Genomic DNA, 72089 nt, shown 5'->3' with positions numbered 1-72089 from the left:
GTGATGCGCATGGCACTGGCAGTATTCCTGAGAATACAACCTTGGAGGTCCTTCCCTTCAGCTTGTAGCCTAGTTCTTTAAAATTATTCTTAAGGCTCCTCCACCTACCATTTATTCTGTCGTTGGTACCGACATGGACCACGACAGCTGGATCATCACCAGCCCCTCCCAGCAATTTGTCCACCCGTTCCACCACATGCCGAACCCTGGCACCAGGGAGACAGCAAACCATTCGGTTGAGGTGGTCTTGGCAACAAATAATTCTATCCGTCTTCCTGATTATAGAATCCCCTACGACTATCAATTGTCTTGGCTTACCTGCATTACCATCCCGCCGACTACTAGCTGGGCTGATCTCCCGGCTGTTAGGGAGATCAGTATCCACTAGGGCTGCCATTTCTGAGACTGACACCCTCGCATCATCACCCAACTTGGCAATTTTGCCTGGAATGTCAGAAACCGGATTGGCCTTCCTTGTCTTTGACCCCTTTCTACTGCCCCTAACTACATTAACCCAGCTACTTACCTGATCCTGCTCACCCATGTCTTCACCCTCCAGTTGTAACCCACTAACTGCATGCTCTGTCAGCAGCAAGCTCCGTTCAAAATTGTCTATCCTCCTCAGTGTTGCATTCTGCTCCTCCAGATCTCTAATACGAGCTTCCAGGTGAACAATATGCTCACATCTGCACCCTGGAACTCCGGCTCCAGTCGTGCATACATATGGCAAACTGTGCACTGAAGAAAACCTCCAATCTTGCTGTCCATTATCCCAGTTACAAAAAAAAAACAGCGAACAGGTGTTAATCAAAAAGATAAACAAGTAGAAGAGCACTTACTTGGGCTTTAACTCCTCTTTTGAACTCCGATCCCTGCCATTAACCCCTTCGATGCAGCAATCGAAAGCGATTGCTGCATCGTAGCGGTTACTAGCAGATCGCCAGCCCTGACAGGCAATCAGGACTGGCGACTGCTGTTATGGCAACAGGAGACACAATGGTCTCCTGCTCTGCCATTACGGAAGCCGATTTAGGCCCCGCCGGGAGGCGAAGCCTAATCGGCTTGCTGTCAGTGAATGACTGACAGATCTAATACATTGCACTACATAGGTAGTGCAATGTATTAGAAAAAAAAAAATCTGACCGTTGGACCTTCAAGTCCCCTAGTGGGACTTGAGAAAAAGTGTAAAAAAAGTATAAAAAAGTGTAAAAAAAAGTGCAAATAATGAAAGTTTGAAAACAATAAAAGTTTCAAGCAATCAAATAAAACACAATCCCCCTTCTACTCTTATCAAGTCCTTTATTATTGAAAAATAATAATAAACCATATGTATTTGGTATCGCCACGACCGTAACGACCTGAGGTATCAAAATATTATATTATTTATTGCACGCGGTGAACAGCGTAAAAAAAACGTAAAAAACGTTACCAGAGTTTCTGTTTTTTAGTCACTTTGCCCTACAAATGTTAGAATAAAAAGTGATCAAAAAGTCGCACATATCCAAAAATGGTACCTATAAAAACTATAGCTCATCCCGCAAAAAACAAGCCCTCATACACCTCCGTCGACAAAAAAATTAAAAAGTTATGGTTCTCACAACTCGGCGACAGAAAAAATACATTCTTTTTACAAAAGTAATTTTATTGTGCAAAAAGTTGTAAAACATAAAAAAGTGCTATAAATTAGGTATCGCCAGAATCGTACTGACCCACAGAATAAAGTTAACATGTAATTTATAACGCATGGTGAACGCTGTATAAAAAAAAACGAAAAAAGCTGTGCCAGAATTGCGTTTTTTTGTTTACCTGGCATCCCAAAAAATAGGATAAAAGGTGATCAAAAAGTTGCATGTACCCCAAAATGGTACCAATAATAACTACAGCTCGTCCCACAACAAACCAGCCCTCATACCGCTACGTCTATGAACAATAAAATCAGTTATGGCTCCAATAAGTCAGGAAATAAAAAAATATGCAGTTGTGCCCGAGGGGAACATTTATTCTGTTTCAAGAGGCGATTTATCAAGGACCTAAAATTAGGGAACCAGGAAGGGGAGAGCCCAAACATATCCGCTGGAAGCGACGGTGCCCGTATTATACCAGCACTTCCCAGCAAAATTCCCCAAACTACAAAGGCGCGGAGTGTGGATCAAAAGGGGGATAATAAAGGACGCCATATATCAGTGCAACACCGGCCTGTGCAGAAAGGATTGTGTCACAGCGTAACACACATCTATGGATCATTTTATTGTTTTTTTTTACCCCATTATTATACCACCTGACTATGCCCCTTATATACTCCGCCCGGCTTACATATGCCCTACATTATAAACGGAAACACCCGTAAGACTCCAAACAAAACTACTACCAAGCAAAATCCACGCTCCAAAAGCCAAATGGCATTTCCTCCCATCTGAACCCTACAGCGTGCCCAAACAGCAGTTTCCTTCCATATATATGGCACAGTCATACCCGGGAGAACCCTTTTAGCAATTTTTGGGGTGTGTGTCTCCAGTGGCATAAGCTGGGCACGACATATTTGCCACTGAATGGCATATCTAGGGAAAAATATAAATTTTTAATTTGCACCATCCACAGCGCATTCATTTATGGAAAAGACCTGTGGGGTGAAAATGCTCACTACACCCCTTAATAAATGCCTTGAGGGGTGCAGTTTCCATAATAGGGTCACTTCTCAGGGGTTTATTTTTATTATTTCACATCTGAGCCTCTGCAGTTGTGAACCAATACTTTGTAAATCGCCAAATTAGGCCTCAATTTTACATGGTACGCTTTCACTCCTGAGCCTGGTCGACTGTCCAGGCAAGAGATTAGGGCCACATGTAGAGTGTTTCTAAAACCAGGAAACCCAGCATAATAATTAGAGAGCTGTCTTGTTATGGTGGCACAAGCCGGGCACCACATATTGTCCACATATCTGTGGAAAAAATCCCATTTTCACTCTGCAACATCGAGTTCACACTAATTTCTACAAAACACCTGCAGGGTTAACATGCTCACTACACCCCTAGGTAAATGCATTGAGGGGTGTAGTTTCCAAAATTGGGTCACTTCTGGGGGGTTTCCACTGTTTTGGGCCCACAGGCGCCCAGAAACCAATCCAGCAACATCTGCACTCCAAATGGCGGTCCTTCCCTTCTGAGCCCTGCCGTGTGCCCAAACAGCAGTTTATGACCACATATGGGGTATTGCCGTACTCGGTAGAAATTGCTTTACAAATGTTGGGTTCTTTTTATTCCTTTATTTGTTGCGAAAATAAAAAAATTTGCGCTAAAGCTACGTCTTATTGAAGAAAAAGGATTGTTTTTATTTTCACTGCCCAATTCTAATAAATTCTATGAAACATCTGTGGGGTCAAAATGCTCACTACGCCCCTAGATGAATTCCTCAAGAGGTGTAGTTTCCTAAATGGTGTCACTTTTTGGGCGTTTTCATTGTTTTTTCCCCTCAGGGGCTTTGCAAATGTGACATGGCCTCCGCAAACCATTCCTGCTCAATGTGATCTCCAAAAGCCAAATAGCGCTCTTTCCCTTCTAAGCCAAGCCGTGTCTCCAAACAGCCGTTTATTACCACATGTGGGGCATTGTTTTACTCGGGAGAAATTGCTTTACAAATTTTGTGGTGCTTTTTCTCCTTCAGTCCTTGTGGAAATGAGTAAAAATAAGCTAAACCTACATTTTCTTTGAAAAAATTTTGATTTTTATTTTCAGGGCCTACTTCCAATAATTTCTGCAAAAAACCTGTGGGGTCAAATCGCTCACTATACCCCTAGATAATTTCCTCAATGGGTGTAGTCTCCAAAATGGGGTCACTTGTGGGGGGTTTCCACTGTTTTGTCTCCTCAGGGACTTCGTAAATGTGACATGGCCTCCACAAACCATTCCTGCTAAACTTGAGCTCCAAAAGCCAAATAGCGCTCTTTCCCTTCTCAGCCCTGCCGTGTCTCCAAACAACCGTTTATTACCACATGTGGGGTATTATTTTACTCGGGAGAGATTGGTTTACAAATTTTGTGGTGCTTTTTCTCCTTCAGTCCTTGTGGAAATGAGAAAAAATTAGCTAAACCTACATTTTCTTTGAAAAAATTTAGATTGTCATTTTCAGGGCCTATTTCCAATAATTTATGCAAAAAACCTGTTGAGTCAAAACGCTCACTATACCCCTAGATAATTTCCTCAATGGGTGTAGTTTCCAAAATGGGGTCACTTGTGGGGGGGTTTCCACTGTTTTGTCCCCTCAGGGGCTTTGTAAATGTGACATGGCCTCCGCAAACCATTCCTGCTAAACTTGAGCTCCAAAAGCCAAATAGCGCTCTTTCCCTTCTCAGCCCTGCCGTGTCTCCAAACAACCGTTTATTACCACATGTGGGGTATTGTTTTACTCGGGAGAAATTGCTTTACAAATTTTATGGTGCTTTTTCTCCTTTAGTCCTTGTGGAAATGAGAAAAAAAATCGCTAAACCTACATTTTCTTTGAAGAAATGTTGATTTTAATTTTCACGGCCTACTTCCAATAATTTCTGTAAAAAAACTGTGCGGTCAAAATGCTCACTGTACCCCTATATAATTTCCTTGAGGTGTGTAGTTTCCCAGATGGGGTCACTTTTGGGGGATTTTGACTGTTTTGGCACTGCAAGAGCCCTTCAAACCTGACATGGTGCCTAAAATTTATTCTAACAAAAATAAGGCCCCAAAATCCATTAGGTGTTCCTTTGCTTCTGAGGCCGGTGCTTCAGTCCAGTAGCACACTAGGGCCACATGTTGGATATTTCCTAAAACTGCAGAAACTGGGCAACAAATATTGAGTTGCATTTCTCTGGTAAAACCTTCTGTGTTATAAAAAAAATTGTACTAAAAATTTATTTCTGCAAAAAAATATGAAATTTGTAAATTTCACCTCTACTTTGCTTTAATTCCTGTGACATGTGTAAAGGGTTAAGACATTTTCTAAATGCTGTTTTGAATACCTTGAGGGGTGAAGTTTTTAAAATGGGGTGACTTTTTGGGGGTTTCTAATATATAAGGCCCTCAAAGCCACTTCACAACTGAACTGGCCCCTGTAAAAATGGCCTTTTGAAATTTTCTTGAAAATGTGAGAAATTGCTGCTAAAGTTCTAAGCCTTGTAACGTCATAGAAAAATAAAAGGATGTTCAAAAAATGATGCCAATCTAAAGTAGACATATGGGGGATGTTAATTAGCAACAATTTTGTGTGGTATAACTGCCTGTCTTACAAGCAGATACGTTTAAATTGGGAAAAATGCTAATTTTTGCAATTTTTCGCTAAATTTTGGTGTTTTTCACAATTAAATACTAAACATATCGAGCAAATTTTGCCAGTAACTTAAAGTCCAATTTGTCACAAGAAAACAATCTCAGAATCGCTTGGATAGGTGAAAGCATTCCAGAGTTATTACCACATAAAGTGACACATGTCAGATTTGAAAAATGAGGCCTGGTCAGGAGGGTCAAAAGTGGCTAAAGAGGGAAGGGGTTAATAGTCCAGACAGTAATGGAGGCTCAGCACAGATGAACTTGTTGACACCAGATGTGGTGTATATCAGCAGGCGTGACCAGTGGCACAACACGACTCCAATAGGTTAAGGCACAGGAACAGATATAGGATACAGGTAGCAGGATACGGGAACAACGGGAACAGGATAACACTAAGGGACCATTTGCTAAGATTAACATGGGTAAACACAACATCGCTCAGGCAATGAGTGAAAGGGCAGTGCCCTTTTTATAGTCCAGGGTGATCATGGGCTAATCACAGATCTTACTCATGTGTGTGCACTGGCCCTTTAAGGCCGGACGCGCGCGCACCCTACGGGAACCAGTGCAGCAATGCGGAAGTGAGTGCCGGCGTATCTCAGGAAGGAGATGCCACCCGTCACTCACTCGTCCATGGCTGCGGCCGTCGGGAAGCAAGTAAGATCGACGGACCGCGGCTGTGGACGTTACAATTGCCCACATCCTTTGGTCTACAAATTAGGAAGTTTAATGTAGACATCCATGTTTAGATTATTTTATACATATCTTTACATATGCTCATCCATATCAGTAGGATATGTACATAGTTCCATAAAGGAGGTACTCTAAAAGCACACATTTAAATGTCTGATTGGTCGGCGACTTCATGGGTTCCTCATTCTCATGAATGGTTGGGGTCTAGATTTGCCATAAATGTCTGCCCTTAGAAAACCTCTTTAAAGTGAAAGTTAAAAGCTATGTAAACCTTTAAAGACTTTTTTTTATGTGATGTATGTGTTTTGTAATCCTAAACAATTTCTCATATACATTTCTAGAAAAAATTATTTAGTTTTAGCACTGCAGCTTCTATGTATCCACTATACACAGAAGCTGCATAACACTGCTGTATGCCGGATCCATCAGTAAACTGGACTGATGGTTCGGCTGACAGTGGCTTCTGTATGCCATAGAATTGCTAAGTATTAGGGTTGTATTATGTGCACACAGTAGTCGCTGTCAGCTGAGTCGTCAGTCCGGCTTTGGCTTACTTTGGGCGTTATGTAGCTGTAAAGTGGATACATAGATGCTGCAGCACCAGAGGCACAGCTAGGGGTTTCAGCACAGGGGGGGGGACACATCTAAGTGGGCCCCCCAACACATGTTTACAACAGCAGAGCCGCATTCGGCTGGGTCAGGCTTATTTAAACAGTGTAGTTTGCTGTGCTACTCTGTTTCTGTAAACTTCCATAGAGGTGAATGGGTGTTACGGAAACAGCGTAGCATAGCGTGCTACACTGTTTTTGTAACTGTTACCCTGCTTCTGTAACCTTCATTTATGGTATAGTGCCTCCCCACACAGTATAATTCCCCCGTAGTGCTCTCCACGCAGAATAATGCCCCTATAAAGCCTCCTCACACAGTATAATGAATCCATAGTAGCCCCCACATAGAATAATGTCCCTATAGTGCCCCCCACAAAGTATAATGCTTCTATAGTGGTAGCTACGCACTAGAATGACACCTTGGTTGACCCCACACAGTATATTGCCCCTATAGCTGCCACCACACAGTATAATGCCCCATAGCTGCCCCTATACAGTATAATGCCCCATAGTAACCCCACACAGAATAATGCCCCATAGCTGCCCTCCACACAGTGTAATGCTCCTATAGCTGCCCCCACAGTGTAATGCCCCCATAGCTGCTGCCTTACAGTGTAATGCCCCATACAGTATATTGCCCCATAGCTTCCCCATACAGTATAATGCCCCATAGCTACCCCATACAGTATAATGCCCCATAGCTTCTCTCATACAGTATAATTCCTCTATAACTGTGCCATACAATATAATGCCCCATAGTCCATAGTTGCCACATACAGTATAATGTCCCATATCTGCCCCATACAGTATAATGCCCCATAGCTTCCCTCGTACAGTATAATGCCCCCATAACTGCCTCCATGCAGTACAATGCCCCCATAGCTGCCCCATACAGTATAATGCCCTAAAGCTTCCCTGGTACAGTATAATGCCCCCATAGCTTCCCCCATAGCTTCCCCATAAAGTTTAATGTCCCCATAGCTTCCCCATACAGTATAATGACCCCATAGCTGCCCCCATATAGTATAATGCACCATAGCTATAATGCCCCATAGCAGCCAGTATACAGTATAGTTCCCCATAGCTGCCCCCATACAGTATAATGTCCTATAGCTGCCCCCTACAGTATAATACCCTATAGCTACCCCATACAGTATAATGCCCCATAGTACCTTATACAGTGTAATGCCCCATAGCTGCTTCCATACAGTATAATGACCCCATAGCTGCCTCCATACAGAATAATGCCCCTATAGCTTCTTACATACAGTATAATGCCCCCATAGCTGACCCTCATACCCAGTATAATGCCCCCATAGTGCCTACTAAAAAAATAATAAAATAAATACTCACCTGTTCCCGTTCCCACGACAAGTAAAGGATATTCCTCTGCTCCTCCGGTCTGTGCTGTGAGTGGCTTGGCGCAAACAGGCACAATTACGTCACTGCATCATGCCTGTCAGCCGCTCTCGGCTGGCATTACACAGTGAATGATGGAGCAGGGAGCTGACGGCTCCTTGCTCCAGCATTGGGTTCAACTGTATCTGCGTCCTGAGGACGCAGATACAGTTGAAACTGGGACATGCCACCCTGGCCCAGCCCGCCCCTGGGCCCCACCATCTCAGTGGGCCTGGAGCTACCACCCCCTGCCCCGCTGAAAGCTACACCTCTGTGCAGCACTAAAACAAAATAAAAATTTGAATAGATGTACATATTATAAAAATGTTTAGGATAACAAAACACATACATTACATGAAAATTTTAAAAAAAATCTTCAAATGTTTACATAGCTTTGAAGGTGTTGTCTTTTCTTCTTATTCATTTTCTGTATTCTTGGCTGCTTGGTTGTTTGCTTTTTAGAGCAGACTTATGCTCAGTGTCTCCAGATAAGTTAGACTGTCTTTTGGAATAAGTATATTTAAGTCCTGTCCTGTTCCTTATTATGTCACAGGATCTGACTGCTCTCCGTTGTGCCACTATTAGAGCATGGTCACACGTGGCGTATTTCTGCAGACACTGTCCGCATCAATGCCGCACATAATCTGTGTTGCAGATTCCGTTGCGCCTTTGCCTAAAATGTGCAGTAAATTGCTGCAGATTAGTCCTTGCGGATTCAGGTGAAGAGTACATCCTGCTCTCTTTTAAAACATTCCATCTCAGTCTGGTTCTAGACCTCGAAACACATAGGTCCAGCCAGAATGAAGAAATATCCTATTCGTAAAACCAATCCGCAAAACACATAACATCTACGGATTTCATTGCGTAATTTTGCAACTGCATTGAAGTCAATGGAGAAATTCCGCCACAAGTACGCATCAAGTCCGCAACAGCGAGTGTATGCTGCGGACACCAAATTTCGCACCGCAACATATGGTCCGCAGCGGTGTTGTCCGCAACGTCTGCACGAAGATAACTAAAAAGGTGTGGAAAGCAATGGACAGACTGTCTGCTGCGGATTTCTAGTGCGAACTATCCACAGCGGAATTCCACAGCAATTCCGCCACGTGTGACCATGCCCTTAAACAACCACTGCTGCAGTTTTAGCAACAAGGGTCCGTAGCAATTATCTGATTGTCATTGGGGGCTATTTTTTAAGAATAGGCTGTCCTGAATTGACAACTCCTTTAAAAATGCTGCTGAGTTTAAAGTACACTGTACCTTTTTTTTTTTAGGAAATTGCATATAAGAATATTGTGAAAGGTTCCACAAATCGAGAAGCAAGAGAGTGACCACTGTTTTATAACCCAAAGGCTATCAGACTAGTAACTGTAGAAAATGTTGTTATATTGAAAGTGTGCTTCTGGAAATACACCTATTTTAAAATTGTTATCTGATGAGTAGTTGCTTGTACTGTATTGTAAGTGTCACCTACAGCAGAATAGTAAAGGAAGAGCAGGAGCCTAAACTTGCAGTTGTTGAAGAGTCAGGGTTCACAGTTATTTGAAAGGTTTCCAAAGGCTCTAAAAGCCACAAAAGTTATAACACATTTTGAGTTACCTAACAGGCATATAAAAGGAACATAGTTAACACATTAAACTACATTTATCATGCAGTTTATGCTAGGTTTTAGTGTAAAATATGTCAAAAAAAAAAAAGTCGAAAATTGCAACATGCAAAATATTTGTGGTAAAATATGCAGCTTTTCTCATTGCTCACCAAGTTTGGAAAGAAATTAGAAAACTGGGCGTGGTCTCTATAGGGGCTATATACGTTCTAACTGCCAATGCCCCGTGCAGATAGCACGTATATAGACATCGGCAGCCAGAAACGGGTTTAATGAGTGCAGTGCTGCTTCAGTGTTAGTAGCACTGCACTCTCTCATGTGTCGGGGCTTTGAGAGTCCCGGAATACACCCCCCACTATAGATAGTACCACCCACAACCCCCAGCAAAACCCTCTGTAGATAGCGTCACCTAAGCTCCCTCCAGCATTGGAATCCCCGGCCAGCGCTCTGGCCGAGTATTCCCCTCCTAGATGGAGCCCCTGTCATCTTTCTATCCCCGCTGTAGATTGTGCCACCCCCCCTGCAGATAGCAACCCTCCCCCCCGTAGATAGCATCACACCCACCACTGTAAATAGCGCCATCAGAACTGAGTCTAGGAGTGGAATCTCCGGTGTCAGATCGTACTGGCCGGGGATTCCATTCCTAGACAGAGCCGCTAACGTAACTGTCCAAATGGACAGTGATGTCAGGGGCTCTGTCTAGAAGCGGAATCCCTGGCCAGTGCGATCTGACACCGGGGATTCCGCTCCTAGAATCAGTTCAGGTCGCACTATTTACAGTGGGGGTGTGATGCTATCTACAGTGGAGGGTTGCTATCTAGTATTGCACCCCCCATTGTAAATAGTGCCACCTGAATTGACTCTAGGAGCGGAATCCCCTGTGTCAGATCGCACTGGTTGGGGATTCCACTTCTAGACAGAGCCCCAGACGTCACTGTCAATATGCACAGTGACAGTGGCTCTCTCTAGGAGCGGAACCCCCGGTGTCAGATGGCTCTGTGTCGGGAATTCCGCTACTGGAGTAGCCGCTGGTGTCAATATCCATATATGGACAGTGAGGTCAGGGGCTACTCCTGGAGCGGAATCCCCGCTCTGGCTGGGGATTCTGCTTTTAGAGTTAACCCCTGACGTCACAGTCCATATATGGACAGAGACATCATGGGCTTCCTGTAGGAACAAGGGACACTGTGGCACTATCTACATGGGCACTGTGTGGGGCACTAAGTGGGCATTATCTACAGGGAGAACTGTGGCACTATGTGGGCACTGTGGCACTATTTACAGTGGGTTTGCTTCACTCTACATGGGCACTGTGGTGTTTTCAGGGGGTTGGGACAAAAATCCCTAACGAATAAAACTCATCCATTTTTTTAACGTCTATGAAAAACGGAGGGGAAATGCTGGTTAAAAATGGTCAGACGGCCGGGAAATGGATTCAAATTTTGAGACACATTGATGCAAAACAGCCATGAAAAACTGACCATTGATTCGTTGTTGACTATCATTTTTTTCACGGTTGTGTGTATATAGCCCTCTTGACTCTCCCCTCACAGCGATCCAGAGTGACGGAGAGAGAAGACTAATTGTTACAGACCCCTACAGTGTATGTATATGTGTATATACAGTATAGATAGAAAAATATAGATAAAATATTACAAAAAAGTGTTTTTTCTTTGGTTTTTAGTGATTTGTCTGCTCATAATAAAAATTAAAAACACAGAATTAATCTAATCTAGAAAATGAAAGCCTCATAAGTCTTGTAAAAATAAACAAAGTAAAATAGTTGTGATATTCAAAGCGGTTCCAAATATATTATCGTTTAATCCCTTCAGGACCCAGCCTGTTTTGGCCTTCAGAACACAGACAATTTTTTTTTAATCGGACATGTGTTACTTTATGTGGTAATAACATCGGAATGCTTTTACCTATCCAAGCGATTCTGAGATTGTTTTCTTGTGACAAGTTGTACTTTATAGAGAAAAAATTTGGAGAAATCCTCCAGCTCACCTTTTATGGCAGAGTCTTGCTGCTTGCTCGCCCGGATCTCTGTGTCGGCACACGGTGTAGAGAACAAACAGGAGAACAAGGAAAAAAATCCAGCGCCAAAAAGATAGATAGAATTTTAAAAAGGGAAACACGGTTCCAATTTTATTTAGAAAAATATAAAAAAATATGAAAAATTTTCCAAGTTCGACGGTGGATGAAGAATATACACGCTGCCTACGCGTTTCAGACGACCTCAGCGTCCTTAATCATGGCTTGTTTGAACAAGCCATGATTCAAGGACGCTGCAGTCGTCTGAAACATGTTGTACTTTATGTTAGAAAAAATTTGGTCGATAATTTCGGTCTTTATTTCTGAAAAACACCAAAATGTAAAAAAAATTTGCAAAAATTAGCATTTTTCTAAATTTAAACGTATCTGCTTGTAAAACAGATAGTAATACCACGCAAAATAGTTACTAGTTAACATTTCCCATACTAGTTAACATTTCCCATACGTCTACTTTATGTTTGCATAGTTTTTTTAACGTTCTTTTATATTTCTAGGACGTTACAAGGCTTAGAACTTTAGCAGCAATTTCTCATATTTTAAAGAAAATTTCAAAAGGCCATTTTTTCAGGTACCAGTTCAGATCTGAAGTGTCTTTGAGGGCCTTATATATTAGAAATATCCCACATGTGGCCCTAGATGCGCTAATGGACTGAAACACAGGCCTCAGAAGCAAAGGAGCACCCAGTGGATTTTGGGCCTCCTTTTTTTTAGAATATATTTTAGGCACCATGTCAGGTTTGAAGAGGTCTTGTGGTGCCAAAACAGTGGAAACACCCCAAAAGTCAACCCATTTTGGAAACTACACCTCTCAAGAAATTTATCTACGGGTATAGTTCGCATTTTGACCACACAAGTTTTTCGCTAAATTTATTGAAATTAGTCAGCAAAAATGAAAATCTTCTGTTTTTCTGAAAAAACATAGAAATTTTTAATATTTACAAGGAATAATGAAGAAAATGCACCCCAAAATTTGTAAAGCAATGTCTCCTGATTACGGCAATAACCCATATGTTGTAATAAAATGCTGATTGGACCCATGGCAGGGCTCAGAAGGGAAGGAGCGCCATTTGGTTGTGGAGCACAGATTTTTCTGGAAAGGTTTTCGGTGCCATGTCGCGTTTGCAACGCCCTGGAGGGACCGAAACAGTGGAAACCACCAAAGTTACCCCATTTTGGAAACACCCCTCAAGGAAGTTTTCTAGGGGTATAGTGAGCATTTAGACCCCACCGGTCATTTGCAGAATTTATTAGAATTAGGCCGTGAAAATGAATATCACAATTTTTTTCCACTAAAATGTTGCATTTTCTCATTTTCACAAGAGATAAAGGAGAAAAAAAAAACAACCAATTTTTGTAAAGCAATTTCTCCCGAGTACGGAAATACCCCACATGGGGACATAATTTTTTTTCATTAGAAATTAATTAACCCTTTCAGGACTGATCCATTTTTTGCTTTCTTATTTTCATTTTTCACTCCCCACGTTCTTAGAGCCATAACTTTTTTTTTTCCATCAATAGAGCAGTGTGAGGGCTTATTTCTTGCGGGAGGAATTGTAGTTTCTATTGACACCATTTAAAGTGCCATAAAATGTACTGGGAAACTGAAATAAAATTCTTTGCGGGCTGATATAGGAAAAAAATCTGATTACACTTTTTGGGGTTTTCGTTTTTACAGCTTTCGCTGTGCGGTAAAAGCAAAAAACTTTACTTTATTCTGCAGCTCAATATAATTACGGTGATACCAAATTGATATAGTTTTTTTTATATTATACTACTTTTACAAAGAAAAATCTAATTGTTAAAATAAAAATTATTTTGTTTCACCACATTCTGAGAGCCGTAACTTTTATATTTTTCGGTTGATTGAGCAGTGGGAGGTCTTATTTTTTGCGGGACGAGCTGTAGTTTTTATTGGTACCATTTTTTGGTACGTAAAAAGTGATCCAAAAGTTGTATTTAATTTTTTTTTAGAGCTAAAGTGACAAAAAAAGACAGCGATTTTGGCGGTTTATATTATTTAAGTTTTTTACGGTGTTCACCGTGCAAGTTAAATAATGGTATATTGTAATAGTTTGGCCTTTTACGGACTTAGGGATACCAATTTTGTTTCTTTTTTTCCATTACATTAGAAGAAAAATGGGAAAAGGGGGGTTTTTTAACTTTAAACTTTTTTCTTTCTCTCTACTAATAACTTTAATTCTTCTACATATTTTATTTGTCCCCTCAGGGGACTTGAACCAGCAATCATTGGATCGCTGGTACAATATACTGCAATACTAACGTATTGCACTATATTGTTATTTTTACAGGCTTCTGTAACCGCACGATCGCTGTTCCTGTCCGTTAGTCCTGGGTGCCAGCTGTAATACACAGCTGACACCCGCAGCATATGGAGAGGGCTCAGCACGTGAACCCGCTCCATACATCAACCCCCACACCATGACGTGCTATTAAGTCATAGTGCGCAAAGGGGTTAATGCACAGCGGATGGTGTGAATATTGCAATTTTCCACTGGTATGCCATTTTAGTGCATAATATGTTGTGCCCAGTTTGTGCCACTGAAGACAAATACCTCATAAAACGTTAATCGGGTTCTCCTGGGTATGGCGATGCCATATATGTGGGCACAAACCGCTGTTTGGGCACGCTGCAGGTCTCAGAAGGGAGGGACGCCGTTTTGCTTTTGGAGTGTAGATCTTGCTTACAGTTTATAATGTGGGGGCATATGTAATCTGTGCGGGGTACATCAGGGTATATGTTGGCTGTTCGGAGTACATCAGGGCATAATAAGAGGGTATAATAATGCGGTAAATAAATAATAATCCATAGATATGTGGCCGGTGTCGCACTGATCAGTGGCGCCCGATCTCATCTGATTTTGGAACACTGCACGTTTTGCATCGCCATATTCTGAGAGCCAGAACTTTTTTATTTTTTTCACCACCGGAGCTGTGTGAGGGCTTATTTGTTGCGGGAAAATCTGTAGTTTTCATTGATAACATTTTGGTGTACATGCGATTTTTTTTATCACTTTATAATAAATTTTTTTGCAAGCCGGGTGACCAAAAACAAGCAATTCTGACAATGTTTTTTCGTTTATTTTTTGCAGCGTTCACCGTGTGCTATAAATGACAGTTTTACTTTATTTTGCAGGTCAGTACGATTACGGCGATACCATATGTATATAGGTTTTTTATGTTTTGCAGCGTTTGCACAATAAAAAAAAGATAATTTATTTTCTGTGTCACCATATTCGGAGAGCCAGAACTTTTTTATTTTTTTAGTCAAAAAAGCTGTGTAAGGGCTAGTTTTTTGCGGGACGAGTTGTAGTTTTTAGATGTGCTATTTTTGGCTACATGCGACTTTTTGATCACTTTTTATTCTCTATTTTGTGAGGGGTGGTGACCAAAAAATTGTGATTCTGGTGTAGTTTTATATTGAGTTTTTTTGGGGTGCGGGAAAAATAACATTATAGTTTTATAGTTTGGGTTGTTGCGAACGTGGTGATACCAAATATGTGTACTTTTTTTAATGTGTTCATTTTGTTTCCTATAATGAAAGTCTTATTATAGGAAAAAAAGCATTTTTTGTTTATATAACTTATAACTTGTATTTTTACACTTTTTGTACAACATTTGTATTACTTTTTTTTTTACTTTTTTTACTTGTCCCACTAGGGGACATTTAAACTTGGAGCTTTTATTGCTGCTAGAGTACATTACACTGCCTTTGTAGTGTAATGCATTCCAACTGTCATTGTGACGTGACAGTCACACTGACAGGAAGCCTCAGAGGAATCGGCCGAAGGCTGCTTCTCCGAGGCTTCCGTACATGGCAACCCGGAGGCCATTGTCTGGGCTCCAATTGCCACGACAAGCATCGGCAGCCCCCACAATCACTTCGTGGGGGCTGCCGATGTGCTTCTAACCCCTTAAATGCGGCGATCACAATCTGTCGCCGCATTTATAGGGTTAATTGCTGAAATCAGCGGCAATGGTCCGCTGACCGGCAAGACTGGAGTGTCAGCTGTCAGGGACAGCTGACCTCCCGGTTCCCGGACACTGTCCATTAAGACAGTGTGTGCCGGGGACTACTCCGCAACTGTACGTCCTGATGCGGGAAGTAAACCGTCTCCAGGACGTACAGTTGCGGCACAGCGCGTGAAGAGGTTAAACAAGTGCATATCAAAAATTTAAAATTTGACCTGGACAGAGGGGCATCAATGATTCTTGGTCATGAAATGGTTAAACAGCCAAATCATACTCCTGCGTTTCTTGGCACTCACTCTTTATGTTTTGCCTTAGAAGAATACAAAGTATTAACATTTTGCAGAAATGGGGAACATAAATGGAATTGTATGCCAGTCTAAAGGGCTAAAACAAATGCAAAACATTACCCATTAGGTCCGGGAACAATTCTTATTAGGACAGTCAGGAATGGCTACTCTCCCTGATATCTCAAATGTAACATTCTTTCCCTCTTCAAGTGCCGACATTGTTTCCCTCACTAACATTATGAAAACCGTAATATGTTTATTGTAATTAATATTATTTTTTATTTAATAAAACATTTAAAATGTCAAGCAACAATTAACTATACTGTAAAAAAACAATTTGCATACATAATAGGCATACCAATTACATATAAAATAAACTTAATGGAGAAAAACTCCAGTTCTACGTATACCATAAATATGTTGTATATAATATAACATTCTGTGTTGCGTAAATGTAGAACATGTAGTTTAACTTAAGGATTAAGGGCAATTAAATCTAATCTTAATTCCATAGTAAAAATAGTAAAAATGTAAAATGTTGGTTTTACAGAATTTTGAGTTGTGATGCCTCTTTCTGGCTCACTGTGATGACTGAGAGGATTAGACATAGCCTCTCATTCAGTCCAGCTCAAATATTCCTGTAAAAGGTAGCACAACCTGAGAACAATACACATTGTTGACTAGTATATCCATCATAGAGCTTTCTTTGTTTCTATTACAGTAGACTGGACACCACAGGTATCTATGCAACAATTTTCTTTTTTTTCTGATTCTGAAAATCTGACAAATTCTGCAATGCTGATGAATGATGTGGCTTGTGCTGTAGTCACCAAGCCAAATTCAACACAAAAGGTTTTTTCATATGGTATCGTCTGATAGACTTGTACCAAGTTCAGCTATGAAAGGGCAGATCTGTATCAGGTAAGCTGCATTTCGATAATCCAGAATACATGCATATGGTTATTTTTTTTTAAAAAACCATTGAATTACTCATCTTACCCATGATACAATATATACTGTGTATATCTATCTATCTATATATATATCTATATATATATATATATATATATATATATATATATATATAAAAGCAGTAAATAGGCAGCACTCATAAAAGCTTATAGTGAAAAAAGAGGGTGCTTATTGATCCCAAAAGTTCGACATTTCAGCTCACACAACCTGAGCCTTTCTCAAGCAGTTTGTTAGTGGGTATACACACGTATATAAAGGATGAGCAAGTGAATAAGCAATTTACGATCATCGGTGTACAATCAAGCAAAATATCAAATTACAGTTCATATAGTGGATGTGTGCAAGCATCCCAGTGAGAAGGGTGATACACATTACAATTATGCATATATGGCATGTAAATAGACCTGCAATATCATTCATAGTATAGTGTAGCGTCTGTTTTATGATAATAAGTAATAAAGTGCACCTGTGCTTCAATAGTGAATATACAGATGAGGAGGATTCACATATGATCCAGCGTGGTAGGAAGTGTTTACAATGGGAGCTCGCCCAACATCGTTACAGTGCTAATGCACCTGTGCAGGGGAGAAATCAATGGGACATTGCTGTGTTGATGCTCACATGTGCAGAAAAATGGAAAAATCCACTGCGGCCATATTACTAGAGGGCAAGTGCCCATACATGAGTGAGGGAGCGTCATAGCAAAACTCACTGGCCTCATGAACAGCACACGTCCAATGGCCAGGTTGTGAAGTTAACCCTGTGTGTGTCTGCACACAGTGCTGAAACATGTCTAAAAGTATTATACTCAGAGCCTGTGACAGCATAAAATAACAATACAGGGAGCTATTGGAGTGAGAGAAAAATGAAATTAAGGCAGTATGGCCATAGAATATACTAACTGTTAGGCAATAATAAGGTTTATTAAAGGCTATATAACCCCAAAAAAGTTGCTGATTAGGTATAAATGCAACTTCAAGAACACGGAGAGGTGACAAAAGATGGAGACCGCCAGATGGGTGGGTGAAGCCCAAGCCCAGAGGTGTGTATCAGCACTCAGTCCGTGTATAAGACACAGATAGGTGCATTGGCGCACATCACCGTGGATGTACAGCAAATAACCTGTTAAATATGCAACATGGGGACAGCCAGGGTACAAGAGGACAACGCTTGCAACATAGTAGAATATAGTCATACCAATGAGTACATCAAAATATCGGTACTTAAAGGGGAGCATACCAACAAATGGAATAGAGTCTGTGTGCAGGTAACCACGGGTAACAAGGGAACAATACTGTAGTAAATAAAGTAAAACTAAAATTACATCAACACACCAAGTGCCAGACAATCTGTTTTATTATAGAAAGGCAAGGAAAATAAGGGCTGGATCACATCTTGTGAGCAGAACCATCATCCGTTCAAGTGACTTTCCTCAAGTGACAGGCATGATATCTGTAAAGATAAAAAAAAATGTGTTTAAGTCAATTGTTATAACAATAACATAAAAAGAGATTTCTATTTTCAATCTAACAAAGTATATGGATGATTAGTAGAGGGAACCACGTGTAATGGGGCAAGCGGGTCCTAATATACATCACCTAGAATGTATTGAGTTTCCTCATCCATTGTAATTCCCTGGTGCTCAGAGACCTGGTCCTGTCACCACCGAGATTGTGGTCTAGGGACATGGTCAATAAGCCAAAATTTTAACTGGCGCTCAGTGATCGGCTCCCGTGTAGTGTTTAGGGACTGACAGATCTAGGTGTTTTTTGCGGATTGTGTAGCGATGCTGATTGAGGCGGGTATTAACATCTAAAGTGGTTTCACCCACATATAACAGACTGAAAGGGCATTGTAAAATATAGACCACATGGTCTGAGTTGCAGTTAAGGAAGTGTTTGATGGGGTATGTCACCCTCGTTATGGGATGTGTAAACGAAAACCCTTTCACCATTAGGTTACAGTTAATGCAGCTTAAGCAGGAAAAACAACCCATTTTGGGTCTGGAGAGGAAGGTCTGTGTGGATGATCTTTTTGAACCCAGGTCTGATCTGACCAATCTATCCCTAATATTGGTAGCTCGACGGTATGCCATAAGATGGGAGTTGGCTAGTTCTGGAACAGTTTTAAGGCAATTGGAAAGCATAGGCCAATGTTTCTTCAACACCCGTGATATTTCCACACTATAATCCGTGTAGGTGGAGATAAATGGTATACGATCAGCTGTCTCATTACTTGTTTTGGGGTTCAAAAGATCCTCCCTATCGAGATTGTTTACTGTCATTTTATGTTTTCTGAGGAGATAACCTGGGTAACCCCTATCCTTAAATTTGTTTTAAATGACATCCAGAGTGTGTTCCGTCTTGTCCTCCTCAATGATTATTCTCTTGGCCCTCAAGAGCTGACTGGACGGTAGAGAATTAACCATTTTGCGTGGGTGACAACTGTTATAACGCCATAGGTTATTTTTGTCGGTAGGTTTGATGTGTAGTTCAGTCGTGAATCTACAATTCGTACAAGTACATCAAGAAACTGTAAGTTGTCACTGGAATAAACCATGGTGAATTTTACAGTGGGGTCAACTGTGTTAAGGTACTGGTAGAAAATCAGCAGATCCTCCACGTTGCCAGCCCAGATGAGGAACACGTCGTCTATGTATCTCCACCACCCCAGAACTTGTCTGAAGTGGTGGGACACATAGACAGCGGTCTCCTCCAACGTACGCATATATGTATTAGCGTACGTGGCTGCCACATGCGCACCATAGCGGTGCCTTGCGTCTGAATGTAAAACTGGTCACGGTAGAGAAAGTAATTACATGTAAGCACTATGTGTAGCAGCAAAAGTAGAAAAGTCTTACATTCGGTAGACATGTCAGTGGTATCAAGAAAACTTCCCATGGCAGCCAGACTTCTGGTGTGGTCAATAGATGTATAGAGAGATACAACATCAAAAGAAACAATGTAAAATTCACCATTGGGGGGCAGCGGTATCTCCCTCAGTTTAATAAGGAAGTCAGTGGCATAACGTATGTACGAGGAGGCTTCTGTAGCAAACCTCCTAAGAACCCTATCCAGGAAAATAGCAATGTTGCTAAAGATGGAATCAGTGCCAGATACAATCGGGCCTCCTGGTGGATTGGTCAGGGTCTTATGTATATTGGGAAGTACATACAGAACAGGTGTCCTCGGGTGTTTAATAGTAAAGAATTTTCATATATCCTCATCAATAAGGTCCTGCTCCCTGGCCTGTTTGACAAAGGTGTCAATCTGTCTAGTTATCTCAAACCTAGGGTCCCTGGGGATTTTTTTGTATATATCTGTATCTCCTAATTGACGTTCAATCTCATCTATATACATATTGGTGTCCATGATGACAACAGCTCCACCCTTATCTGCGAGTTTAACTGTAAGACTGTCATCCTGGACTAACTCATTAATGGCTCTCGTTTCAGCGGCTGACATGTTAGGGTGTTTGAACCTCTATTCACCAATGTAAATTTTCAACTGTTCAATATCAGACTTATCGGCATTGATATAAGCTTCTTTGACTGGGGTCTCGTTAGGGGGCACAAATATGTTTATTTATATATATAATTATTATATTTTGAATTTAAAGAACTACAAACATACCTGTAATGATGGGGTAAGGAGACAGACAGGTGAGCCCTAATCTACTCGCCACTCAGTCCCTGCCTACTTGTATGACCCGTCCTAGGCGACGGCTTAAGACTGGGAGATGGTCCCTACGCTCAATACATGCACGAGAGACAAACAGACAAGGGTACACAGAAGCTACGGGAAATGGGGCAGTTGACCACGGCAACCCAGTGAGCAACAAGCGTAGTGAACAAGCCGAGTCAAATGAGGAATGTAGGAGGTACCAAACGCAGAGCAGGAGAGTAGTAAGTAAAGCCAGGGTCATTTAGAAGCAGAGGTCAATAGTACTAGCAGGAACAGCAGAGCCAGGAAACCAGACAGAATCACAGGCAAGGAAGAGCAGGAAATGAAGGTATAAATAGACAGAGGGCTGGAGCTAGCTCCATCTGGCCAGGCTGAGATAGGTTCTCCCACTCCTCAGCCTACCAGCCTAAGTGGTAGCAGATGGAGTCACTCTATCAGACCTAGGAGCAGATGCAGACTGATTAATCACGGGCGTCGACACAGAAGCTGTGTCTGGCAGATCCTTTACAATACCTTTGCCTACCTTAATGTGATAGGTACTAGATCATCAACTAAATGCAAAATATTTTTGTGGTAGATATAATTCACAAATATATGGAGCTCAAAGGAAAATAATTCTAAGATACAATATGTGATTGGCATGGCTATATTTTCAGGATTCCAGACAGTGTCGTGGTAGAGACAGGTGGAAAACGATCTAATGGGTTCTACTGTAATTAGGGAAATGACAAACGTGTAAGCTGAGATATGGGGGGTTGTTTAAAGTGTGCTCACACCGAGCGTTCTTTGTTTATGCCGGTGCCTATGATGTGGACTGAACCCTCTGGTCACCAGTAAATTTCTCACCCTGACTAGGAACATAGTGGTCAGAAATGTTTTCTATTTTTCACACATTGACCTTTCACAGTTACTATTTTGTCCCGGGAAAGAAAATCACTGGTGACTAAAATGTTTCCAAAGTTGACACTAAGATAGCTAAAAGCAGCTCCATTGTAAGAGGACTTCGCTAAACAACATCACATATCTCAGCTTTCTGGACATCTGTGAGTTCAACATGTGGAGTGGAATACTATTATCCGCAGATACAGCATCTGACTATCTTGTCACATAGAATTTTTTGTATAATAATTTTAGTTTATTTTAACTTTTTACTTCAGCAGTATTAAAAAGTGACTAGAATAAGAGTAATTTATAAAATACAGTAAGAAATAAAATGTGCCAAAGGACATTTATTTGTTACAAAATATTGATGTGTATGTGCACTAGCCATGAGATGGATAAGAAAGAAATTAGTGTCAAATTTGCCTAGTGAGTTCTGCCAAATTTATAATTCAACGTACACCAATATAGCAGTCTTATGACTTGCTTCTACAACACTACAACACTTCTACACTCGAACCAAGATTTTGCCCTCTTCCCTGAGCTTGCCTTAGGACACCTGCGTTACGGTTAAACAGGTGTACCGCCCCAGTCAAACTCCCCACCTGCCACGGTCATCGGCGCCTTAAAAGGGGTGAACAAATCCCCCTTTAGGTTTTAAACACCACTATGAACTTATGGGAATTAAGTCATCCATTAATTATATTTAATTAATTACAAAGTATAGGATTGTAATCATTATATGATCAGTTGTACTGTACTGTAACAATAAGGACTCTATTCTGGAATCAGAAATAAATGTACCTGCTCCATAGCTCATGCTCCAATCAATCGAAAATATTATATAATAATTACATGTATATATATATATATATATATATATATATATATATATATATATATATATATTGGAATTAGTAGACGTTTATTTTTTATGCTGGAAACTAAGACATAAAGAAAAAAAAACATGTGCAAGAAGCCTCTACTCATTTCTTTTTTTCTCTGCACATTTTCTTAGTTATCTCAGTGCTCTATTTTTCTGAGCTGAGCCATAGCTTCTAAAACATCTTAGAAAAGTTGTGTTATTGTTATTACCACCAGCTATGATGTCTGTCGGCTTGTTGTCTGCTGTGTTCAAAGATACAACGTGTAGCTTGTAGCCTGGAACTATCTAAATCCAACAGTTATAGCATGTTTTCATTAAATCAGTGGCACCACATACCGGCTCTGGAAATTAAAAAGCTTTGATACGTTGAGAATGATTAGAGCCTACTAAAACTAAATCTACTCTTGCAAGATATATGAGCCATTCAAATACTTTTTCAGCTACACAAGTTGTTTATTGTGAACAATATGTAAAATCACTGTGGTTAGTGTAATAAAAGTTATTGATGCGTTTTTTCATAGGCTTCATGTGCTCATGAACATTCAGGAAAGAACACCAACTTTATAACCTTTACTATCAAAATCTGCTTAATAGACACACAAGTGAACCCCTCAGTTTTCATCTTTACCCCTGCAAGTTGGTAAAGGCTGATGGATCGGGGTACGACTCCCGGGATCACAGGTATCACTTCAATAGAAGAAGGCTGCAATACCTGTGAATTTCTGCTAAATGTGTGTCGGAGATACACAGTGAGCAAGTAGAAATGAAGGGGAAGCATCGCTCGTACAAGTGCTGCACCCCCTTCAAAACAGCTGATCGCCGAGGGTCACGGGAGTCGGACTCCGACCCATTAGCTATTGATGGCCTATCCTGAGGATAGGCTATCAATTTTTAGTGACTGGATAACCCCTTTGGAGGACTCCAATTGAAACCAATTTATTACAATATCGTGAGAGGCTAGCAAAATCCTTGACAGTCCGCAATTTCACATCACAACCACTGGCTGGCCACCCACAGACACATATATCATAGACATCTCGTGACGGAGTATCGCAAAATGATATCTTTTTTCAAAGAAATTTATCTTGCGCCATGTCTTGGATTATGTTCATATAAGAAGAAAAGTAAGTACACATTTGTTTATCGGACAAGCACAAATATGAATAAACAGAGATCAAGGAGAGAAATTAAAAGACAAGTCAAAAACAAAAAATTATAACAGGCAGAACACTTCCACACCACACAGGTATCTAAAAAGACTTATACTATAGCTCAGGCAATGGTAAATTGTACTGTATGTAGCTAATGCCTCAGCTTGGCCGTGCTTTAGATTACAAAATAATATGCAACAAACATGAGACCAAGATGCCAACAGCCTGGAGATGATAAACAGTCAGAGACATGACATTTGTATATCAGCCTTGCAAAACTCAATGACTTATATAGTATCATTGGTAGCTGAAATGGTAATAGTGTTTAGTTGATAACAAGAGTAAGCTATTCAGTGTCTGTTTGGTTAGACATTGCTGTCTTGACACTTAAAGAAGAACTCTGGCTTTATTTTTTCTGCCCCTCCCCATTTGCAAATGTAATAAAGTGTGATGTAGACATGTGTAATGACTTTCCTGGTGCTGTGTTTCACATGATGCCGCACCGTCCTGGGCTACCGTGGATTCATGTGATGTTCATTCTAATAACACAAATCCTACAGTGTTTTCTGTAGAAATCAGAGGCCAGTCTCTCGAAGCAAGTCTATGAGACTCGAATCAAGGCTCTCATAGACTTGCATTGATAGCCTGACTTTCGGTTTCTACAGCCAGCATTCTAGAATACAGGGAGTTAGAATGACGGTCACGGTCTGGAACGGAGCGACGTCCCGTGAAACACAGCACACAGTTAGGAGGAAAGGGAAGGAGCCTGATAAGTGGAGAAAGAGGCATTTTTCTCTAAGATATATTAAAAAAGTTTGTCAAAAGCGCAGTGCCTATATAAAGAGGTTCACCACATAATTGCGTGTTTTCAAAAATATTGTTACTGCGTCAGTACACTTTAGGGAGGTTTCAGTCTTAACAAACCCCCTTGTGCCTTCTCTGTACTCAATTCACATAGTAATTTTTTTTCCTGAGTACATAGAAAACAACCGCATTGAAAAGACTGTGTTTGTTAGGTAATGCCGCCCTAGCAACCAGACTGAAAAACATCAGTCAAAACTGAACTGGTACTTTCCTGCGAGAGCAGAGGGGGAAAAACAGCTTGACAATAGTAAGTAATGCTATTTTCCATTTAAGTGTGGGAAATTTGTTTATTTTGAAAATTATTTTAGCGAACCTCTTTAAGTGATGACTAAGTAAGTCTTGTCCTCACAGTAAATCAGCTGAATTTAGATTTCAATTTCATTTTATTTTTTGCACAATCACATATTATGTAATATTTTATAGGCTATGTAAACCTTTGAAAGGGTTTTTTTTAAAATAAAAAGGTCAATCAGTGTGATTGGTCCAACTTTATAATTAGTTTTATTAAAAATTATTTTAACTTTTGGAGATATAGCTGCTTTGCATTCTGTATACAGAGCACCTGTATCTTATGCTGAATCCTGTGCCTGTCAGGTCCGCGGGATTGAAAGGTTCAGTGAAAGTGGGTCCTGCATGTTTCTGACACATAGGATCCACCTGTTATCCATCACATCTACGTTCATTACTTAGATGTGATAGATTACAGGTGGATCCTGTGTGTCTCCGCTGACACTGAACCCCTCAGGGCTGTGGGACTGACGGATTCAGGTCTTACCGAACTATATAGCTGCTCTGTATACAGAATACAAAGCAACTACAGGGTGGGCCATTTATATGGATACACCTAAATAAAATGGGAATGGTTGGTGATATTAACTTCCTTTTTGTGGCACATTAGTATATGGGAGGGGGGGAACTTTTCAAGCTGGGTGTTGACCATGGCGGCCATTTTGAAGTTGGCCATTTTGTATCCAACTTTAGTTTTTTCAATGGGAAGAGGGTCATGTGACACATCAAACTTATCGAGAATTTCACAAGAAAAACAATGGTGTTCTTGGTTTTAACGTTACTTTACTCTTTCATGAGTTATTTACAAGTTTCTGACCACTTATAAAATGTGTTCAAAGTGCTGCCCATTGTGTTGGATTGTCAATGCAATCCTCTTCTCCCACTCTTCACACACTGATAGCAACACCGCAGAAGAAATGCTAGCACAGGCTTCCAGTATCCGTAGTTTCAGTTGCTGCACATCTCGTATCTTCACAGCATAGACAATTGCCTTCAGATGACCCCAAAGATAAAAGTCTAAGGGGGTCAGATCGGGAGACCTAGGGGGCCATTCAACTGGCCCATCATGACCAATCCACTTTCCAGGAAACTGTTCATCTAGGAATGCTCGGGCAGCACTTTGAACACATTTTATAAGTGGTCAGAAACTTGTAAATAACTCATGAAAGAATAAAGTAACGTTAAAACCAAGCACACCATTGTTTTTCTTGTGAAATTCTCGATAAGTTTGATGTGTCACATGACCCTCTTCCCATTGAAAAAACTAAAGTTGGATACAAAATGGCCGACTTCAAAATGGCTGCCATGGTCAACACCTAGCTTGAAAAGTTTCCCCCCTCCCATATACTAATGTGCCACAAACAGGAAGTTAATATCACCAACCATTCCCATTTTATTTAGGTGTATCCATATAAATGGCCCACCCTGTATATCTCCAAAAGTAAAAATAATTTTTAATAAAAAATAATCATGAAGTCTCACCAAACAAAGTAATATACCTTTTTATTAAAAAAAACTAAATCCCTTAAAGGTATTGGATGTGTGCATGTGTACCTACTACTTAGTAACTACTTGGGATAAACCCCCAGGTTTGATATCACCAGGTTCTATAATATACACAATTTTGTAGAAATGCAGCAAAATGTCATAACAATGCTCACAACCACATTTTTTATAGTTCCTGAAAGATAACCTAACTGTAATTGTAACTGTAAATTACATTAACAAATCACCAATATCAACTAAGACCTGTCTATCTGATTATCTATCTGCAAATCTTTCTCACTATCTATCTATCTATCTATCTATCTATCTATCTATCTATCTATCTATCTATCTATCTATCTATCTATCTATCTATCTATCTATCTATCTATCTATCTATTATCTATCATCTATCTATCTATCTATCTATCTATCTATCTATCATCTATCTATCTATCTATCTATCTATCTATCTATCTATCTATCTATCTATCTATCTATCTATCTATCTATCTATCTATCAAAAAAGAAAAATCTTGCAGCACTCCAGCAAGGTCCAGTAAAAAAATCTGTGGTTTCGTTTACCCATGTTTAGACCCAAGCGACGTTTCACTTCCACCATGGAACTTTTTTCAAGCAAAGTGATACATGTGAACCAAGTATTTAAAGAGGCTCTGTCACCACATTATAAGTGCCCTATCTCCTACATAATCTGATCGGCGCTGTAATGTAGATAACAACAGTGTTTTTTTTGTTTTTTTTAAAAACAATAATTTTTGAGCAAGTTATGAGCAATTTTAGATTTATGCGATGTGTATTCAGACTTCTGACACTTCGGTAAAGTTTGTGTGGGACTTAATGACAGCACAGCGTGATCTCGCGAGATCACGCTGTGCTGTGTGAGTAAGTCCTACAGAAACTTTACCGAAGTGTCAGGAGTCTGAATACACATCGTGTCCTGCCTGGAGGTGATGTCTATTCACTCTCAAGACCTTCAGTAAAGTTAATGTGTGAGTAAGTGACAGCACAGCATGATCTCATGAGATCACGCTGTGCTCAGTACAAATGGACATGAATGGAGAGAAGTGTATGACATTGATTGGTCAGTGTCATACACTTCTCTTTACAATGCCCACTTGGTCAAAAGTTAAAACACGCCCAGTTGGGCATTAATAAAATAATTAGCATAAATCTAAAATTGCTCATAACTGGTTCAAAAATTATTGTTTTTCAAAATAAAACCACTGTTGTTATCTACATTACAACGCTGATCAGATTATGTAGGAGACAGGGCACTTATAATCTGGTGGCAGAGACTCTTTAAGACATGTGAACTAGTTACATCATTAATAATAATTAAAACATTAAAGTGACAGTGCATACAATCATAGGAGTACATATACATCATAGATATGATCAATGTATAAAGTGCATAGTAATCATATAGTGCATATAACACAAGTGCATAGTGTACATAACAGTGGTAAAAATATTAAAAACATTAACCCCTTCCCGCACCTTGGCGTAAATGCACGTCCAGGTGAGCAGTAAATTCGCGCACCTGGGTGTGCAGTTATTTCCGCATTTTAACAGTTAACCGCCCCGCGGCGCTTCACCGCAGCAGCGGTTAACTGTGCAGGGTGTCTTCCCTGCTCTCCGTGTTGCCGATCAGCGGCCCATCGCCGCTGAATTTGGCAATTAACCCCTTAAATGTGGCGGTCTATTGCGATCGCCGCATTTGAGAGGTTTAGAGCAGATCGGCAGCCCCCACATGCATTTGCGGGGGCTGGCGATCCTTGTCACGGCAAAGGAGGCCAGACCAGGCCTGCTGGCTGCCATGTACGGAAGCCTATGAGGACCAGCCAGAGGCTTCCTGTCAGAGTGGCTGTCACATCACAATGACAGTTAAAATACATTACACTACGTAGGTAGTGTAATGTATTCCAGTAGCGATCAAAGCTGCAAGTCTAAATGTCCCCTAGTGGGACAAGTAAAAAAAGTAAAAAAAAGATAATAAAACTGTTTTTAAATAATGTAAAAATAAAAGTTATAAATTACATCAACAAAAGTTTTTTTTTTCCCCTATAATAAGTCTTCTACTATAGGGAAAACATGAACACGTAAAAAAAAATACACATATTTGGTATCACCGCGTTTGTAACGACCACATCTATAAAACTATAATATTATTTTTGCCGCACGGTAAACGGCATAAAAAAATAAGTAAAAAAACAACACTAGAATCACTATTTTTTAGTCACCACCCCTCCCAAAATATACAATAAAAAGAGATCAAATAGTCGCATGTACGGCAAAATGGTACCAATAAAAACTACAACCTGTCCCGCAAAAAACAAGCCCTTACACAGCTTTTTTGACTAAACAAATAAAAAAGTTATGGCCCTCAGAATATGGTGAAACAAAAAATAATTTATTGTATAAATAAGTGATTTTATTGCGCAAACGCTGCAAAATATTAAAAAAACTATATACATATGTTATCGCCGTAATCGTACCGACTCGCAGAATAAAGTAAAATGGTCATTTATAGCCCAGGTTGAACGCCATAAAAAAAAGAATAAAAAACATTGTCAGAATTTATGGTTTTTGGTCACCTTGCATGCCAAAAAATGGACTAAAAATTGATTTAAAAAATCGCATGTACCCCAAAATGGTACCAATGAAAACTACAGATTGTCCCGCAACAAATAAACCCTCACACAGCTCCCTTGGAGAAAAAATAAAAAAGTTCTGGCTCTCAGAATATGGCAATGCAAAATGTGCAGAGTGTCGCAAAAGCGGATAAGATCGGGCGCCATTTATAAGTGCGACACAGGCCACATATCTGCGAATTATTATTTATGTACCCCATTATTATACCCTCTTATTATGCAATGATGTTCTCTGCACAGATTACATATGCCCCCACATTATAAACTGAAATACCAGCAAAACGCGAAACAGAACTACTACCAAGCTAAATCTGCGCTCCAAAAGCCAAATGGCGCTCCCTCCCTTCTGAGCCCTACGGAGTGCCCAAACATTAGTTTACGTCCACAGATATGGCATCGCCATTCCTGGGAGAACCCGGTTAATATTTTATGAGGTATTTGTCTTCAGTGGCACAAACTGGGCATAACATATAGTGCACTAAAATGGCATATCAGTGGAAAATTGTAATTTTCACTCTGCACCATCCGCTGTGCACCATGACTTAATAGCATGTTGTGGTGTGGGGGATGATGTATGGAGCGGGCTCTCGCGCTGAGCCCGTGCCATACGCTGCAGGTGTCAGCTGTGTATTACAGCTGACACCCGGGACTAACGGACTGGAACAGCGATCGCGCTGTTACAGGAGCCTGTAAAAATGAGAATATACTGCAATACATTGCAGTGTATTGTACCAGATATCTACTGATTGATGGTTCAAGTCCCCTAGGGGGACTAATAAAATGTGTAAAAACAAAAGTAAATAGTTATTAAAAGTGAAAAAATATATATTTTAAGTCCAAAAAAAAACCTTTTCAATTTTTTTCTCTATGGTAATGTAAAAAAAATAAATACACAAAATTGGTATCGCTGTGTCTGTAAAAAACCAAACTATTACAATATACCATTATTTAACTCGCAAGGTGAACGCCGTGAAAAATATAGAATTTAAAACGGCAAAATCGCTGTTTTTTGGTCACCTTGACTCTACCAAAATTTTTTATACAAAGTGCTCAAAAAGTTGTATGCACCCAAAAAAATACAGGTCGTCCCGCAAAAAATAAGCCCTCACACCACTCTATTGATAGAAAAATAGAAAAGTTATGGCTCTTGGAATGCGGGGAGGGAAAAACAAAAAATAAAAAAATGGTTCAGTCCAGAAAGGGTTAATTACTTTCTAATGAAAAACCATTTATGACCAAATGTGGGGTATAGCCGTACTCGGGAGAAATTGCTTTACAAATGTTGGGGTGCTTTTTCCTTGTGAAATTGAAAAAATGCAAAATTTTTGTAGAAATAATGTTGATATTCATTTTCACTGCCTAATTCTAATAAATTCTGCAAAAGACCTGTGGAGTCTAAATGCTCACTATACCCCTAGATAGATTCCTTAAGTGGTGTAGTTTCCCAAATGGGGTCACTTTTGGGGAATCTTTACTGTTTTGGCACCACAAGACCTCTTCAAACCAGACATGGTGCCTAAAATATATTCTAAAAAAAAGAAGTCCCTAAAATCCACTAGGTGCAACTTTGCATTTAAGGCCTGTGTTTCAGTCCATTAGGACACTAGGGCCACATGTCGGATATTTCTAAAAACTGCAGAATCTGGGCAATAAATATTCAGTTGCATTTCTCTGGTAAAACCTTCTGTGGTACAGAAAAAAATGTATTACAAATGAATTTTGGGGAAAAAAAAATGAAATTTGTAAATTTCACCTCTAATTTGCTTTAATTCCTGTGAAACGCCTAAAGGGTTAAAACACTTTCTGAAGGCTGTTTTGAATACTTTGAGGGGTGCAGTTTTTAATGGGGTGTTTTATGGGGACTTTCTGATATATAAGGCCCTCAAAGCCTCTTCAGAACTGAACTGGTCCCTGAAAAAATAGCCTTTTGAAATTTTCTTGAAAATATGAGAAATTGCTGCTAAAGTTCTAAGCCTTATAACATCCTAGAAAAATAAAAGAATGTTCAAAAAACGATGTAGACATATGAGAAATTTAAACTAGTAACTATTTTGTGTGGTATTACTATCTGTTTTACAAGTAGATACATTTAAATTTATAAAAATTCTAATTTTTGCAAATTTTCTCTAAATCTTGGTGTTTTTTACCAAAAAATATAGAAATTTATCGACCAAATTTTTTCACTAACATAAAGTACAATATGTCATGAGAAAATATTCTCAGAATCATTTGGATAGGTAACAACATTCCCAAGTTATTACCATATAAAGTGACAGATTTGAATAATCGGCTTCGTCCTGAAGGCCAAAACAGGCTCAGTCCTGAAGGGGTTAATAGGTCATTTCTAACAATTGTGTACATCTGTAGCGGAGGAGGGACAGCAATTCATTTACCAATCCATAAGGAATCATGGAGATCATATGTAAACACAGCCATGTGCTGTGCCATGGCATTCTGAGAACTGAACTGAGCATGCTCAGCTATAGAGCCAATCAACATGCTAAGCTGTACAACCAATCAGCACTTTTGCGAGAACAGCCTATAGGCATGATGCTGATGTCATGCACTCCCATGGTAACTTGTTAAACAAAGCCGACTGTAGTATGACTCACTGCACATGTGCTGTTCACCATCTTGATACCACGGCAGCCATATTGGAAAATCCCTTGTATATACTAGTCCTTCTCAATGAATTAGATTATCATCAAAAATTTAATTTATTTCAGTGATTCAATTCAAAAAGTGAAACTCATATATTATATAGCTTTATTACATACAGAGTGATCTATTTCCAGCATTTTTTTCTTCTAATGTTGATAATTATGGCTAACAGTTAATAAAAACCCAAAATTTTGTGTCTCAGAAAATGAGAATATTAACCAGTTCAGGACCAGGCTATTTTGGGCCTTCAGGACCAGACACCGTTTAGCCCTTTTTAGCACGTGTTAGTTAAATTGCTATAACTTTTTTATTTGTTGGGCTAACGACGTGATTTTTGCAATGTTTTTTCCATAGAAAATGCAGGTTTCTTTTTTTTATTGTTTTTATACACATCCTTCTTGCTATTTTAGAATTTTTATTCTTAAAGTTTGAAAATAATAGTAAAAAAAATAAGCTTTTTTACTTTTCAGCTATTTTTTTTGGTAATAACATAGTTTTACCCTAAAACAGACCTTTAATTTGTGATCATCATTGTCTACCGTAAATTTTAATATATTACATGTCTATGTTAGGGTAATTGGGTCAGTGCTAGCGTTACAACAATGATTGGGGGGATGTTTGTTTTTTTGGGATGGGTATTTTATGTGTATTTATTATAAATAAAAAAAATTGCACTTTAATTTACTATTTTTTTATTACTATGGTCTGTCCCTCAAAGGTCAAAAAAGACCTTTGGGGAACTTTATATATTTTTTTCTTTCTTTTACAACATGCTTTTCCCCTGTAACTGGAGCTGCACAGCAGCCCCAGTTACAGGGAAAATCAGCCCTCTCATAGTGACGATTGCCACTAATAGGGCTGTGCTGGGTCTAGTAAGACCCAGCAGCAGTCTGCCAGTAACGGTCACATGATCACCGGGAGGAATAGAGACAGCGGCACGGCCGCTGCCTCTATTCCTACACACAGCGTTCATTGAGCGCTGTGTAAAAGAGATCGGAGAAGACAGAAGCAGCGAAAGCTGCTTCTATCCTCTCCTCATGGTCCCCGGCAGTCACTGACAGCCAGAGACCCGACATTCAGCTGCCCGATCGCGCTGGCAGCAAGTTAAAACCCGAGCCGTAAAAAGTCTATGGCTCGGGTTTTAAGGACCCTGACTGCTGGCCGTAAAAACACAGCCAGTGGTCGGGAACCAGTTATATAAGCCCAATTTCAAAAATGATTTTTAATACCGAAATGTTGGCCTACTAAAAAGTATGTAGAGTATATGCACTCAATACTTGGGTGGGGGTCCTCTTGCACGAATTACTGCATCAATCCAGCACGGCATGAAGGCGATAAGCCTGTGGCACTGCTGAGGTGTTATATAAGCTCAGGTTGCTTTGATAGCGGCCTCTATGGGGTTTAGGTCAGGCGAGTTTGCTGGCCAATCAAGCACAGTGATACTTGTCACGATCTGTGGGTATGTGGTACCACTAGGCCGCACCGCCGTAGCGGAGTAGCAGCTGGCCAAACAACAGTGTACCAAGTCTATACAAAGTCCAAGCACAAGGGAACCTGCAATAGTCCAGACAGTAGCAGTGGCTTAGGCACAGATGGCACTTTCACGACATGTGATGCAAAACATGGCAGGAGGTTCCAGGCGTGACAGATGACACCAGACATGGTGTAAGACAGCAGGCATAGCAGACGGCACAACATGACTACAACACTAGAGAGGGTACAGGAACAAATACAGCACGGAATACAGGATATAGGTAGCAGGGCACGGGAACACTGGGAACAGGATATGACTAAGGGACCATTTGCAAGACTAACATGGGAATACACAACAACGCTCAGGCAAGGAGTGAAAGGGCAGGGCCCTTTTTATAGTCCAGGGTGATCTGGGGATAATTTGTTAATTCTTTATATGTGCGTGCCCTGGCCCTTTAAGGCCAGGAACGAGCTCTTTCGCGCACCGTACTGATCAATGCAGGGCAGAATTGCCGCATGTGTTGGCGTCTCCAGGGAGGGAGACGTTGGCAGGATGAGAGAGGTGTGCCGCCCACAACCGCGGTTGTTTCAATACTGTGGTTATTAAACCAGGTATTTGTACTTTTGGCAGTGTGGGCAGGTGCCAAGTCCTGCTGGGAAATGAAATCAGCATCTCCATAAAGCTTGTCAGCAGAGGGAAGCATGAAGTGCTCAAAAATTTCCTGGTAAACGGCTGCGTTGACTCTGGACTCGATATAACACAGTGGACCAACACCAGAAGATGACATGGCTCCCCAAACCATCACTGACTGTGGGAACTTTATTCTAGACCGCAAGCAACTTGCATTGATGCCTCTCCACTCTTACTCCAGACTCTGGGACCTTGATTTCCAAATGAAATGCAAAATTGACTTTCATCTGAAAACAGGACTTTGGAGCACTGAGCAACAGTGTTAGCAACGCTATCAAGCAGTACCAGTCCAAATTCTGGGGTGCATATTTTTTGTGCAAACTTTTTTATAGTAACGTAATATAATTAAATTAACCTCAACTTAAATATATCAGCAAGCCCCATCTGAGAAATAAAAAGGAAGGAAAAAAAGGGAGAAATAAAAGAAAGATAGAAGCCACTAGACTCAATGGTTCAAACGCATTTCCCTATATACAAACAATATATACATATATGTTTAGATAACTGTGAATAATTACAAATTGGTTCATGAATAGCGTCTCTTCTCCTAAAATTATCTGTAATATAAACAAAAAGAGAATTGTTAGATACATATATCCAACAATTAATCACATATTTTACAAAATCACATTCTATCTATCTATCTATCTATCTATCTATCTATCTATCTATTTATCTTTTTTATTATTATTATTATTATTATTATTATTATTATTATTATTATTATTATCATCATCTAGATTTTATATTTTAGCTGGACTCTTCATGACTATTTTACACCATCAGTATGTAGTGTACCCAACACAAAATATTATTCTCCGAACTAATATATTTCAGACTTTGTGGAATACATTTTGTGTAGGTGAGCTGAAAATTGAGAAATAAAACATCATTCATATTTAGTAGCCTAGTTTAGATTTGTATCTAAAAGTCCAGCAACAATATGATAAATCTCTGTATGGCTGACACTACATTTCTGCTCCTTCGAGTACAGTATGTTGAAAATCCAGTATATTGTTTATCATTATCTATATCAACATTTTCTATCATATTTCTAAGAAGGAAGGTATTTGTATAATAGGCTCTTTAGGGTATTTGTCAACTCGCAATGTGAATTGCAAAAGGGGTGGGGTTTGTGCTAATTTCAAGCAAATTAAGTGTCTGAGCAATTCTAGGGGTGATCCCGGACAGGACAGGGGTGGGTCTGAAAATATCCCCTGATTTGGGATTTAATTGTTGGAAGGAGCTTTATGCTCCTTCTAGTCATTACTCTCTACTGATCTTTACTTATAGCTGATAATTTGTCATTGTATCAACATGTTTTCTAACTACTGCCACAACCCCGGAGCATATTTATTGCAATAAATCTTTAATAACGTTTTCATAATGAATAGAGGCTAACATGACAGTCATGTGGTACCTAGTATTGCTTTACCGTATCAAATATATCAAATAGCAACCTCAATACAGTTTTATTGTAATCACGCCAAGTAGTCCAATAATAACAAGCAGCGCTTTGAAAAATGTCAATCAACTCCAGACTACAGACTGTCATAAAGCAGTCTGTATCAGCTAACAGACTCTCATGGTGCATATTATTTATTTATATTATGTTTACATAAAGAGTCTGGGACATATGAACATACTTTAGATAGTAATTGGTTTGCATCTTCAAGATGAAAGGCATATCTGTGGAATCAGTTATTGATGCAAAAGTAATAGTTTCTTAGGAAAACATAGAAAACTTTAAAATTAAGTGTTGGCTATTTAAAGAGAACCTTTCACCTGCTCATACATGTGCAGCATGTAATAGGCAGGGCTTCACAAACCCTGTCTCACTTGAATTTTTTTTTCTAACTTCCTCCGTTGTTTAGATATTGGTTCTGTTATATTTGGCGTCCGATATGTAAATAAGCCCCTGATCTGTCAATGGGGCATTTAAATGGCAAGGGGGCGTGTAACATCACTGTGACACTGTCCAATCAGCTATGGACAGTGTCAGAGCTGCTTGTGCTGTGTGATCTCTCTCGGGAGATCACACTGTGTTTCCTTCACTGTCTGACAAGAGATGGAGAGCGTGCGTGTGCAAACGGACTGCTCTGCCGCTGCCACGGAACAGAAGAGGAGAAGAAGAATGGGAATTCTTCTACTGTTCCATTGTGGCGGGAGTATCATCGACAGCAGCTTCGGAGCTGTGCGGGGTGGTGCGCACGCTCTCACTCTTCAGCTCTCATGAGACAGTGAAGGAAACACTGTGTGATCTCGCGAGAGAGATGACACAGCAGAAGCAGCTGTGACACTGTCCTTAGTGGATTGGACAGTGTCACAGCCATAGTAACATGCCCCCTTGCCATTTACACGCCCCCATTGACAGTTCAGGGGTTTATTTACATATCGGGTGCCAAATATAATGCCACCGATATGTAAATAACGGAGGAAGTTAGAAAAATAATTTCAAGTGAGACAGGGTTTGTGAAGTACTGCCTATTACATGCTGCACTCAGCTGCACATGTATGGGCAGGTGAAATGTTCACTCTAATATGATATTAAGTATAATGCTCTCAATTAATATGTTAGGCATGCTCATTAAGGTGTTAGCGGCATACATACCACAGCAAGTCATTATACCTACACTCTTGGTTGCTGCAGGAAGCGGGACCTGATCCTGTATCAGTCCCTGCATTATTAGCACTTTGGAGAGGAGCATTTCAGCAACAGGCCCCTCTTGCTGCCTCTCGTGAGATCTGCAGTGCTGGAGTGATCCAGGGTTCCAATATGGAGCCCCCCGCTTCACAGGGTAGAGTGAATTAGTTGCCCACTTTTCTCAGTAACACTCGAGAGAATCCTGGATGTAAATTTGTGGTTAAAAGATTGTTCCGGTTTTAAGAACAGAAGTGACTAAAAATGTTTCTTGTTCCCTTTAGGGGGTTAAATATCAAAATTCATAGCGTAATTTGATTTTAACTTTATAATTTACACAGTTTCCCAAATAATCCTGTAAAAAATGAAAAACTTAAGTCCATTTTCTACAAAATATTTGGAGTATAGACATTCTTAAGCAAGTTTCAGATTGCGGGAACTGTGATATAGAAGAAGGGGATATTCTTGTAAATTTAGGTCTATAAACTGTCAACCAAAATAAAACAAACGTACAAGGAAACCTGCATTCACTTTATTGTCAATTGAGCATGCAATGTGCTTGCTTTAATGAATCTATGGAGGTATCTGTTGACTGTCTGTTTGACATACTTGGGAATTATATTCAAAGGGGAAACATATTGGAAGAGACTGCTTAGGTTTCAGTGGTGTATGGAGCCAGCAGCTTAATGAAAAATTATGTTTATTCCGTACAAAGAAATGCATAGAAAACATTTCAACAACACAACATGGGTTCTCCCAAGGGTCCCAACAATCTTTTCTCTGGAGCTGAGTATTTGGTGAATATATTTTGCTGTATTAAATTATATGTCTAGAAAGATATGAAAATTTAAATATATATGGAGGAATGTTTTTGTGCCCGGAACAAACAATATATGGGCTCACCTAACGTTGACGGCTTACATATGACGGCTCACCTTAAAACTCTAAATTAAAAAACTATTGATAAATAAACTGACATCACACCTACAAAATGCAGCATATAGAAAAAGCGAATACTATAATTTACACATATTTCTGTAAACATTTCTGGAGGTCCTTATATGTGGAGATATGTCAGATAATGTATTGATCATCAGGACATACATGTTTCATTGTGATAACAATTACCTGATAGTCTTCTTTTCCAAGTAAACTTGTGGAGATGTTGTTCTCCCATCCATTTTTTTTTTTATCTATCTGCCTTTGTACCCTTCTCAGCTCTTTCTCTCCTATATCCTTTTTACAATGTGGAACCCAAATCTGCACCCCAGATTAAAGATAAGGCAATACAGTTTTGTTGAATTGAATGTATATATAATAGATGTAGTCACATCTGACATTTCCTGGAATTGGAGTGGTGGGAAAATGAAGCAAATCTATAGCTGCAGAAAAGCGGAGAAGCAAAAACAAAAAGATTTAACTTGTCATTAAGGCCCTTTCAAGCTTGGTCATTAAGGGGTTAAATCACCGCTGACCAGAAATATATAAGGTGATTAGGACTTTCATTCAGGATGATGACCTTCAGGGCTTCTTTATTGGAGGAAGGTACATAAAAATTTTGAGTTATTTCATCCCATTGTCCCCATTTATGTAACTGTTTTAAAAAAATCTACTGGTTGTCATAGGAAACAGACTATGGTTTATTTACGCTTTAAGATAAAACATTTGACCTAGCAGCTTAGATTTAACTCAGTAAAGCCAGTCATATACAAAGGGTAGGTGTCGGCCATTGTTCTGCTGGGAACTTTCTTCCTCATCTTCTCCATAAATATTCACGATTGGATCGCGGATGTTGATCAGCATATTGGAATCTAATATGTCTGATTCTTATTTCCCCTTACAGCAGACGTAGATTGACAGTGGGATCTGCCAACAATTATCTAAGGCGTATGGCTAACTTTAATATCTTCTGAACTCCCGCAATGCACTGCTCTATGGTAATGGAAAACCAGCAGGAGAATAGCGAGGAAAACATCATGAAACTCAAAATCAGTACAATATAGGCAAAGCAAAATAGTTCAACTCTTTTTGTAGATTTTCCCTGTGCAATGTTGTCAGTTGTCTTTTACAATTGTATATTTTAAACATACTAAATTACAACATGGGCAATAAATTGTACTAACACATGTGAAATTTAATATTTTAGAGTAGCACCATTTTCTCAAATTATTCTGTACAGTTGAGTGAATCTCCTACAGCTATTGTAACACAATTTGCTTCAAAAAAACACTTCACAAAATTGCACTAATCAATCTATTGCTGGTGAACGGCTTCACAAATCTTTTGACATATTCAAATTAAAAACTTTTTTAAACAAAATATTCTAATGGTACAAACTATAAATGCCTTCAATTTGTCACTTCAGTTTAAGTTAAGTTAAAGAACTTGTTAAAAGGTTTGAAAGCAACATTTAAAAAAATTTGCATTGTAACCATCACAAAGTGATTTGACTGTATGTTAAACATGGAAATTTTGAGATTTCAAACTGAACGGAACTATTTTGTTCATTTATAGCAAGTATTGAGATAAAAAATAGGTTATTATCGTTCTTTTGAAAATTGAATATCAAAAATATCACACCCTTCAGACCAGGTTCTTTAAATGTCTACACTATTTAGTGTTTCTTAATCCCAAGTGTGTGACTTACAGAGAGCACTTAAGTCCAGGTAGCAGAAACAGACTTGATCTTTGCACTAAAGGAACTGCATTTGGCCTCATGTCATCTGTTTATTGTATTCTCTAATTATGTAAAGCGTTCAGGTCCTTGTGAAGGCAAAAAAGGGGGGAAAAAAATTGACAACTCAAGCTGGCAATTGAGTTTGGCATGTTTTTGCAGCATTACCGCAAGAGAAATGATGTGGAAACGCACATTACGTTGATGTAATTAAACCTCTTGTGTGCAACCTTATACTCTTTCATGTTGCTAAATGGCCATAAGAAAGAAGTAGCTTACTCCTTTCTTTAGAAGTCACTAAACTCATTAACAAAGAATACTTCTATGTTAGGTGTTCTTTCTGAACTATTATACCATATATTAATTTTTTTAACATGAGTTTTAGAATGGAATGTTTAAAGGAAAAAAAAAATCACAAAAAGATACAGATAATACAAATTGATTAGTGATTGGCACCCATGTAGGAAAACAAGACCCTTGAGTGCCACCCTAAAAAAAATCTGACTTATGATTTGCTAGCTGGTTTATAAAATGCTATAAAGCTAAAGAAACTCTTTGTAATGTTGGAAGATCTACCATTGTCTGTAAAGGGGTGGTCCCATTTTTAAAATCCCTGAGGGAATTCTGAGATAATAGAGGGTACTCTCCTGTTCAGGATCCTTCCAGAGTGTAAAATGGCCACAAAGAGTATTTATCACTCTAGAGGACCTCACACATCCATGCAGTATGTCACGATCCAGGGGTATGTGGACCCACTAGGCCGCTCTGCCGTAGCGAAGTGGCAGCTGACCATGTCACAGTCTATGTAAAGTCTATACAAAGTTCGTAGCACAAGGGTACCTGTAATAGTCCAGAAGGTAGCAGGTGCTTTGGCACGGATGGGACTTGACGTGAGAGGTAGTGCCAGATGTGGTGGATGATACCAGGAGTGGCAGATGGCACCAGACGTGGTGTAACAGCAGGCGTGGCAGGTGACACCAGACGTGGTGTAGAACAGCAGGCATGGCGATGACATAACACAACTCCAACACTAGAAAGGCTCAGGGGCAAACACAGCACGGGATACGGGATGCAGGTAGCAGGGTACGAGAACACTGGAAACAGGATACAACTAAGGGACCATTTGCAAGACTAACATAGGAATACAAACAATGCTCAGGCAATGAGTGAAAGGGCAGGGCCCTTTTTATAGTTCAGGTTGATATGGGAAATAATTAATTAATTACATATGCCCTCGCTGGTCCTTTAAGACTGGGAACGAGCACGCACGCGCCCCCCAGCGGACATTAAAGGACAGATCGGCCGGATGCGCTGACATCTCCGGGGCAGGAGACATCGGCTACAGGAGGGAGGTTTGCGGTTGCAGCCGTCAGCAGGTAAGGAGAGGCGGCAGTCCGCGACCGCAGCCATTACACAGTACTTGGACATCCCATTGATCTATATAGAAGCTGTTTAACACTTGCTGCCAGGTTCACCCATAGATCTCAGCTGAATGCTAGGTGTCCCAGCAGTGGGCTGCTTGTGATGAGCTTATCTGTGGAATCTTTCAAACAAAGAGGAATTAACTCAAGTGATCAACCCCTTTTATGAATGCTTCAACTTTCATAATCCCCAATGTTGCATTAGAAAATAAATTATTGTATCTCGAGTTTATTAAAAAATATTAAATGCCTTAAGCCTTTTCCTACTGTTGCATTGAATGCAAAAGTACTCAAATTATGTACCTCCTTATTAATAGATTTGGTCGGGCCATCGAGCTCTGTATTACACACAATGCAGAGAATGCATGACACTCACCTATGGATCAGTAGAAGATATCTGTGAAAATACATGGTACATATTTATGCTACAGTTTCATTAAATTTTTTCCATATGGCTTTATTGATAGGTAACCTCAGCTACTGAAATCAAACCAACTCAAAGCCAACATACTACTTTAAAGGGGTTATACAGTTTAGAAAACCCATTTTTATATACCCTATTAGGGAATTTTAAATTAATTGAGGGGGGTCCTCTATTCAGGCCAAAGTGGAGAGTGATAACAAAGAGTGTCTCTCTCCCTGGAGGACCTGTCATGTCCTGCATTACACAGAAAACCCAATGATTTGAAGGGTTACTGTGTAATGATTATTTTCCCCTGTAGTGGCGCTGCAGAGAAACTGAACACTTACTGCCAGGTTTACACACATAACAGCTGATCGCTGGGGGACTTAGCAGTGGGACACTTTGTGATCAGCTTATTGTCAAAGGACTCTTCTAATAAGTAGGGATTGCTCAAAATGGAGAAGCACTTTACCATGCCTTAGATGTCAAAGAAGCTTCATATCTATAAGTTATGGCTTATATAAGACCATAGGGGTCTCCGAAAGAACTACAGCGCATTAGAGCATTAATTTATTTGTTAGTTTTAGTTTTTTTTTTTTTTTTAAACTGTAAAAATCTGTCATTGTAACAAAGACTATATTACAATTCTTTCCCAGAGATCTAATCTTGCATACACTGACAGCATGTTTTTGACTATATGGATTGAATTTGTACATAGATGACATCCAATACCTATGGACAATTCTGCATAAACAAGGACTCCCATAGTGAAGCTCCGTTATCCAAGGTCAGAATTACATGTGGTTTGTCAGTTTAGATCTATTTAATAAGGCCCAGTTCACATCATGTTTTTGCCCTAAGTTTAGCATATATGCCAGAAAAGCTCCCACTGTACAACTAAACGTGTGTATAGGACTAGCCCGACAGAAGCCAAAAGAGTGTCCTCTTGGCCTACGTTGGGCTGGTATAGTTTATTATTTTTTAGACCACACTATTCCATACAACAGAATCCTGCAAAAAAAAACAAAAAAAAACGTATACTGCGTGGTATAAGTTTTTTTAAACATTGGCATACATTATAGACATCCGTTTAATGTATATGTCATGAGCTTTTCACGACGTGTATGTTAAATGAATGCCACAAAAGCCTACAGGTAAGCTGTTTAACATAAATGTCATGAAAAGCTCATAATGTATATGGTAAACAGATACAATAATAGTCTATGGGTGACAGACACCACAGTAAACATTCGTCACGGCCTACATATAACATATACGCCGGGACTCTGGAGCTTTTCCCAGCGTATATGCTAAACATAGGCCCAAAAACTTTTTAGAGAGGACAAAAGATAGCTTTCCATATATTATGACAATTTAAGTAAGCCATTTCTAAAATTATACGTATTATCTACCCATTTCTAAACAGAAACTGTTTCACAAAAGAAGTGAGTGATATTTAATATATCCCCTGTGCATGTACAATTGATCAATGTCTTCTGTGTGCAATGATAAACAGAGAAAACCTATCCCCTAATTGTGGTTTCCTTCAGGTGTCTATGCTAGGTTTGCGGGAAATCAGTATAGGCAGCAGTGGTTAAATGCTGTGATTTTGCCACTAAGGATTTCTGAGTATTCATTCCCTGTGGAGTAGAAGGTAATACTAATATCCATGCAGATGTACGGTATTTATGCAGCTATGAGTTCCATCTTTGTTGAATATTTTAGATGCCCTCACGAAACCTGCACCTAACATTAGCATTCTTATCTGCTATCATCCTGATCTACACATTATGAATTTATTTTTACTGCTTACATGTCGTGGTTTAGCATTAATATCTTTACTTTTAACATTCTTATCGAAAGATCAACCCTTTTTGTCTGAGTTCCTGGTTGAGAATGAAATTCAATTTTTAACCCTTCCCTATTATTTTAGTAAAATCTAGGTCTTTAAATACCTGTCTATGAGCACAAAAGATTTGATATACAAAACTTTAAATATGTTTTTTTAATTAAACGCATTTGAATATATATGTGAATTTAAAAAATAATAATAATAAAATTAGTATTTTTAAATGTCCCACAACAATTTTGATAAAAATTATTTTAAAGATTAGAGATAATTTTGTGGAATTGCTTTGCTTGTTGTGTTATGACAAGGTAGGGTGGGTCTTAAATAGCCCTACTTAAGATAAGTCCACCATTCCACCTTTTCTCATTGTAGTAGTCCATAATATTGTGAGTCAAAATTTGAGAATTTTGATTCTAACCACCATATCTTGATAAGACACAGAGAAAGTGAGTGGATGATGTCTGCACGTGTGATACTCACCATAAATCCTGGGAGGCAGATGTGTTGGTACTTGGCTGGTGATAATTTACTTATGCCTCATGCACACGACCATTGTGCCACTCGGGCTGTTTTTGACGGCATCAGAGTGGCACCCGATAGTCTTCACGGACCCATTCACTTTAGCGGGTGAATCGGGTCCGTGAAAAATGGTCTGAGTCTCCGATCCCAGGAAAGATAGAACATGTCCTATCTTTCCTCGGATCACTGACGAGACTCGGATGGCACACTCAGTCGTGTGCATGAGGCTTTAGAGTTGAAGGCACACTGAAATGTAATCTGAGGTGACACAAAATTTCATGCCACATTGTTGGCACATAATTTTGTTTTCAACACACCTACAGAATGTGTGAAGAAGAGAGGACAGAGAGGAGTGATGGCGAGATGCATCAGATGGCATGGCGTTCACATTCACCTACCTAATATTAAACACAATAAAGTACCACCGCAGGTGAATTTTCCGCATTAATTCAGTATGGTTTACACATTTAGGCTGGGTTCACACGACCTATTTTCAGACGTAAACGAGGTGTATTATCCTAATAAAGTCGCTATAAGAGTAGATTTAAATGAAACGTTAGGGTGACTATTCTCTTCCAAGACAGCCCACAGAAAGGGGGTCGTATTTTTCCAAAAGGGATATAGTTGGTCTGCAATAGCCGCTACGTTATAGGCTACAACATTTGGTACACCCATCCCTCCATTTTTTATTTTGCGATAAAGGAGATTCTTAGCTACTCTAGCTCTCTTATTATTCCAAATAAAATTATTTAGTTTCTGATTTAGTTCTTCATGGTCGGAATGTGAGGAGATGGAATTCTTGGACTCATTCAAAATACTATATTTAATTATGATCTTAAATGGCTAATTTGAGATGTGTTTTACTTGTATGGAGTGTCATTCTAATACGAACAGTATTGTGTGTCTGTTACTTATGTGTATTTTTGTTTGGTTGTAATTTATAAAAATCTTTCAATAAAAATGTAAGATTTAAAAAAAAAAAATTAAACACAATAAAGATGGCCTAAAATTAATTGTTTCAGAGATAGAAAGAAAAGCAGCAAATAAATGCCCAGCATATATAAGGACTTCTTCATAGCCGTTGGAAAAGCATTTCGGTGTCAACCTCATAAGATTGGGGGAGAGAATGGAAATAGTATGCAAAGCTGTTATCAAATTTTTTGGCTACTGCTAAATTTTTCTTCATGGGTAACAGATGCAGGATGGGCTATTATTTGTCTCTTTTGTAGTAGTTTAACCCAGCTATCGAACCCATTTCATAGAATTTATAGAATTGTTAAAAAATGTGTCACATGTTTCCTTCAGGTGTTAGTTGTCAGGTGCACACAGTCATGTGACAACTAAGCTCCTCCTAGGCGTGAACATTTTTTTTTAAATGTCAAATGGAAATTATACATCATGTGAATACAAAAATATGAACTTAAACATTCCTATTTTACATTAGCCAAATTTGATCATCATCCATTTCCTACAAAGGCTTAAGTTGGCAATACACTAGGGTTTTTTTTAGACCATTTTTGCTGACTGTCGCCGCTTTTTCATCATACGAATGAGTGTAACAGAAGCCAAGCAAAGGGAGATATCTAATGGAAAAGTTGATCTACCATGTTGGATTTTTTCCATTATTGTCAGGTGTAGTCCATAGAAACTCGTTCATGCCAAATGACAGCTCTGCATCCCATCATTACAATCCCAGACCAGGCAACAGATCAAGGAAGAGATCGGCGATTTGTTGTTTTTAACTTTTGATGTTGACATCCAAAACAACAACCTTCACAGACCAACAGTCAACTACAAGTTGTTCTGAAAATGCTGGTCTGAAATCACTAAAGTATGGCCAGCTTAAATTAATATCAGATTACATATTAACTAGATTTTTTAAATTTACTTGGTAATGCATGTCCTGGTGTTATAGTTCAACTGTGTATTATTTTTCTTTTTTCTCCACAATGCCAAAAAATTGTGGTTTCAAACTATTCATTAAAATTCATTGCCAATTTTCGTAGGATGTTTTAAACATGAGACAGGTCAGGGATGGCCATTATCCATCCCATACATAAATAAAAAAAACTACCCTACCACAAAGGTTAAGCCAGACTAGTCTTAATGTCACTGTACCGATCCGTATAGTCTCAAGCTCACTGTACCTATCTATATAGTAACAGATGAGCGAATCTGTGAAAATGTCCTGTTATAGAGTCATATTTCCCCCACATAAGGCTATAGGGGTGAAATACACCCTTCTAATAGATGCATTTTGACAGATTTGCTCAACTCTGTTTATAACAAATACATATTAAGGCTCCATGCACACGACCGTAAAAAAAACTCTGTAATTTCGGACCGCAGTACCGTCCGCAATTACGGACCCGCCCGATTCTATTAGCCGTGGACACCTTTCCGTATCGCTACGGAAGGGTGCCCGTGCCGTAGAACCGTGCCGGGAAATATGGAGCACGTCCTACTTTTAGTTTTTTGTGGGCCATGCTCCCATATGGAGCACGGCACGAAAATGCGTCCCGCGGGTGTTTGACGGCCGGCCATGTGATTAAGGGCACGGCCATGTGCTTGAGGCCTAAAGAAGAGTGGCTAAAAAGTACATACAATCATTTTGTATCTGACATTAATTGAAAGCCTGCAGAGATGGTCCATTTGGTGCAACTTTATTCCCACTTGGATTAAAAATCAACATTACATTGTGCATCATAAGGTATTTTTTTGGGTAAGTTGTTTCCATTGGTGAGCTGCGCAAATGAGGGTTTATATCCAGGAACAGCTTTCTTTTTATATGAACATTTATTATACATAAGTGTGGAAATAATGAAAGAAAAAAATCAGTTGACGGATAATGCGACATTGAAGACATGGGAAACCATTAAGATTTGATACAGTTTAAAGGAAATCCCTTATTTTTTCAAAAATTAACATAATGTCTTATTTTCAGTTGCCATGGTACAAATTGTGCCCACCCTAGGCTTACTTGTCAAATGAGACCTTTGTAGGTTAAAGGAAATACTTTAACAGATGGCGTCATACATGCAGAATCTGCTAATGAGGAAATATGTGTCATAAAATAAGAGCCAATAGTTGCTATAATGTAGAAAACATATTTTAAGAGTAAAAGCTAGGAGCACAATGTCTTTACAATAAGCAGGAAAGAAAGAAAAACAAACGCTATGGGATAAATCTTTTGTGACATCACACGATCCTGCCAAACAAACAATTTCTGCACCTGAGTACTCCTCTGGTAAATAGGAACTCTAGAATATTTCCTTTTCTGACTTTATTGCCTTCTGCATTTTATCCAGTTAACTATGTACATTTAGAATATTTTGGCAAGTTTACCGCATGCCACTCACCATGGTTTGAAATCTGTGGGGAGGTGGAAGTTCAGGCGATGACTATGCTAGCTTTGGAGACAATGTACAATGACTAGCATGACATAAAAGGGATCCGGATATAAAGACAAGTAGAATGGCAGGAGCTTGTCCACACGCTTCGGAATTGCCATGTTTTTTTTTCCGGATGGAATTTGCAAAATTAGCATTTGTAAAATTTCCGAAATTGACCTGTGGTGCATATTTTTAAGACCGCAGCATGACAATTCCTGCTGCAGAAAGGGTGCAGAATTGCTACATTTTTCATAGGAGATGTCACCATCTCCTAACATTGGCAAAAATGAAGCAATTTACACACCATTTTGTGGCGTAAAAACCGCAGGAAAGTATGCGCTTTTGCCGCAGAAGAAAGCCTTTGACTTTCAACGGAATTGCTGCAGAAATTTTCTGCAACAATTCCGTTGTGTGTGGACAAGCCCTAACTATTCCCTAACTACTGCCAATCCGGAACGGAGGACCAAAGCATAAGGATAAGAGATATCTAACAATGGCCCATCTCCCGCACCCTATTAATATAAACATGGGCGGACCTGAGCATGTATTTTTTGGAGTTGCAGAAGATAGTTTTTTCCGTAAACTTGTCCAGTGCAAAGTTTTGTTTGAATAAAACAAATGCATATCAAAGTCCCTATTTAACCCTTTCAGGTCTCATAATTAATCCAACAGACTACCTGTTGCTTAATTTCTCTGTAACTACCTATGTACTGACAGCCACAAGCACTCTCTGCTCCACTGATCGCAATAGTCACGTTTGACACTGTATATATTAGAAATCGACTATATATTGTATTATGTTAGAACACCAACAAAAAATAGAATAAGCATTTTGTCAACCTATTGAAAATGACAAATCTCTATATTTCAGAGTATTTTAGGAAGCAAAATTTGATACAATTTTTAGAGACTGCACTACAAACTGTTGCTATAATTCGCTGAAATATGATCAAAGATGAATATATACAAAGTCAATATCTATTTTACCTTTTGTCCTTCCTCTGAACTTTTATCGGACAGCTCTCCACTATCTAGGGCGCAGTTCTTTTTTGCTCTTAGGAGTATATAATATAGATATGTAGACAGCCTCTGCTTCTATAGACCATTATAAAGTCATATTTGCAATTAAAAATATATGGTATGCAGTTCTGATTTATTTACTTACTGTACATCATTTTTCACTTATCTACTGTACTTTGCCTTTATGGTAAAATATCATGGGAGTCCCCGTTGTTGTCCTTTGTGCCTACATATAATAGTTTTCCAAAATAAAAGAAAGTTGTCTTGACATATGCCAACATCTATATGATATTTGAACACCACTTTTGCGATGTGGCATTTATCACGCTGTATGAGGTTGTCATATGATGGGACAATATGCTTCAATACATTTTGTACTAGAGATAAAACTATTACCATACGAATCCAGTACTCTTAGGCCTAATTCACACAACGGTGTTCGGTCTGTGACATACGTTCCACATGTCGGCAGTATTTCCAGGACCGAACACAGTACAGAAAGGAACGCTACTAACATCATGGTTATGTACGATGCCAGGAGTTCCTGTCTCGCTTGCGGAAAACTATCACATACTGTAATCATGTTTTCAGTACGGGACAGTAGTTCCACGGAGAGGCAGAGACACCCAGCGTCATACATAAATATGTTGCTAGGAGCTCGGCTCCCTGCAGTGTGTTCGGTCTGGGAAATGCAGCCGACAAGCGGACCGTATATAACGGGCCGAAAATGGTCGTGTGTATTAGGCCTAACTCTTCCAGTGATGAAACAGTTAATTTCTTGTACACTTGTAAGTCTGTTGTTGCTAGAAAAAAAGTTGTCACTGAAATATATGTCAAACTTACTGATCACAACCAACTGTTGTCCTTGTCTTCATGCCACTTCTGTCAAAAAGGTCTAACTTACAGTCTGAAATGACACCTCGCCCAAATAGGGTGTGATGATCATTTACTTACTAATAGTTAGAGATTTAGGAAATTTAATACAGAAATAGCATTTTTGCAAATATGCCAATTCTTTATTACAGAACCTTATATGACGCATAAAAGCAAATGACTAGAGATTCATATTTCAGCCTCCATTGTTTTATAAGCAGGAAATGCCTCTCAGTACTAGGAAATCTGACCATCAGCAAAATGCTAGAAAAACATTTTTTCCAAGTTTTTCTCATGTCTAGTAGCTTGTCCCCCACAATGTATTCAGAGAGAGGGTTAGCCTCACGCCCCTCCCCCTACCCCACATTGCCAAATGTATATTGCTTCCAATGGTTCCTTAGCATTTAGGAATGGATAACTGAACTAAAAGTCTTCAAAATATCTAATGTGATAGTTGGAAGAAACAGCAATTGATCAGAATTGCACAAAGACAAAATAAAGCAGTCTTGGTTATGTGAATGATATCATTTTAAATGCTTATAATAAGCATATTTTACTGCCTTCCGAGATTTGGATATCTGAGCCATGTTACTTTCTATACAGAATAATTTATGCAAAGACTACATATGCTACAAATTTATTGCTTAGATGTTTCGTCTGTAATCTATTAAGGTAATGTATTTACTGAGAAGCAAGAATTAAATAATAAAGTAGCATGACTTAAGAAACAAGTTATCTACTCAAAACTTACAAACACACAAAGACTCATTGTCTGCCAAACAATATTTAAAATGTACATTCACCTTTGGTGAACCTTTGCTAACATGTTAAAGAACTGCAAGAAAAGCAATTCCCTATAATTGTATCATTACCAGAAACATTGAGCATTCCAACAATAAAGCATCTGTTATAGAAATAATATTCCATGTGCCTACCATTTAAGTCCATCAGTAAAAATGGGCTGAAGCATGGGGGATCAGGTGTGGCAGCCATTAGCCTAAGGGCTCTTACACAGGACCCTGTGTGCCGCCCGAGTCCCGTCCGTGATCCGTGGAAAGATAGGACATGTTCTATCTTTCCACGGATCGGAGAGTCGGGTCCGTTTTGACTGACCCAATTCACTCACTGAAGTGAATGGGTCCATGAAAATTCATGGGTGCCATTCGGATGCTGTGGAAAACAGCACGAGTGTCACTCGGTCGTGTCCAATTGCCCTAAAATGTAGCTGTATTATGGTTGTGTGAGATCGGCCTAATGAAGAGTTCTCTGTCAGAGGGGTTGATGGTGTTGCAGTAAAGTGTCAGTCAAGTTACTCTCTTCCACCCAAACTAACATCATGAATGGAGAGACGCTTTGGGCAACAGTACCACCCAGCGTGCAGGAGCATCTCTCCACACCTCATGTTAGTTCAGGCGGGAGAGTAGAACTGGATTGATACTTTAAGATAAGGAGAGTTAAATTATTATTTATATTATTTCTTTACTTGCACAGCATATAGGTCCTTAACTATGTGTATAGACAAATCAAGGGTAGGAGCAGCACTGTGCTGCTCCTACCCTTGATTTGTCTATACACCTGGTTTACCAGGAGATCAAGCACGTGAGTAACATGGAGTCCATAGAGACATTAAATAATTCACCGATGATGTGAATAGGATTTTGGGAGGCTCATTGGGAGATGGAGCATTTTTGGGTGTTCCAGCCAAAGTGGATATCAAGCGCAACTGTGAATATGAATCTAGGAGGATCATCAGTTTGAAACTTCATTTGTCATTATTGGGGGAATATTATCGACATCAAATCATACCTCGTGGATTGTGATCACATCTAAAACCAAACCTGTTTCCTACCAACACTGATTTTTGTACTCGTTTGGAGGGACTTTCCAACAAGTATGCTCTTGATGTGATACTATTAAATATAGAATTTTTACAGATAGAGATTGAGGGCTGTGAAAAAAGGAAAGTTGATATGGAAGAAAAATTGCGGACATTAATGTTGGATGATGAACACACTCTGTATATTGAAAGATTTCAGTCTATCCTGCACAAATTTCAACAGGAACAGGAAGAAATCAAACGCCACAAGTGGTATCGGGATAGGGATGATTATGCAAATGTACGAGTCTATAGTTGGAAACAAGAGCAACAGCCAAAAACACAGAGGAAACCAATGCGGAGAGATTCACAAACAAGAATGCTTAGGAACAAAGCTGGACAGTCTGTTAATAATCAGGATAATTTTTTAGGTGGTCCTCAGAGAAGAATTGGGGACGGCGGCGTCGCACAAGGAGGGGAGGTAGACACTATAATCGATGGCTCAAGAACCAGAAGTATGAAGCATCCCAAACTAAATACACAAGTGGGGAGGAAGGTGCCTCCAAACTTAAATCAGTGGTAAATATATCTGCACACTGTTTAACCCCTTTGGAATTTTCTGTTTTGAGCAAAGGTCTATCGTTTTGTCCTGTAACTAACATAAATTGGTTGCAATTGGATATTGATTTAAACAATTTTTTTAGATCTGTACGCCTGAAAGCGTGGTTTTCACAAGAGGAAGTAATTCCTGGACGGGATGACGTAATAAAATGTCAGGAATTATGTCTTAAAGAATGGCAATTATTCAACAAGAGTAATTTCCAGCCACCTGCATGTTTACAGGTGGTTGAAACGTTTGTTCTGTCCGTTTTGAAGGACGTTGAGAAATTTAAACAAGAATGCTTAACAGGTTTAAAATTGAGAGTGCAGGACAATTTAACGGTTGGGGAGAAAAAGGCCCTCAATGATTTGGTCCACAACGACGACCTGGTGATTAAACCTGCCGATAAAGGAGGTGCGGTCGTCGTTATGGACCGAACAATGTATTTACAGGAAGTGTATAGACAGCTTGGAGATATCAATGTCTACAAAAGGATGTCTCTTGATCCCCAGAAGAACATAGAGAAACGTATGCGGGTTCTTATAGACAATGCCTTTGCATGTGATATCATTGATACTGATTTACACTCTTTTCTGATTCCAAAATATCCAATTACGCCTATGCTGTATTGCTTGCCTAAGGTACATAAAAATCTGACTACACCCCCTGGTAGACCAATAGTCTCGGGTAGGGATTCCTTACTAAGCCCTATGGCGATCTTCTTAGATAAGGTCCTTAGGAGATTTGCAACGTCAGCCAGATCATATGTGAGGGACACCTCTGATTTTTTGCTTAAGATCAGGGAGGTCTCTATTCCTACGGGAGCACTGTTAGTCTTGTTCGACGTGACGAGTCTCTATACCTCCATCAGTCATGAACAGTGTTAAGACGGTTCTTGATCGGACTGACTTTTCTACAGAGTGCAAGAGTTTTCTCTTGGGACTACTTGAGATTGTCCTTACATGTAATTATTTCCTGTTCAATGATGAGTTTTTTCTGCAGTTGAGAGGTACCGCCATGGGCTCGAATGTGGCACCCACATATGCTAACATAGTCATGGCGGACCTTGAGGAGATGTCGGTCTATGTATCCCACCACTTCAACTTTGTGCTGAGGTGGTGGAGATACATCGACGACATCTTCCTCGTTTGGACAGGGGACATGTTAGGTTTGGAACAGTTTTTTGATGTTCTTAATAATATAGATCCAGATATAAAATTTACCAAGATGGTTTCAGATACAAACCTTACCTTTTTGGATACGATGGTCTTTATTCAGGATGGTAGATTGAAGACTGATATATATACAAAACCTACTGATTGTAACACTTTGCTTGATTTCACTAGTCATCATCCGAATAGGATGATTAGGTCACTGCCCTTTAGCCAGTTGCTTAGGCTAAAGAGGATAGTGGATGACCCAAATGATCTGGATACCAGACTAAATGAGATGATGCATACGTTTTTAAACAGGGATTATCCGAAAAAGATTGTTAAAATACATCTAGATAGGGTACAACAATTGGATAGGGAGGTTTTGAGTGAGAAAAGAGACAGAACAACTAAGGATAAAAGACTCCCGATGGTATCTACTTTTAGCACTGGGAGCGCTAATGTTGCAGGAATCATTAGAAAACATTGGCACCTTTTGGGAAACTTTTATGATAAGGTTTCAGAATTTTGTTCCCCTCCTTTATTTTCCTACAAAAGATGTCATAATTTCAAAGACAAATTGGTCAGAACAGATGTTGGCAGTATACATGGTGGACAGGCTTGCAGGACACGCAAGGGATGTTTCCCTTGTCTTTCCTGTGACAACTGTCCCCTCATGATTAAGGGGGATGTCTACACCCACCCCAAGACACATAAAATCTATAACATTAATTCCTTCTACACATGTAGAAGTGAATATGTAATATACATACTACAGTGCCCGTGTGATTTAATCTATGTGGGTGAGACTACGACAGAATGTCGTTTGAGATTGAACAATCATAAATCTAGTATAAGGACCAAAAAGGTGGAATTGCCCGTAGCACGACATTTTGCTGAAACTGGACACACAGTACAGCAACTTAAATTTACCATCGTTGATGGGGTTTCCCCATTAAAACGGGGAGGTAACAGGGAACTGATTTGAAAACAACGTGAAATACAGTGGATTACAAAACTTAATTCCCTACATCCTTATGGTCTGAATGTGGATTATCCGCTCAATGTATATAGATAAAGTTAATGCTAGGCTCACTTAATAACATACCTCCGTTGTCCAAAGGAATTTTTTGTATGCATTGATACATCTGGATTTGCTCTTTTGGCCTGTATTTCTTCCAATAAATCCTGTTGACATATAGATGGCTGGTATTTGGAATATAATATGTGTGTTAATATCTTGATTATATATTCCAAGGTGACTGTATAGTGACATTCTCCTTTGTTCTTCTTTTTTAAGGACTACTTCATAATTGTTATTGGAATCACACGATCTGAAGAAGGAATCGTTGGACTCATATGTGACTGTTGTTTTTCTAGACTGCATTTATGTTGATAAAATTATATAATGAATGTAATTTTTTTGCATTTTCTATTGGTCATATGGTGCAGTGGTACCGCATGAGTATGAATAATACCCTTGGATTAATCTGTCCATTTTTTCTATATTTTAAATCTGACTAATTCTGATCCTGTATGTGTATCCACTATGAGATCGGTGGCGTCTCGATTGGCAGCAGTGATGGCACTAATAAACTTTTAATAATAATAGTCATTAGAATATGACACGCTCTGAGAGTTAATTAGGTTTATTCGCCTCTTGGCTAGTACCCACTATAAAACCTCTTGGGGAGGATATATCCGCTGGAGATCTATGTGGTGACTGGAGACAGGTTACTCTCTTATGGATAATGAGAGATGTAATCTGTACCGGGATGTTGAATACCGTATAAGTGCCTGAACGAAAATTGCCTAAATGACGTTGTTTGCGTAAATGCGAACGGACCGTTTTCCCTCTTGTTGGAATGACATGTTGGATCTTATAAATTTCCCTTTTGAGATAACTATCCTCTTTTCTGTAACAAAAATAGGTTATGGTTAAACTATGGATTTACCTGGCTGGGATTGCGATATTCCCTCTTTAAAGATGGCGGTTTTGAATACCAAACAAGGAATGACGTCTCTATAGTTGAATCTCGCGAGACATACTTGAGGTTCTGCTGCTCCATGTTGCCCTGACGTTATTTGACTTGACGTTCAGTTTATCCAATCTATGCGCTCCCTGCGGGCATGCGCAGTATGGTGTGTTTAACGCCGGTTTGGATGACTATGGACGATTACGTGCGTTACATATGAGTCTCATGATTACCTTTTTTCCTTTCATAGATCGGTGAGTGCCAGCTGATCTAATTTTTTAATCAATTACACTGTGTTTCTTTTAATCAATCATAAAGATCAATTTTTATATGTTAGCCATGTTGCATCAACTGTTTGCATTATTGCATCGTGTCATAACTCATGTTCACTATCTGAATTTTGTTTCACTTGTCACTTTATATTTATAATATTTATGTATTTTTATATTTTTTATTAATTATGTACTGATTTGTAACACTGATTGTCTGGGCTTTGCCCCCTATATATACACGTGTATGCTTTAACACATCTGACTTGAAAAAGCCTTCATAGAGAAGGTGAACCGTTGCAGTGGATGCTGGATGAATAAACCAGAGTTTTTTTTGAGTGCTGCTTCTATCTCTCTTTTTTGGATTTAACTATGTTATAGCATTGAATGTGGCAACCTGTGATCTCATTGGGGCAGTTAAATGGGGGACCCAGATACAGCTTTTGTACAAGTATTCAGTAGCATCATGCTGTACTTCTGTTACTTATCTTTTCTATCTCCTGTGCCAAGCAAAGCCGTCCATTGGCATTTGTGGTCCTGTCCATAAAAACAGGCATTGCTCAATGATGTCATAGCAGTCTCTCAATTGCTTGTCCAAAATCCAGTGCAGCCTATGTGCTTTCCGCTCAGCCTTGTCACATTTTTGTGTCACCCACTACAACCTGATGACAACAAGCATTCCTTGTCTGAGATTAAGTATTTACTCCTGACCTTTGCCATCTTCCGCATATTTGGTTATATTCTGGTATTGATTCCAGTGCCAGACTACATCCTTGGCTTCATCTCTGGTTCATGCACTTGTATGATACTATATATCTTGGTTACTACGGTACCTGAGCTGACTTATACGACACCTTCTCGTGTTGACTTTTGCTAGCTATCTCTGATCTTACCTCTGACTTAAAGTACATACTGCTGCAGTGGTTGTCCTGAAACCTGCCACCTAGTGTAGACTAATCTGAGAACTGCGACTTGGTAATATTCTGAAGTTACTGATTTTATTCAGTGTCAATCTGACTGTAACTTAGAGTATCCATTTATAGGTTCATAAAAAAAAAAACCTATGTTATAAAGAAATATTGTGATATTTTATGGAAATGGCAAATCCGTTTACAGGGGCGTAGATGGTGGTGGTCTGGCGGTTAGTATGCCTCAGATGCTGTGTGCTGGGGGAGCTAACAAGCCACTTTGCCTTGGCCAAGGTATTTAGACACAGAACTAAGGCTGTAAACTGAATCTTTGCCCTAAGTGAAGGAAAACCTTGCTACGAGTCTGTCCATACAAGGCTTTACTAATTTTCTGTACATTAACTGAGCTTTCAGTGCAAATTAAATTAAGCTCTTTTTATGGAATGATAGTAATAGCTATGTTTATTTTATGCCACCAACAGCACATGAATCTTTCCCAATGTAGTATCAGTAACATTTGCTTCTGTTACCTTTTGGACTTTATTAAGGAAATGTGTGAGATGCATATTTGCTTACACAATAAATATTGGAATGATGACAGCTTGTAGATATAAGATGATTGGATGAATCCTAGCAATTTTCCATTAAAATGATTCGTATTGTAAGGACGTGAGTCAAGACCTTTCCACAAGGGCAAATGCGTATTGAATCAAAACTATTATTATGGATTGATCATTAAACTGGATAGCTTCCAGGAAAATTAACACACTGTTTATGCTGATCCTCTCAGTGTAATTTACTCACATGATGTAACCCAATGAAATTGTTAAGAGCTTATGGTAAATTTTATATTTGGGAATCTGGATGCTAAAAACTGTCAATATGAACACTACAGTTTTTACTAACATTTCCCAAGTGTGGAAATGTACACTAGCCTCTCATTTATTAGCTTTAAAGAGCAGTCCCAATCATAATAAAGACAATTATCAAAGTCACGTTCACACTTTCCAAAATCAACAAAAATGACCCATCCAGCGCTGCTAACTACCGACTTGTCTCTAATCTGCCCTTCATCTCCAAACTCCTGGAACGTTTGGTCTACTCTTGCCTTATCCGCTATCTTGCTGCTAACTCAATTCTTGACCCCTTACAATCTACACTCTACAGAAACTACCCTTACTAAAGTCTCAAACGATCTCTTGGCGGCTAAATCTAACGGCAAATACTCTCTACTGATTCTTCTGGATCTTTCTGTAGCCTTTAACACTGTAGACCACCAACTCCTACTTAATATACTCCATTCTCTTGGCCTTAAGGACACTGCTCTCTCTTGGTTTTCTTCCTATCTCTCCGACCGCTCGTTCCGTGTGTCATTTGCTGGTTCTACTTCTCCTCTTCCCTTGCTATCGGGGTTCCTCAGGGATCAGTCCTAGGTCCGCTCCTCTTTTCTCTCCACACAGCCCCTATTGGACAAACCATCAGCATATTTGGCTTCCAGTACCATCTCTACGCTGATGACACCCAATTATATACCTCTTCCCATGACATCACCCCCGCTCTAATACAAAACACCAGTGATTGTCTATTCGCTGTCTCTAACATCATGTCTTCTCTCTATCTGGAACTGAATCTTTCTAAAACTGAGCTCCTTGTGTTTCCACCATCTACTAACCTACCTAAACCTGATATCTCCATCTCAGTGTGTGGCACTACCATAACTCCCAGGCAGCATGCCCGCTGTCTTGGGGTTATTTTTCACTCAGATCTTTCCTTTACTTCGCATATTCGATCACTTACATGCTCCTGTCACTTTCACCTTAAAATCATCTCCAGAATCCGCCCTTTTCTTACTGTGGAAACAGCCAAAACTCTCATTGATTTACTTTCGTCTTGACTACTGTAACTCATTACTAATTGGTCTTCCACTCACTAAACTCTACCCTCTCCAATCTATCCTCAATGCAGCAGCCAGGTTCATCTTTCTGACCAACCGCTAAACCAATGTCTCTACCCTGTGCCAGTCACTGCACTGGTTGCCCATACCCTTCAGAATTAAATTCAAACGTATTACTCTCACCCACAAAGCTCTCCCTAGTGCTGCACCTCCTTACATCTCCTCCCTCATCTCTGTCTACCACCCTACTCGGGCTCTACATTCTGCCAACGACCTTAGATTAAAATCCTCCATAATCCGAACCTCCCTCTCCCGTCTCCAATATTTTTCTCGCACTGCACCAGTCCTCTGGAATGCACTACCTCAGACAATAAGAATAATTCCCAACATCCACAGTTTTAAATGTGCACTAAATAAACATCTTTTTAGACAGGCCTATAACATTCCCTAATCTAACTTCTTTCCCTGGACCCCCTTTTACATTAGTCATGAGGACATAAACCCCTCATCCATCAGTATCCCCCACACTCCTTGCACCCTAATGCACTTCATGTTTGTCAAACACAAATAATGGCTGGTGACCAGTGCATGCAGCTTTATGTGTACTACCCTATATGTATAAAAGATGGCTGGAGCATTGTACTCAACAAGTTCTCTTTTTACATTTAGTGTCATCCCTATTTCCTCATAGATTGTAAGCCCTCACTCCTCTTGTTTGAATTGTAAATTAGTTTTGTTAATATGTAATGTCTGATATTAAGACCACAGCCGCTAGAACAGCCTGTGATTCGACTTACCACATCAGTTCCCAAAATGTATCCCCCCCCCATCCCGGCTAAAATTGTCAATGCAGTTTTCGATTATAAAACAGACTGTGAGGCCTCGTGCACACTTCAGTCTTTTTCTTCAGGGTGCTAGCCGATTTTCTGATGGCTGGCACCCTGACCCATTCATTTCAATGGAGCCATGCACACTTCAGTTTTTTTGACGGTCCCGTTGCTCCATTCTGACAAAAGTAGAGCATGTCCTACTTTGGTCCGAGATTCCGTGACCATGAGGCCCATGCAAGTCAATGGGGCCGTCAACAAAACTGTAGGCACACGGAAGGCATCCATGTGCCGTCCATGTGTGACGGAGCCGTTGCCTAGCAACAGCCGGGCGGGCAGAAGTACATTGCAGATATATTACACTAATCGGCAGCCACCTCTCTCTATCAATCACTGCTGTTAAAAATAAAATAAAAAGCAGTTCATACATACCCGGTCGTTGTCTTAGTGATGAGTCCCTCTTCTGCCTCCAGTCTGACCTTTCTGTATGACGCAGCAGTCCATGTGGCCGCTGCAGCCTGTGATTGGCTGCAGAGGCGGTCACGTGGGATGAAGCGTCATTCTTGGAGGCCGGCCTTCTGACGTAATCCAGACTTGCGTGACCGCCACTACAGACTGTGATTGGCTGCAGCGGTGACATGTGATGAAACATCATCCCAGGAGGCCGGACAGGAGGAAAATGCAGGTAGTTCTGGGTAAGTATGAACTGATTTTTTTTTTTTTTAATTTAATTAAAATTTTATTTTGCGAGCACTGAGCATGGTCATTCTTCAGCGCTAGTCACTGTCCAGGGTGCTGAAAGAGTTACCGCCGATCAGTGCAGCCCATTAACTCTTTCAGCACCCTGTACAGTGACTAGTGCTGAACAACCCTGCTCTTTTAGCACCCTGGACAGTACCATGCTCGGCGCTCGGAAACACGGAGTGCACACAGGAGTGCACAAGGAAATCACACGGCCGCTAAAACGGGCACACGGATCTGTAAAAAACGGCCGTGAAAACGGTGATGGAAGTGTGCACGAGGCCTAAGTATTAAGAATGTTACTCAATTTGTTGATTATATTTATATACAATATATTTACATTAAGGCTTCACCTCGATGGAGCCCACTTTTTTGCCCTACACTAACAGTGCATATTATTTACCTTCCATTTCATTAGTATTTTCTTAGAACTAATTTTTAGGGCCACATATTTTAACCCCTTCCCAACATTTGCCGTATCCATACGCCAAATGTTTGGCACCGGCTCAGAAGCTTAGCCGGTCCCATCATTGCCGGATTTCAGCGGTATCTTCCAGCTGACATCTGGCTGTAGTGGCGGCGACAGAAATTAGCTTCAATCCCCACCATTAACCCCTTAAGTGCAGCGCTCAAACACGATCGCTGCACTTAAGGTGTTTGCAGCTCATCGGCACCCCAGCAATGAAATTGCCGGGGTTCCGGTAGCTGCAATGGCAACCGGAGGCCTAATACTGGCCTCCCGGTCTGCCTAGCATGGAAGCCAGTCAGGACCCGCCCAGCGTCGGAGCCTGATAGGCTTCCATAGCCGCCGGCAAGATGGCGCCGGCTCAGGAGCTGATCCTGCGTCATCAGTGGTGGAAGTCAGCTGTATGTTACAGCTGACATCCACCTGTAACAAATAACTATACAGACACAAATGTTTAAATACACCATGCAGTAAGAAAAAAACCGCCAATGTGATCGGGGTCAAAGTGCCTCAGTGACGTCATCACAGGTCAAAGTGTAAGAGTTAAAACATAGGTATCAGTCAAATAGGTAAAATACCCATTTGACTGATACCTATGTTTTAACTCTTAAACTTTGAGCTGTGATGACGTCACTGAGGCACTTTGACCTCGATCACATTGGCGTTTTTTTTCTTACTGCATGGTGTATTTAAACATTTGTGTCTGTATAGTTATTAGATAAGGCCTGATGAAGATGCCGGTGCAGCATTGAAACGCGTAGCCTGAATGTAATAAAACATCAATAACATTGATAATTTATTTACTTTTATTGAGTAGCAGCGCCGTCTTTGGTCCTTTTTTCTTCCAACATATATTGTCTCCATTACGGTGGCCTTTTGGCTTCACCGGTTGGGATCTCGGCAGCAGCACTCACTCCATACTGCAATTTCAATGCAAATATTTTTCTGCCCTGTGGTGAGCATTCACTTGTATTTACTGACTGCTACTCCTTGGATTTACTTACACTATGTGGTGCCGTGTTTTTTTTTCCTTATTTCTACCCACCTGTAACGGCAGGAACTGGAGCTAGCTCCGATCCCTGCCATTAACCCCTTCGATGCAGCAATCGAAAGCGATCGCTGCATCTTAGTGGTTGCTAGCAGATCGCCAGCCCTGACAGGCAATCAGGACTGGCGACTGCAGCTATGGCAACAGGAGACACAATGGCCTCCTGCTCTGCCATTACGGAATCCGGTCAGGCCCCCGCCGGGAGGCGATCCCTAATCAGCTTGCTGTCAGTGAATAACTGACAGATCTAATACATTGCACTACGTAGGTAGTGCAATGTATTAGAAAAAAAACATCAGACAGTTGGACCTTCAAGTCCCCTAGCAGGACTTGAAAAAAGTGTAAAACAAAGTGTAAAAAAAAGTGTAAAAAAAAGTGAAAAAATAAAAGTTTGAAAACATAATAAAAGTTTCAAGTAATAAAATAAAACACAATCGCCCTGTTCCCTTATCAAGTCCATTATTATTGAAAATAAATAAATAAACCATACGTGTTTGTTATCGCCGCGACCGTAACGACCTGAGGTATAAAAATATTATATTATTTATTGCACGCGGTGAACAGCGTAATAAAAAAACATAAAAAACTATACCAGAGTTTCTGTTTTTGGGTCACTTTGCCCTACAAATATTGAAATAAAAAGTGATCAAAAAGTCGCAGATATCCAAAAATGGTACGTACAAAAACTATAGCTCGTGTCGCAAAAAACAAGCTCTCATACAGTTCCGTCAACAAAAAAGTTAAAAAGTTATGGTTCTCACAACTTGGCGACAGAAAAAATACATTCTTTTTGCAAAAGTAATTTTATTGTTCAAAACGTTGTAAAACATAAAAACGTGCCATAAATTAGGTATCACCGGAACCGTACTGACCCGCAGAATAAAGTTAACATGTAATTTATAACACGTCGTGAACGCTGTATAAAAAAACCTTAAAAAACTGTGCCAGAATTGCGGTTTTTTGGTTACCTGGCATCCCAAAAAATAGAATAAAAGGTGATCAAAAAGTTGCATGTACCCCAAAATGGTACCAATAATAACTACAGCTCATCCTGCAAAAACAAAAAGCCCTCAAACCACTACGTCTATGAAAAAATAAAATTAGTTAAGGATCCAATAAGTCAGGAAATAAAAAATATGCAGTTGTGCAGCCCGAGGGGAACATTTCTTCTGTTCCAAGAGGCGATTTATCAAGACCCTAAAATTAGGGAACCAGGAAGGGGAGGGTCCAAACATATCTGCTAGAAGCGAGGGCGCCCGTATTATACCAGGACAACACTTCCCAGCAAAATGCCCCTAACTGCAAAGGTGCGGAGTGTGGACCAAAAGAGGCATAAGAAAGGACGCCATATATCAGTGCGACACTGGCCTGTGCAGAAAGGATTGCCTCACAGCGTAACACACATCTATGGATCATTTTATTGTTTTTTTTACCCCATTATTATACCACCTGACTATGCCCCTGATATACTCGGCCCAGCTCACATATGCCCCTCATTATAAACGGAAACATTAGCAATACTCAAACAAATCTACTACCAAGCAAAATCCGCTCTCCAAAAGCCAAATGGCGCTCCCTCCGCCCGCTCTGAACCCTATAGCGTGCCCAAACAGCAGTTTACTTCCACATATACGGCATCGCCATACCCGGGAGAACCCTTTTAACAATTTATGGGGTGTGTGTCTCCTGTGGCATAAGCTGGGCACAACATATTTGCCACTGAAATGGCATATCTAGGGAAAAATAGAAATTTTTAATTTGCACCATCCGCAGCGCATTCATTTATGGAAAAGACCTGTGGGGTGAAAATACTCACTACACCCCTTAATAAATGCCTTGAGGGGTGTAGTTTCCAAAATGGGGTCACTTTCTTTTTACTATTTCACATCTGGGCCTCTGCAATTTTGAACCAATACTTTGTAAATCGCCAAATTAGGCCTCAATTTTACATGGTACTCGTTCACTCCTGAGCTTGGTCGAATGTCCAGGCAAAAGATTAGGGTCACATGTAGGGTGATTCTAAAACCGGGAAACACCGCATAATAATTAGGGAGCTTGTCTCGTTATGGTGGCACAAGCTGGGCACCACATATTGGAATATCTATGGAAAAAAATCCAATTTTTACTCTGCAACATCGAGTGCACACTAATTTCTACAAAACACCTGCAGGTTTTAAATACAAAGACTCCAACGGTCAAGTAACGGGCTAGGTGCCTATGGGGTATTAGGGACACCTCCACTATGTATAAAAGGCAAGCTTCACAAATATTTGAACAAACTATTTAGAACCAAAAAAAAGCCAGAATGCCACAGAATTAATGAAAAAGTACAAAATAATTTATTGGGACATACAACACAAAAATTACAATTGTAAAATATAAGGAGATCTAAAAAAGAACAATGTGGGGTATAGTCCTGGTAGGTTGGGGTGTCCCACAATAATAATCTACCATGGCATGGTGTGCATGACGGGTGAACATCTTAGTATCACCAGATTCTTATGATGTAAAAGAGCGTAAATACAACAGTCAATCAGAGTACAATGATTATAATTGAATCCAAGTACATTTAGTACATCATATGTAAATAGGCTGTATAGCTCAAAGAAATGCCCAGGGTCATGGGGTTAAAAACCCTATACTGCCCAGGTGAAGATAAATAAGAGAAAGACGTCATAGAAAATACAACCAGCCAGAGGGGAAGATGAAGGGAATATAGAAATGCACGTGGATCCACAGAAGATCCACTGGTATTATCAATAGTTTATATAGTAGGCTTACCCATTAGAGTAGGAGTATGCGTTCCCACACTGCAACCTGCAATGATAGCGCCCCGATGCGCGTTTCACCAAATTGGCTTCCTCAGGGGATAATGCTTCACCTGTGGGGTCAAAATGCTTACTACACCCCTAGATAAATGCCTCAAGGGGTGTAGTTTCCTAAATGGAGTAACTTCATTGTTTTGTCCCCTCAGGGGCTTTGGAAATGTGACATGGCCTCCGCAAACCATTCCTGCTAAATGTGATCTCCAAAAGCCAAATAGCGCTCTTTCCCTTCTAAGCCCTGCCGTGTGTCCAAACAGCCGTTTATTACCACATGTGGGGTATTATTTTACTCTGGAGAAATTGCTTTACAAATTTGACAGTGATTTTTCTCCTTCGGTACTTGTGGAAATTAGAAAAAATTAGCTAAACCTACATTTTCTTTGAAAAAAATGTAGATTTTTATTTTCAGGGCCTACTTCCAATAATTTCTGCAAAAAAACCTGTGGGGTCAAAACGCTAACTATATGCCTAGATAATTTCCTCAATGGGTTTAGTTTCCAAAATAGGGTCACTTGTGGGGGGTTTCTACTGTTTTGTCCCCTCAGGGGCTTTGTAAATGTGACATGGCCTCCGCAAACCATTCCTGCTGAATTTGAACTCCAAAAGCCAAATGGTGCTCCATCCCTTCTAAGCCCTGTCATGTGTCCAAACAGCTGTTTATTACCACATGTGGGGCATTGTTTTACTCGGGAGAAACTCCTTTACAAATTTTGCTTTTTCTCCTTTAGTCTTTGTGGAAATGGGAAAAAAATAGCTAAACCTACATTTTCTTTGAAAAAATTTAGATTTTAATTTTCACAGCCCAATTCCAATAATTTCTGCAAAAAAACTGTGGGGTCAAAATGCTCACTATACCCCTAGATAATTTCCTCAATGGGAGTAGTTTCCAAAATGGGGTCACTTGTGGGGGGTTTCTGCTGTTTTGTCCCCTCAGGGGCTTTGCAAATGTGACATGGCCTCCGCAAACCATTCCTGCTAAATTTGAGCTCCAAAAGCCAAACAGCGCTCTTTCACTTCTAAGCCCCGCTGTGTGTCCAAACAGTCGTTTATGACCACATGTGGGGTATTGTTTTACTCGGGAGAAATTGCTTTACATATTTTGCAGTGCTTTTTCTCCTTTAGTCCTTGTGGAAATGAGAAAAAAAATTGCTAAACCTACATTTTCTCTGAAAAAATGTAGATATTCATTTTTACGGCCTACTTCCAATAATTTCTGTCAAAAACCTGTGCGGTCAAAATGCTCACTACACCCCTAGATCATTTCCATGAGGTGTGTAGTTTCCCAAATGGGGTCACTTTTGGGAGATTTCCACTGTTTTGGCACCGCAAGAGCCCTTCAAACCTGACATGGTGCCTAAAATATATTCTAATAAAAATAAGGCCACAAAATCCTCTAGGTGCTCCTTTGATTCTGAGGCCTGTGCTTCAGTCCAGTAGCACACTAGGGCCACATGTGGTGATATTTCTAAAAACTATAGAACCTGGGCAATAAATATTGAGTTGAATTTTTCTGGTAAAACTTTCTGTGTTACAAAAAAAATTGATTAAAATTGAATTTCTGCAAATAAAAACGACTAATTTGCTTTAATTCCTGTGAAACGTCTAAAGGGTTAATAAACTTTTTAAATGCTGTTTTCAATACTTTGAGGGGTGCAGTTTTTAAAATGGGGTGACTTATTGGGGGTTTCTAATATATAAGTCCCTCAAAGCCACTTCACAACTGAACTGGCCCCTGCAAAAATAGCCTTTTGAAATTTTCTTGAAAATGTAAGAAATTGCTGCTAAAGTTCTAAGCCTCGTAACGTCCTAGAAAAATAAAAAGATGTTAAAAAAACGATGCAAATCTAAAGTAGACATATGGGGATGTTAATTAGCAACAATTTTGTGTGGTATAACTGCCTGTCTTACAAGCAGATACATTTAAATTGAGAAAAGTATGAATTTTTGCAATTTTTTTGATAAAATTTGGTGTTTTTCACAATGAAATACTCAACATATCGAGCAAGTTTTGCCAGTAACATAATGTCCAATGTATCATGAGAAAACAATCTCAGAATTGCTTGGATAGGTGAAAGCATTCTGACGTTATTACCACATAAAGTGAAACATGTGAGATTTGAAAAATGAAGCTCTTTCAGGAAGGTCAAAAGTGGCTAAAGAGGGAAGGGGTTAAAAACATGTATTTTGCTGGTTACTGTTTTTTTGCTTTATTGCAGATTCCTCTTCTGCTTATTCATTTTTATATATTACTAAAAGTGCTACTTTTCTGTTCGTACATTTGCATTTACATAGTGGAATCGGAGTGCTATTCTTTTTTAAATTTATTTATTGTAGCTTATTTTAGTGCACGATGAGCTCCGATTGCAACCACAGGCTAGTTACGAATAGCAATTTATAGACAACATGTCAAATGGTGTTCAAAGTTGGGCATATCTTTAAAGGGGTTTTCCCCACAAAAAAAATAAAACATTTATCACCCATCCATAGTATAGGGGATAAATGTTTAATCACTAGCGGCCCCATCAGAAAAGTTGTATTGCGCTTGGAGGTTTCCATAAAGCACATGGAATTAGTGTAGAGTGGAAGCGATCATGCTAAAACTTACTGTAGTAAGGTGATTTATGTTTTTTTGTGGTAAAACCCAAAAACAAAATGATTATTATGAGTTAAAGGCTATGTACACCGTCTACGTTGATTAACAAGTTAAACTGCAGGACCCGTTCTTAGCTGAATTATAACATTTATATTCTGTGTGTCTCTGACACACAGGATCCACCTAATATCGATCACATCTAAGTTGATCAATAAGTTAAACTACTGGACCCATTCTCAGCTGAGCCATCAGTTCAGCAGAACTGACGGAGTCAGTTGAGAGAGAACAATACAGCTTCTATGTATACATTATGTACATAGAAGCAGTGTCGTAAAAAGTAAAAAAAAAAAACAACTTAACAGTCTATTAGAAAATTGCTTGAAGCACAAACACATTAATTTAATAGAACAATTTCCATTCATAGGTGTACATAGCCTTTAAGGCACAACATTTAGCTTTAAGCTATGTTTATAATTTAAAATTGCTGTCATGTTTGCGTAAATACTCTGTAAAAGGAAAACTTGATTATGATTCTGAATAGAGATGAGCGAACTTATGAAACGTTCGGTTCGGCTAGTTTGCCGAATTTCACTAAAAAGTTAGATTCAGACCGAACTAGTTCTGACCGAACCTGTAATATCCGTGCACCGAGCATGGTACTGTCCAGGGTGCTGAAAGAGTTAATGGGCTGCACTAACTCTTTCAGCAACCTTGACAGTACCATGCTCGGCGCACGGAAAATACAATTTTAATGTAATAAAAAATAAAAAAAATACATTCATACTTACATTCCTCCTGTCCGGCCTCCAACGATGACGTTTCATCCATGTCGCCACTGCAGCCAATCACAGGCTGTAGTGGCGGTCACGCACGTCAGGATGACGTCAGAAGGCCGGCCTTCAGGGATGACGCTTCATCCCACGTGACCACCTCTGCAGCCAATCACAGGCTGCAGCGGCCTCTGCAGCCAATCACACGCTCCTCTCCTGAAATACTCTGTGCTGCGCTGCCTTAAACTCTCTGGACAGGTCAGGATCCTGTTTCTTTTGAATGCTGCTGGGGAACCCGCTCGATCCACTATATAAGGCTGCGCTACAGTGCAGCATTTAAAAGAAACAGGATCCTGACCTGTCCACAGAGTTTAAGGCAGCACAGAGTATTTCAGGAGATGAGCGTGCAAATTCAGTGCTGCTGTGAACTCTGCTCTTACCATTACGTAGCTCTCAGTCTGTTACCTCTCCTCCACTCCTATCCTCAATAACACCTTCACATGATTGGCAAGTCACCACGTAATGGTAAGAGCAGAGTTCACAGCAGCACAGAGTATTTCAGGAGATGAGTGTGCGGATCTTGTGCGGGGTGGTGACTTGCCAATCATGTGAAGGTGTTATTGAGAACAGGAGTGGAGGAGAGGTAACAGACTGAGAGCTACGTAATGGTAAGAGCAGAGTTCACAGCAGCACAGAATCTGCACGCTCCTCTTCTGAAATACTCTGTGCTGCTGTGAACTCTGCTCTTACCATTACGTAGCTCAGTCTGTTACCTCTCCTCCACTCCTGTCCTCAATAACACCTTCACATGATTGGCAAGTCACCACCCCGCACAAGATCCGCACGCTCATCTCCTGAAATACTCTGTGCTGCTGTGAACTCTGCTCTTACCATTATGTGGTGACTTGCCAATCATGTGAAGGTGTTATTGAGGACAGGAGTGGAGGAGAGGTAACAGACTGAGAGCTACGTAATGTTAAGAGCAGAGTTCACAGCTGCACAGAATCTGCACGCTCCTCTCCTGAAATACTCTGTGCTGCTGTGAACTCTGCTCTTACCATTACGTAGCTCAGTCTGTTACCTCTCCTCCACTCCTGTCCTCAATAACACCTTCACATGATTGGCAAGTCACCACCCCGCACAAGATCCGCACGCTCATCTCCTGAAATACTCTGTGCTGCTGTGAACTCTGCTCTTACCATTATGTGGTAACTTGCCAATCATGTGAAGGTGTTATTGAGGACAGGAGTGGAGGAGAGGTAACAGACTGAGAGCTACGTAATGGTAAGAGCAGAGTTCACAGCCGCACTGAATCTGCACGCTCATCTCCTGAAATACTCTGTGCTGCCTTAAACTCTGTGGACAGGTCAGGATCCTGTTTCTTTTAAATGCTGCACTGTAGCACAGCCTTATATAGTGGATAGAGCGGGTTCCCCAGCAGCATTTAAAAGAAACAGGATCCTGACCACTCCACAGAGTTTAAGGCAGCACAGAGTATTTCAGGAGATGAGCACGGCCGGCCACGGGCAGCCGGTCGTTTTTCCGAGCCGTGCTCCCATTATAAAGTATAGGAGCACGGCCCGTAAAATAAAAAAATAGACCATGTTCTATCTTTTTAACGGCACGGGCACCTTCCGTGGCTAACAGAAGTCTATGGGCCTGCTATTTCGGGTCATAATTTGACCCGTAATAATGGGTGTTTTTACGGTCGTGTGCATGAGGCCCCGTAATGACGGGTGGCTACATGTGTGCACACGTCATTACGGCAGCGTTGCTAGGCGACGTTAGTAAATAGTCACTGTCCAGGGTGCTGAAAGAGTTAACTGATCGGCAGTAACTGTTTCAGCACCCTGGACAGTGAATTCCGATCAGAATATAGAGTAACCTGTAAAAAAAAAAAAAGACGTTCATACTTAACGAGAACTTTCTGCTTCCTCCAGTCCGGTCTCCTGGCCGTTGCCTTGGTGACGCGTCCCTCTTGACATCCGGCCCGACATTCCTGGATAACGTTACAGCCCATGTGACCGCTGCAGCCAATCACAGGCTGCAGAGGCCTCTGCAGCCAGTCACAGGCTGCCACGTCAGAAAAGAAGGTCGGACTGGAGGAAGAAGAGGGACTCGTCACCAACACAACGACCGGGTACGTATGAAATGCTTTTTATTTTATTTTTAATCAGCAGCCTCTTTTCTCTATCAGTGATTGATAGAGACAAGTGGCTGCCAATTTGTATAATATTTTTGACCGGGTTCGGTCAAAACGGGTTCGGCCGAACCCGGTGAAGTTCGGATTCGCTGCGAACCAAACTTTTCCTGATGTTCGGACCGAAACCGGGTTCGGTTGTCCCGGTTCGCTCATCTCTAATTCTGAATTCAGTTTCCGGAACTGGAACTGGAATATAGCTCACTCATAGCTACCATTATCAGCGATATTAACTCTCATGCAGCTACTTTCTCTGTCACCCATCTCCCAGAAGACCCTCCCTTTCTCAAGCCTCCCTTTAGTCAATCACAGTGAGAGAGATCCTTCCAGTCCTATGAATGTGCAGAGATAGGCTGCTTAAATCTATGCCTGACAAATTTGAAATAAAGTGACTAAATGTATTTTTGTTTAAAATGATGTGGAATGCATTGACACTATATAAATAAAGTCTAATATTATTAGTAAATTTGTTATTGGTAGTACTATCTTCATTTATTATAATAATAATAATAATAATAATAATAATAATAGTATTAGTAAACATTTGTTATAGTGTACATTATCTTAAAAACCTCAAATTTTATTATATATGCTTACATTTGACACTTGATCCTTTTATACTATGAATTTTTTTTTAATGCAATTTTATCGACTGTGGCATCTGAGTATGTTAACATAACATATGTCTTTGTCTGGGTTAAGTAATGGCACTCCACATCATAATATAGCTGTAACCTAGACACAATATGTGAGCCCTGCCACAAAAGTTGCTAGAATATGGCGTAATAGGGTCAAAATTGTCACAATCGACAAGTCAAACGCAGTAAATGTAGCAAGTCAATAGATATATAGTAAAGAGGTCATGGCTGATATACGTCTGGAAAGTACAAGGGTTTTATCTGCTGAATGTTTTGTATGTGCCAAGTCTCAGCTGGAAGTGAATTATATTCTGCCTCTCTTTTCTAAATTAAAACAAGATGAGCCTGTGTTCTGAATGGGTAAGCATGCAATTTATAAGGTATCCTCATTTTATTTAGAATGAGATATAATTAGCCCGCTGTTTGAAGAGCTGTACATTTTAAAATGCTGTTTGTGCAAAAAGAAAGAGGTTAGATGTAATTTACCTTCACATATTCTGTGATGTGTTGGCTTATTGATCAAGAAATTAATCATATCACACAATTGAGGCCTCATTTTTTGAGTACAGAAGGAAAAATAGGCAGATGTGACCGACAACCATTGTATTTTCACAATAATATTAATAATAATTTACTATTTCCCTTGTATAAATAGGGTCAGGTTATTACCTTACACAGCATGTTTTTATTTACCTTGGTACCTTTTTTTTCTTTTTTTTATCAAAGTATACAATAAAACTTATCAAAAGTATTTATCTTTGTAGTGTTCCCCAACCAGTGGCTCTGAGGCTGGGTTCACACGACCTATTTTCAGGCGTAAACGAGGCGTATTATGCCTCGTTTTACGCCTGAAAATAGGGCTACAATACGTCGGCAAACATCTGCCCATTCATTTGAATGGGTTTGCCGACGTACTGTGCAGACGACCTGTAATTTACGCGTTGTCGTTTGACAGCTGTCAAACGACGACGCGTAAATTGACTGCCTCGGCAAAGAAGTGCAGGGCACTTCTTTGCAACGTAATTTGAGCCGTTCTTCATTGAACTCAATGAAGAGCAGCTCAAGATTTACGAGCGTCACAGACGCCTCGTATATTACGAGGAGGAGCATTTACGACTGAAACGAGGCAGCTGTTTACTTCTGAAAACAATCTGTCATTTCAGCCGTAAATGCCTGCTATCGTGTGAACATACCCTGAAAGTACAGGTGATTCCCAAATTCCTTTCATGTGACCCTCATGTCAGTATTTGGGATTATTCACACGGCTGTATTATAGCTCTGATTTGTACAGAGCTATAAAAGGGCTGCTATAGAGGTTCATGAGCCCACTACTGTACCTCTGTATGCCTCTGATTTTATACGGAGGCATTCAAACATTATTTGGAATCCAACAGAGCAAAAAATTGTGGCATGCTGCCAGAGGCGGATTATAATTAGGGCAATCTGAAGGCTAGAAGAGGGCTCAGTTCGCCCCGGTTCTCCTGTACTGGCTGTTAAAAATACAGCCGGTTCTGAGAACCGAGGTGAAGCGGGACCTCTCACCCAATTGATACAATTACTTACTTTAGCGCTGGCGAGACAGGGAACTATCCGTTCCCTTCCTCCCATTCGGCGCTTTACTAATGACAGAGTTGGCTCGATGACATCATCACATCAATTGCGGAATTTCGCTGGATGACGCCGTCTGGTCTCTGACCATTCCTGCGTCACTGGAGGACGGCGCGGGAACGGGGACAGGTAAGAAAGTTTTGTTTTTTCTGGGCGTTCGGGACAATATCTACAGGGGGCGCAATATCTTCAGGGGGCATTGTCACTGGAGCTATCTACAGGGGGCGGTATCTACAGAGGGCATTGTAACAGGCACTATCAACAGGGGGCATTATCTACAGAGGGCATTGTATCTGGCACTTTTTACAGGGGATATTGTGACTGGCACTATCTACACTGGGAAATATCTACAGGGGGCTTTGTCACTGGTGCTATCTACAGGGGGCATTATTTACAGAGGACACTGTAACTGGCACTATCTACAGGGGGCATTATCTGCAGAGGGCATTGTAACTGGCACTACCTACAGGGGATATTGCGAATGACGCTATCTACACTGGGCAATATCTAAAGGGAGCTTTGTGACTGGCGCTTTCTACAGGGGGCATTATCTACAGAGGACATTGTAACTGGTGCTATCTACAGGGGGCATTATCTACAGAGGGCATTGTAACTGGCGCTTTCTACAGGGGACATTATCTACAGAGCGCATTGTAACTGGCAATATCTACAGGGGGCATTGTGACTGGAGCACTACCGACAGGGGGTATTGCGACTGGCGCTATCTACACTGGGCAATATCCACAGGGGGCTTTGTGACTGGCACTTTCTACAGGGGGCATTATCTACAGAGGACATTGTAACTGGCGCTATCTACAGGGGGCATTATCTACAGAGGGCATTGTAACTGGCACTATCTACAGGGGGCATTGTGACTGGCACTATCTACAGGGGAATTATGACTGGTGCTATCCACGGGGGCATTGTGACTGACACTATCTACAAGGGGCATTGATAGTGTGTGGTGTTTTACATTACAGTGTTTGACACAATTTAATTCATGGGCACAGTGTATGGTGCAATTATATTCAGGGGCACAGTGTATAGTACTATTATATTCAGGGGTACAGTGTATAGTACTATTGTATTTAGGGCACAGTGTATAATACTATTATATTGAGGGGTGCAGTGTATAGTACTATTATATTCAGGGGCACAGTGTATGGTACTATAATATTCAGGGGCACAGTGTATAGTACTATTTTATTCAAGGGCACGGATTATGATACTATTATATTCAGGGGCATAGAGTGTGGCACCATGAGAATTTTATCTTTGTTTATAGGTGTGGAAATGTTGTAAAAGTGAGGAGTCGAAGACATCTGAGCGG

The sequence above is a fragment of the Rhinoderma darwinii genome, chromosome 5, assembly GCF_050947455.1.
Source record: "Rhinoderma darwinii isolate aRhiDar2 chromosome 5, aRhiDar2.hap1, whole genome shotgun sequence".
Taxonomy (NCBI): domain Eukaryota; kingdom Metazoa; phylum Chordata; class Amphibia; order Anura; family Rhinodermatidae; genus Rhinoderma; species Rhinoderma darwinii.
Note: the sequence above shows the minus strand (reverse complement) of the source record.